Genomic DNA, 72,089 nt, shown 5'->3' on the forward strand with positions numbered 1-72,089 from the left:
ACAGCTTGTAGCGTTGGGCAGTTGGAGGTGAGCCGCCACCAGTGGTGGATGTGGGGAGAGAGATGGCTGGACGTGTGTCCATCAGAAAAAGGAAATTTGTAAGACTGGATATCATCAACTGATATATATATATATATATATATTATGCCTTTTGAACACTATTAAGATAAATACATTGTTTGTATTAGGAGTAGGTATTAAAATTCATGGAGAAGAAATAAAAACTTTGAGGTTCGCCGATGACATTGTAATTCTGTCAGAGACAGCAAAGGACTTGGAAGAGCAGTTGAATGGAATGGACAGTGTCTTGAAAGGAGGATATAAGATGAACATCAACAGAAGCAAAACAAGGATAATGGAATGTCTAATTAAGTCGGGTGATGCTGAAGGAATTAGATTAGGAAATGAGGCACTTAAAGTAGTAAAGGAGTTTTGCTATTTGGGGAGCAAAATAACTGATGATGGTCGAAGTAGAGAGGATATAAAATGTAGGCTGGCAATGGCAAGGAAAGCGTTTCTGAAGAAGAGAAATTTGTTAACATCGAGTATAGATTTAAGTGTCAGGAAGTCATTTCTGAAAGTATTCGTATGGAGTGTAGCCATGTATGGAAGTGAAACATGGACAATAAATAGTTTGGACAAGAAGAGGATAGAAGCTTTCGAAATGTGGTGCTACAGAAGAATGCTGAAGATTAGATGGGTAGATCACATAACTAATGAGGAAGTATTGAATAGGATTGGGGAGAAGAGAAGTTTGTGGCACAACTTGACCAGAAGAAGGGATCGGTTGGTAGGACATGTTCTGAGGCATCAAGGGATCACCAATTTAGTATTGGAGGGCAGCGTGGAGGGTAAAAATCGTAGCGGGAGACCAAGAGATGAATACACTAAGCAGATTCAGAAGGATGTAGGTTGCAGTAGGTACTGGGAGATGAAGAAGCTTGCACAGGATAGAGTAGCATGGAGAGCTGCATCAAACCAGTCTCAGGACTGAAGACCACAACAACAACAACAACAACATTGTTTGTTCTCTATCAAAATCTTTCATTTGCTAACTATATGCCTGTCAGTAGTTAGTGCCTTCAGTAGTTAGAATCTTTTATTTAGCTGGCAGTACTGGCGCTCGCTTTATTGCAGTAGTTCGAGTAATGAAGCTTTTTGTGAGGCAAGTGATTCATGAAAGGTATGGGTTATTGTTAGTCAGGGTCATTCTTTTGTGGGGATTATTGAAGGTCAGATTGCGTTGCGCTAAAAATATTGTGTGTCAGTTTAGAGATGATCAGAATAAGTAAAGAGAGATATGTCTGAGTACGTTCAGTTTTGCTCAGTTGTTTATAAATCAAATTACGTGGAAGATTACCAGCAAAGTCATTTATAATTTTTCAAAGGGGACATTTCAAAGTGTCTAGTAATCATTTATTAATGTCCATGAAAATTTCGTTAGCCAACAATTCTAAGGCTTTTTTGGAGTTACTATTTATTGCTATGTTTGTAACATTTGTTAACAAAACAAACTTTGTATTTGGTTATGTTATTAATGAAAGATCATTAATCTACACAAGAAAAAGTAAGGACCATAAGATGGCACCTTGGGAGACACAACATGTTATTGGTTCCCAGTTGGATGATCCTTTATAGGTTAACACACATCTATTTCCTATTGACATCATTCGTTTTCTGTATGAGATGTAGGATTTGAACCATTCTGCAGAATTTCGTGTTACACCATAATATTCTGATATACTGTAGTCTGAAAATTGTTGTCTAATAAACTGAATACATTTCGACTGCATGTATAGGTAGCCTCCACAATATCAGAACCCTTTAGAAATCCGAATTGTGACTTGGACAATATTTTATTTGTGGTCAGATGGTTAACAATACGACTGTGAATAATCTTTTCTAAATTTTTTGAGAATGTGGGCAAAAGTGAAACTGGACAATAGTTTGATGGTATTTCTTTATTTCCATTCTTATACAAAGGCTTAACATCAGGATATTTCAACTATTCAGCAAATATTCTGCTGATAGAAGACTAGTTACATTTTTATAACTTACAATGTCACTAAACTCAGAGGCACACTGTGTAATCAACTTTGCTGAAATATTACCACAGCCACTATAATTTCTTGATTTTAAGGTTTTTTTGGTGGAAATCACTTCTAGTTGTTCTATGAGGGTCATATTGATTTTATTGTAGTTATTTGTAAAACTTTTCTGAGATATTCCCTTCCAGCATCTACTGAACCTGATGACCATACCTTGAAAATAACAGTTATGGCGTGCTTATTGAAAAGTTCAGCAATACTGCACACATCTGTTACCCATTTACTGTTTACTCTTAATGCTATGCGCTCCTCTCCATCTCTGGTTCTACCAGTCTCTTCCTTCACTGCATCCCATATTGTTTTTATTTTGCTATCTGATGTGACCATCCATTTCTGCTAATGCATTTGCTTTGATATCCGTATTGCTATCTTCAATATTTTGCAGTATGTTTTGTAATGATCTATAGCATTTATATCAGAACAGTTTCTGACTGATAGATGTAGTTTCCTTTTTGTCTTATGAGATACCGTTTTTCCATGAATACTCTACGGCCTTTTTATAGACTTTGGTCTAATCTGGGTTAGTTTTGGGGGAAAATAGTTTTCAAATAAATAAGGACATTATTAATAAAAGTGTTGTATTTCTCATTCATGCTATAACCATTGCACACATCACTCAAATTCATGTCTTTGAGAAGATTCCTAAAGCAGTTAATTTTTTGCTTGCCGACTACAGTCTTTAACTCAGATTTAACTGGTTTTATATCCTGATCGGTATTAACATTTAGCAAAAGGAATTGTGTGTCATGGTCTGAGAGGTTATTTATTACTGGTTTTATGATATAATTTTTTCATTAGACATATCTATAACGATATTATCAATAGCTGCCTTTGAGTCATCAGCTATTCTAGTTGGAAAGTTTACAGTATGAATTAATTAGAATGACAATGATACTGACTGCAATAAGTTCTTACTGGAAGAATTTTCGATAAATTCTATATTAAAATCACCAGCAACCACTAATTATTTCTTTTTTCTTAAATAGGCCAACAGAGCTTCAGAGTGTTTCATGAACAGATTTCAAATTACCTGCTACTTCTTGGCATGCACTTACTATTATGAATGATTTATTGTGAAATTCTACTTCTGTTGCATATGCTTCCATATGTTGCTCCAGGCAATATTTATGAATGTCTGTGTTATTAAACTTATGGCAGTACCTAATGAATATAGCAACTCCTCCATCTTCCATTTCTGCTCTCTAAAAATGAGATTACCCTAAATCCTGCAACATTTAACACATGTAGACCAGTGGTAACATGATGTTCAGAGAGGCAGATTATGTCAGCTGGATTGAATAATTCTGATCCATCGATGTAGCTCAGTAGTTCATTAATTTTACTTCTCAGCCCTCGAATATTTTGATGCACTATAGATAGTTGGAATTTCACATTCAACAAGATAAAACGGGATGGAAAAAAATTTTCCGCTGATTATTGAAAATTTTTAACCAACAGTTGTGTTTGCTGATCCAGTGTGCCAGAACTATGCTGTTTAGTTTCTTTCGCAAACTGAAGGTTCTTGCTACATTTAATTTCTCTTAGAACCTGATTTCATTCTGTCCTTCCGTGTCCTAAAAAAGTGCAACTCCAACAAAGCAGTCGCTGGTATTTTACCATTCATGGCAGTGCCTCCCCCTTAAACTTTCTGCTTTTAGGCCAGCCAGTTTACCTTTACCTTTCCTGATGAAGTGTAGGCTATGGCTACTATAACCCCATCTACCGAGAGAATCAACAGGAGCCACACTAATATGTAACCCCGCACCTAACACAAGTAGCTGTTCCAACTCCAAATTAACTCTCCTGACAGAAGAGTCCAAATTAGGTCACATATGGTGTCTCAGAACAGAAACAATCCCCAACAGCAATCTTTACTCAGTCACTCTATATAGTACCCAGGGTCTATGTCAGTACTGCTTCCCAGCCCACCATCGGTAACCACAATGTCTTCCTTGGTAAAGTGAATATAAATCCTCTTTTACCTGACCCACACCACTACTAGGTTCAAAAAAATTGGTGATCTGGTTTTCTGACCTTCATTCATCCTGCAGTTGTTGGCCTACACCTCTGGCATGAGAACTGCCTAACAACAAAACTTACCTTCTCTTTGCTGAGTTCCCTACATTTGTTCTCAATTTTCTGCTGAAAGTTTTGTTGTGCTCTGTATGCACCTACAACTGCCTGCGGCAACAGGAACAACTTATTTTTTACATTCACCACAAAGATGTCTGAGAAAGTTCTAAGCTTTTCCCTCTGCTTATGGTTGCCACTTCCCACCTCCCTTTACTCTTCTCCCTCCTTAACCTATACAGATCTTTCCTAGCTTGATCTAACTCAGCCAGAAGAGCAGCAATTTTCCCCTGCTGTTCTACTATCTCCTTATCTCTGCTACAGACCCACTGATGAATCTGACTCACTTCTTCAATTCCCACGCCACTACAGTTACCTTAATGGAAAAAAACTACTGTGTCCATCACCCCACCCAGGAACTAGCAACTGTATGGCAAGTCAGGCACTTTTCACTCACGATAAAAATAATATTTTAGGAGAATAAGTCAATTAAATTACTGAAAAACAAGATAACACGTTTACGAAAATTAGGCCTACTCGCAGCGGTATGTAAACAAAGCTGCTGCATGTAAAGTTTCTACATCCAGCAAATTAAATTTACGCTGCATTTCGCAAATAAAAATCAAAACAATGGAGGGATATGCTGTACTTAACTTGCTAGAAACAAAAAAGAACACTTAAATGAGATTCTTGCTCTTCGACTCTCAGTCCGGTAAACGGTTTTAATCTGTCATGATATTTCATTTCATCACACATTCCACTGCATAGTGAAACTTTCATTGTGGTTCCATTAACCTGTTTCTTCTTCTGACAAAAGGTCCATAAATTTCATTCTCACCTATGCTTATTAATGCTTCCTAACTTCCTGATTAATCTGTTTACTTAATTTTTAACATGTGTGCATATGAACTTCTCGTGACAATAACATATACAAGAGCTTAAGGATGACTATTCTATTCTGTAGGACGACACACATTCCCAGGTGACATGCCAAGAGCAAATGTAAGTGCACGTCACCTCTGCTTCATATTTTAATTAAGATTGATAGCATATTGAAAATGAACCAGAAGAAATCTGGTCGTCCCGAGTGGAAATCGCTGGCGCCAAATGCATGTCAGGCGCCGGTTGTTAGTGCCCGATTGCGTACTGCTTCGCAATAGAAATATCGTACAAAGATTGTGACATCTTCAGGCTTATGAACTTTGTTATATGTGCTTCGTGCATGGCAAGTTCATGAGTTGTTTACTTACGAATGTTGGAACGTTGTTTTCATTAAGGCACGTCATTAACTGTTCCTAAGTGTCACCACGCATAATGGGGAGGAAAATTCCAGGGAAGAAACACAGAGGAGTGAAAGATCCATTGCAGCAGTTAGCCAAACGCAATCAAAGGTGAGTTATGGAAATGGATTTAATAGACAATTAAAATTTTACTGCTGTAGGTACACCGGCGCCATACCTAAGAGAATCACTCGAGAATCGCATTGACACTGTAAGATAGTATTTCATTACCACAGAGTTTACCGACACCCTTCGTACAGGTTGGACAAACTGTATGTGTAGAGCTTACGGCATGATTGAGGATAACTAAACAGAATTGTTTACACTTGAGAGTGATATTTCAGAACGTGCAGATTCGTGAATATGCTTTACTCCTTATTCAAGTTATATAAAAATGTAACGACTGCTTCATGTTCTATTAGGGATCCAATATTGCACTAGCTATTATGATAAATTCTCCCAGTTCACGTCCCCTCACCCTCATTGTGCGCTGCTGTCTGCCAACCCTTTACCCCTTCTCTGCTCCTGTCGTTTTCCACCCCCCCCTGCTCCCTCCCTCACAGCCTTCCCTAACATTGTGCCTGGCATCAGGCCACCATCAGTCCCTGCATGGTCTACTGGGCGGTGCTCACTTCTCACCTCCCCCCCCCCCCTCCCCTCTCGCCCCCCCCCCCCCCCCCTGTACCCTGCTAGACCTCCCCCTTCCAATCGCACTACAGATTGCTGCTTCCATTTGACACACTTGCATTCAGGCCGAAGATAGCGGTCATGCGTACGTTAGGTGCGCTTACTTGTGTGAATATGTGTGTGTTTCCTATCTGAAGAAGGCTTTGGCTGAAACCTCAATATGTAACAACCTTGTCATTGTGCCTGCCTGCAAGTCAGCATGTCATCATTATGGTGAGTAGCAGTCTATTCTTTTCATATAATTGAAGTGACACTTTTAGCACAGTATTAGCTACAATGAACTTTAATTGCAGTGTAGATTCTGTGTTTGGATTCCATGTTTGAGCTTCGGTTTGGCAAACAAGTTTAATTTATGACTTATATTCTCTTTGCAGTTGGTGGCTTAATTCCATTTTTTGATACCTTTATTTAAGGTGTGAGGCTTGATTTAATTAACTGGATTGTAAAGTGTTGTTCATGAGGGCAACACGTTCTTAGATCCTTACGAGTTTCTGTTTTCCGCAGCAAGAGAAGGCGTTATTATTTATAAAATAAATATTTCTTAGATCCTAGTTTGACACGATTTTAATATGCCAGGTGGGCTTAGGGAATTTGTAAATGACACTGCTAAAGAGCTGTGGCTAGAATGTGAGAGTGTGCTCCCACCCACCCCCTCCCTTCCACTGCCCTCCCAAAAAAATAAATATATATATATATATATAGACACAAATACTGCTCCTAATATAGCCCGAGGTCTAGTTTATGTTGGATAGTGACAATTTGATTGAGGAGTGGGAAAGCCAACAGATATCAATAAGAAATAAAAATTGTGGTAGCAAATCAATCTATAGCAGAGCTTGAGCTTAGTGTTCATCATTGACAGAATGTGCTGCGAATTTAATACACATGAGATGTGAATCCTGGTTTGTTATTGACTTAGATGTATCCAGTTTTGGTACGAATATATTGGACATTTTGTCTACTTCATAATTAACACTATTTTTTTCCGACAAATAAGTTAAGCAACGAGGTCAGTTCAAAAATGTAGAATTACAAAGTAGCTAAATGTCCAAGTATTTTAGTGCAAATTGTGTACATGTGGTCAACAGTGATAAATGTGAGGCACTTGGGGGTGCAGTGTAGCTTGTACGAGGACCTTTCATTTTAATTTCTGTAGCCTGGAATATCTGCTTTCATTGCTGTGTGTGAATACAAATTAGCATGTTTTCCTGTTGTAAATACTGTGTTTTGCAACTTATAATGTATACTAAATACTAGAACATTCGAAAGTGATGATGGCTTAAATAGCGGTGGTGGCAGCATCCTCTTGACAACAAAAGTAACCGAAGTAAATTATATGTAATGGCGGGTTATATGGTGGTACCCCCATTCCCACTGGTTTATTCTGTATCACAGAAAGTTTCTGTGTCATGACAGTTAAAACCAATTGCACCTGGTCTCCTGTAATCAGTTTCCCGAAAGAGACAGATACAGGAACTCTAAGTGCTTTGATATTTTATGACGGTAGGCCTAATTCAAATTGAAATGGAATTCCAAGCCATGGGTGGTGAAAGATCTTGCAAGATTGATGGATACCAGAAGTGGAAGAACTGAAGTGTCTGATACCGTCTGCCAGCTTAGAACCACGATGTCAAGATTTTTCTTCTTATGGAGTATGACAGTCATGACATCACACTTCCAAGATGTGAACAGACGAAAGCAATATCAGTATACAAAATATAAACAAAATGATTCAAAGAACAACACGAGGCTAATGGGAAAACTGCCAGAATTAGGGATTTGGGGCAGGGACAAACAAAATTAAAGACATTCCTAATATAAAACACATAGAGCTATCCAAACAAAAACTTACTAAAAAATACAGTAAGCCAACGTGACATGAAATCCATAGAATTGGTATCTGAAGTTTCACTTCACCTATATATCTCAAATGAAGACAACAACATCACAGCTCACTCCAAAAGCTCGTATTGAAAACTTTGCTCGACATATGTTGCTAGAGCCAACTCCACAATAGAAAAAAAAAAAACAATATTTGCTGGCCTAACTATTGTTCAAAACCTAACTTGACTGAAATAGCAAGAAACGTAGCTCCACAATGTCAACCAATCTTAATTAGTATTATTATCTGCAACAAGTAGCAAAACACAAATTCATACATCATTTGATTAACACCAGTTTCTGTATACAAACAAAACACAATCATGCAAGCAAATTGAACATGCATAGGCCGACGATACTTCTTACACTAAACAAAATGTATTTACCAACCACAATCAGCTGACACACAAATCTAGGCTGGCTGAAAGAACAAACATCGAAACATGCATGCGTGTGCGCCCACACACACACGCACGCGACTGTAGTCTGACGCCACTGAGGACACACTCATTTAAAATAAGCTGGGAACCGTGATGTCACTTAACACAACAAATTCCATCACAGGTTAAAGCCGATGTCTGGTACAACACATTAGGTTGACTCCAAGAAATGAGTGACTGTCAGTTGACCAGAGAAAGTAGTGAGATGGGAATATATATTAGGCTGAGGACGTGCCACAACGTATGAAGGGCAAAAACAAAGATGTAGAATATAATGCATTTTTCGCACTGTGCAATACTAGTAACCTTTCAATGTTGAAGAGATGTGTGAGTTGTTGTTTCGTAGCTGAGCTTTGTGGATCCTGTAGTTGATAGTTTGTCATTGTGTATTATGTGGAAATGAAAATACAGAACTGAATAAAACTAATACTACTAATATTTACAATGTGGAAAGGATAGATTTCTACTCACTACATGTAGGAAGCTTCAGCTGCAGACAGATACAGTGAAAAAGAGTGCGAAAACACACACACACACACGGCCACTGTCTCTGGGTGCTGGAGCCCAGCTGCAATATGCTGTTATTTCATATATTGTGAGAGTTTAATTTTAATACATTTTTCTTTTAGTCTTTCAGCAAAAGTCAATGCACCACCAACCCAACCAGATGATCAGAGTGTTCCAAAAAGTTTAATACGTCTTATGAAGTTAAAAGATGATGTTAAACAAGGAAAATTCAAGCACAAGAAGAAGAGGAAGAAGCGGAAAGGTGGGGAGTGGCTTATAGACACAGAAGTCCTTGCTGAAAAGGACCACAAAGTACCTGGTATGACGCGGCCTGACAAACCTGTGCCACATCTGATTCAGAGACCTGGTGAATCAGAGTTCCACTTCTTACGTCGAATAGAGCAAGCTTGTCATGTATGTATTCTTTTTAAAAAATATGATATACTGTTTGCAATTTTGCTCGCATGTAGTTGATTTATGACCAGTTCCAGTGAGAGATATACTCATTTCTAACTTGGTACTGAAAATAGTTTGGAAAACTGAATTTGGTTGATTTTTCAAATTAATAGTAGTAGTTGAAGAGAGAACTTAAATCATATGTTAAGACATGTGAATATACGCAGGTGTTTAATGAGGAGGGAGCAGGTGGTCAATAGTGGCTTTATTGAAGGAACTATTCCGGCATTTGCTTGAAGAGATTGTTTAAAAAAAGAAAACAACAACAACAAGGGAAACCTAAAACCTGGCTGGACAGAGCATGAGCCTCCATCCATCCAGGTATGAGGTCAGTGTCTAAACAAATACACTAAATCAATATGCAGTTACTTTAGGACTACAGCCTTGTTGCTATGCCTCTGTTAGATCACCCTGTCTTTTCTTTCTGCCTGTATGAAAATCTATATTAGCATCTCCTCGGGATGAGTGAGATGTTGAATCCAGAAAATTCATGAGATATTGGTACGCATGCAACAGCATGCACTACCAACATGTTCCAAAACGTCACACATATAAATGGGATTTTTCCTGGGCTCACACCTTGGTTTCTATTGGTGATAGAAAGATAGATTTATGTGTTTTGGATGGCCCTTGGACTAGGGACCATTTGTATACCCAACAGAAGGGTCATCTTACTTTAACTACCCTACAGTACAAGGTCAAAGTTTGAATATTTCAAACTTCCTGCTGTATCTGCAGGTAGCATGGTACCAGTGTGCATGTTGGAGCTGTAGGAGAAATGGGGAAATGTAGGAATCCACTGTTGGGAGAGCTGCCTGCTGAAGAGTAACCCAAACTAATGGTAGGCAAACGAAATACGACAAACAGACTGTGGACAAGACAATGGACCAGGGCAAGAACAGACGATCTACACGACAGGGAGGTGCTACGCAAAGTCATTGGCACAGCGATGACAACAAGCCCAAGAGCAGTGGAGAGAGAAATCCGAGGTGTGACGAAGGAGCAAAGAGAGTAACTGGATGACAAGCAGCAGTAGATGCGACAAGGCGTCAGCATTAGAACATTGTTCTCCGGGATGTTGAATTGGAGCCAAAATAATGTATCCAATGGTTTGTGATCAGTAATTGGGGAGAACTTTGCTCCAGAAAGGTAGACCTGAAATTTGTTGACAGCAGACGCTTGCCAGTGTCTCGTTTTCGATCTGTGAGAACTTGCACTGTGCAGGAGTCAACCTCTTGGATATATATGAAATTGGCTGTTTGGAGCCATCCTCATTTGTACTCTGATGTCATAGACAGATGTGTTGGCCGCCACAACTGAGGGACTTTCAGGAGAGAAGTGGTGGATTTCAGCATGGTTTTTAATTGGGTAAGAGTCTGATCATAGGCAAGGGTCCAGTTGTAGGCCACTTTTTTACGCGAGTGTTGAGGGATTGCACAGCATGGGCTGCTTGGGGCAGGAAGTTGTAGTAGTAGTTGACATTGCTCAAAAACACCAGGTGTTGGTGTAAGTTCCTGGGGCAGATGGCAGTGTCATTTCGATCAATAAACCAGACTCTGTCTTGGTGAACTAATGCCCCAGATAGTCCACTCTCATTTCCTCAAATACCATCAACACTTTCTCAAACACCAATGCAGACCTGTGTCCAGCAGGGTTGTAAAGAGAGTGTGGAGGTTTTGCAAATGCTCCTGGCAGGAGGATCCTGTAACAATGGTATCATCCAGATAATTCACACAAGCTGGAATGGGCTCCTGTCAGTTGTTCCAGATACCTTTGGAAAATTTTGGGGTTCAAGGTAATGCCAGAAGGAGGTGCTTGTACTTTTATAATCCAAAAAATGTGTCAATGACAACAGTATTGAGATACCTCATCAAAGAACAATTGAGGGTAAGTATCGACAAGGTCAGTCTTTGAGTAGTATTCCCCACCAGCAAGTGTGGTAAGGTGGTCTTCCATCTGGACGATAGGATAAGTTTCGACCAGTGATTGAGCCTTGAAATCGAAGGGAACCATTTGGCTTCCCGATTGTGAATGAAGTGTCCCATGTGCTAGATTCTGCGGGCTTGATATCTCCAACAGCCTGGAGATGATCAAACTCGTGCTTCACTGCAGTATGTAAGGCCACTGGAATGAGTCCGGTGTGGTAAAAACGAGGCTTGGCGTCTGGCTGAAGGGTGATGTGTGCTTGGAAATCTGAGGTGCAACCCAATTCCAGCTTAGATGGAGATGCAGATGCCGAACAAAGAGTGTCCAGTTCCTGGAAAGGAACTGTGGTGGATACGACCTTGACTTTGTCAGAGATAAAAAAGGTGTTGAGGCGAAAAATGCCAGTAGTTTATGGGGGAGGGGGATAGAGCTATCCCTGCCGGCCACCAAATTCTGGGAGGGTAGAGACAGTTTGGGCAATCACAGTTATACATACATTACCATATCGATCAAAAGAAATGGTGGCCCCTGTGTCCAACTGGAAATTGCAGCCCTCATTATAAATGTGGAACATGAGAAGTAACTTCCACATGAAAGTGAAGTCAAGCGGGACTGCTGACTGCAGCACATTTACGGTGTCCTGCTGACCTCGTGGGGCGGGATGGGAATAGGTCATGTGACTGCAACACACCGATTTAAGATGACCCTCTTTGCCACAAAGCACGCAGGATTCCCTAGCGATCTGGACAGTCTACCTGGGAGTGGGTGGTAAAACATTGTGGGCATGAAGTGGGTGATCCCTGTGATCTGCGACTAGGTACAACCGGAGGCTCAGATACCACAGAAACATCAGACACAGATGATTCATGGTGGTGTTGCATTGGAGCTATTGTATGCCTGCAGCACAAGAGTGGAGTGTGTGGTGCATTGACCTCTGTAAACTTGTGGCCTTGCCATGAGTCGTTCATTAGCTGCCTACACGATTTTGAATGAGTGTGTGATGGGCGAAGTGTCCCCCAACTTGTTTCAGTGCTTCAGTGAGGATCTGGTGTAAGCTTCACCACCACGTCAGCCTTGCCACCTTGATTGGTGCAAGTGAAATCGCATTTGCATGTGAGACCTTGTGAGTCAGTGACCCAAGAGCCGTATGATTGTCCTGGCTGTTTCCGGTATTGATGGAACTTGAGCCTAGAGGCAACTGTGTGGTATATCTTGGAATTTTAATTATCGAACAGAATGCGTATCTCCTGGAAGGAAGCCGTGCGGAGTGACTGCGTGATTTGGGGCACCATGTCACGGATTGTACGGCCCCTCCCGCCGAAGGTTCAAGTCCTCCCTCAGTCGTGGGTGTGTGTGGTGTTCTTAGCGTAAGTTAGTTTAAGCAGTGTGTAAGTCTAGGGACAGATGGCCTCAGCAGTTTGGTTCCTTAAGAATTCACACACACATTTGAACATCCTGGAAGGGGAATGTGACTGTCTGACAGAGGGACCAACTTTTGGAGCAAAAAGAATGTTTCTGGTGAAGTCCAAGACTAAAACGCTGACTGCTGCAATGAATCATCTGTGACTGAAACACTGTAAAATGCTGTTTCAGATTATGCAAGTATGTGTCCCGGTCCTCCTTAGCATCAGTGAAAGACAGAAATCACAGAGGAGATCTGGGGGCGTCAATAGTGGGAGGCCTGGTGTAACTGGGTCTTGTGTGCTCTAAGGCAGGGACGGCCAAGAACGCGGCACGTGTTCATGCACGCGTGCCGAGCTTTCACACGCATGCGGATTGCTCCCTTCTGACGTCACAAGTTCCCCAGCACCACACCAGCTGACTGCGCGCGCATGCGTGGAACTACGAACACGCCGCACGCGACAGTGCATTCGTGTAAGGAACATCGCCCTGCTAGCATGTGGCTTGGTTTCATATTACGACATTTAATAACATTAAGCTCTGTACAACACATCATGTTGAGCAATACTGAATCTTTGTTGGCTGTTCGTATACCTACAGAAAAATAATAACAACGCTGGGTTTGAAACTGCATTACACCAACAATATCATGCTTCTCACATCGTCACTCGTAAAATTCTTACAACATTTAAGCTGAGAGGTAAAAACAGACTTGAAAGTAGTCTACAGCATCCAGTATGATGTGGAATAAGTGATTCCAACTACATGTGAAACAAGCAAATTTTATATTCTGGAACTACTGTACAAAATTTGCAATAACTACAATTCTCAACAAAACATATGACAAATACAACAAAATTATCACCATTAATTTAATTATTTTTGGTTCACTGTAGGCATAATAAAATACATATCCGGCACGAACTGATGGTACACGGACAAACGCAGACAGTTTCTCATATTTTCGTCACTCAGATTGCCACGTAATCCTGACTTATTTAGTTTCATAATCGAAATAAACCTTTCGCACATGTATGTCGATCCAAACACTAATATAACTTTTGCACCCTCATTGTGGAGACGGGGAAACTCTTCCCGAGGAAAACCTTCGTAAAATTCCTGGTCAGTTTTTAAGTAAAAAAAAATTGTCCTTTAAATGGGAATTACACTGCAGATCGATCAATTTCATTTGCAAATGCACTGGAGTACTTTCAACTGAAACGGCAAAGGGTCTAGAAAATAGTTCAAAAACGGATGTCAGACTGGCAGTGTCCTGAAAACGTTTAGAAAATTGTGCTTGTAGTTCCTCCAACACAGAAACGAATTCGTCAGAAGTTGCGTTCTCTCTGACTTTAGAGAGCGTAGGGCAAGGGGCGGTATTCATTTTCGTGAGTTGTTCCTTCCACAATGCGAGTTTGTTATTAAATGTATCCACTTTTTTCATCAGATCAGAAATAAGCTGCTACTCACCTTGCAAAGTCTTATTGAGAGCGTTCAAGTGTGCAGTCAGATCAACTAAAAAGGCGAGGTCTGCAATCCATTTTGTATCTTCTAATTTTGGCTCTGCCTTTCCTTTTTCCTTCAGGAACTCAACAATAGCGCCCTTAAATTGAAAAATCTTTCGAGGCATGATCCTCGACTTAACCAACGTATTTCCCAGTGGTAAATAACATCTCCGTACTCTTCGTTCAGTTCCATGAGAAACTGTTGAAACTGACAGTGTACTAAGCCATGCGACTTCAAAAAATGTACTATGGTGACTACCAAATTCATCACGTGCTCCAAATTTGCATACTTAGCACAAAGAGCTTCTTGGTGTACAAAACAATGAATTCCGTACAAATCTTCTGTCGATCGTCCTAGTTTTTTACGCAACAATGCTACAAGCCCATTTTGAGCACCTCGAATTGCTGGCGCTCCATCGTGGTGACTGAAACTAACATTTTCCAATTCAGGCCAACGGCTTCAACCGCCTCTTCAACTGCTTTTAGCAAGTCGGTGCCCCTAGTTGTGTGTTTCATTGGTACTAAATCTAAAAGTTCTTCCGTCACGTGCATATTTGTGTCAACTCCACCAACACTAAACTTCTTTACTTCCAGTGGCGTCAAGAGTTCCTCTGCCTCAACAATACACTCCTTGATGAAATCACCATCACTGAAAGGCTTATTCGCTCTTGAAATTTTGAATGCTGTTTTGTAGCTTGCTCTTAAAGACAGGTCGCTACGTTCGGTTGCAGGCTAAAAAAGGAAACAAAAATTGAGCGAACTCTAAATTCGAATTCTAATGACAAATATGTACAAATACAAACATCAGAAACACAAAGATTTGTAAGTGGTACTCACGTTCGGTCCATCTCGCTGCATAACACTACGTCTTCCTAATTCTGCCAATTTGTTTGATCTATCAACCCAACTAAATCATTAAGTCCTTTGTGTGTGGTGTTATAATGCCATTCTATTGCAAATTTTCAGTGCCCGGCAAATATGCGACTGCATAATAGACATTGAGAATTTTCATCCTTCTCTTCGAAAAAATATTGCAATTCTCATTCAGCTCTGAAGGCTCGTGACGTTGCGTCACTACCCCGCCTCTTTGTGAGCGTGTGTTCCATTGCAACAACCACTGTACAGTACTTATAAAATCGTATGAATCGCTAACAAATAGCGAGGAATAAACATGGCTGCCACTAGGAATCAACTAATGCACCCTATGCCGGATGAAAAGACGTCGCATCGCACAGCTAGTCTAATGTCGCGCTGTGCCGAGCAGTGCCGCGAAAGACTGAGGAAAGCCGAGTAGTGGCGAGGCAGACCAAGCCTCGGATGGCACGCGTGCAGCACATCTGTACACGCGTGCAGTTTGGCACGCCGTGGCCGTCCCTGCTCTAAGGTGTCTGCCTGAAGCTGAAGTGGTTTTTGTAACTAGTCTAACTGGAGCTGCTGCATTAACTGCTGCTGTTGCTGCAGCAGGCAAGCCAATTTAGCATCTTTGTTACTAAATAACTTCCTTTCCCTCGTCGTCAGTGCTATATCTGCGGGTAGTCGTGAATCGGTGTGCATGTCGGACCTCTGGAAGAATGGAGAAATAGAGGAAGCTGCCAGGCGGGGGGACCATCTAAAGAAAAGTAACCCAAACTAACTAAAGACGAATGAAATGCGACAGACAGACTGTGATCAAGACAACGGACCAGGACAAGGTCAAATAATCTAGACGACAACAAGTTTAGCTTAAACTTCAGCTACCACAGTGATTGTATTTCACAATTCTGCAGTTGTGACAGATTATTGACTACTGTTTTTTGTTTCCCTCATTATATTGCTTGATCTAGAGATTTTTTGGGTATTTATTGTGTTGCAATCAGCAAATGGGAGAGATGTCATAATTCTTAAGACATGGCTTTTTGCGTTCTCTCACTGCTGCTTAAAGCCAGCTGATGACAGAGCCGCTTAAATTCCCATTATATTTGATGTGCGGCACTGGCAAACCTTCTTCAGGTAAATAACGCCATTGCCCGTATTCATAGCTTTTACATTTTAATGCTTAATATTGTGATAATTGGCAAGGAACATACAAAGGGCATGCTGAAAAGTAGTGCCTCCAAATTTTTTATTTGAAAATTCTTAAAGCTTTCAAATAAAATAAACATTATTGACATTTTACATTATTATTCTTCTTCAAGCCTGCATGTTTATTTCTCGCCGTATACACCCTGGCAATGAACACATTTCTCCCAGCGACAGACTGGTCGTTGATACCATCACTGTGGAATGTTTGACTTTGTTTATGGAGCCATGGCCTCACCTCTGCCTGGACTACCTCATCACTAGCAAAGTGAAGTCCTCGAGGGTGTTCTTTAAGTTTAGGATACAATTTTCATCCAGATAGGATCAAGTTGGGACTGTATGGAAGATGATCGATGACAGTAGACCAAGGTGTCTAATTGTTGCAGATCTCACAGCTCTTGTGTGTGGTTTGGAATTGTCATGCTGAAGGAAAGGGTGCTCCATTACAGGACAAACTCTTTGAATCCTCACTCGATTACAGCATGTTGTTTCTCATGCACCGGCATAGTCGTGTTACAAACCACTATGTTGCATGCTACAGTTCAGAGTCCTCTAGCAGTAAAGGACTGCAAATGTTGTAAACTTGGAGAATAAAATATAGAATGTTAATAACTTCCAACTAAACAATCCGGAGGCATCACTTTTCGGCACACCCTTGTAGATTTCAAAATTCGTGTTGGTGGGTAAGTTTGTAACTCAATTTCAGGACCATGTATTTTGTAGACAGTATTATGTTCTTTGTTATAAACATAGTCCATATGAGTTCAGGCAGCTAGGAAAATATCTTACCTTCATACTCTCGGATGTTATTGAATTTAGCACATATTAAAATTAAGGACTAAGTAAGACACACTTTTTTTGACACACTTTTTTTTTTTTTTTTTTTTTTTTTTTTTTTTTTTTTTTTTTTTTTTTTTTTTTCCGAGATACAGCCCTCCAAAGATGACACTGCACATACCATTTTGAAGACGCAAATTTTGGAAAAATATTTAAAATGCTGTATCTCTGGCACAGTTCTAGATATTTTGTTGTTTTTTTTTTATTTGAAACATAATTGCTTTATAATTATACAGAAATCCTCCATTTGGACTTATCTGTCAAAGTCCTTTTACTATAGAGTTCTGAACTTTTTTATAATTTATGGAATTTTTATTTTATTTTTTTTTTTCAAAAATGCCAGTCCATAAAATTTTGATTTTTTTCTGTTTGTTAGTACCATATAGTTGTACATTCCCTGAAAAGGAGAGCTTCCACTTTTAGGTTGAACAACTTTTATAAACAACTGAAATTTTTACCGTACATAAAACCTGTTTTATCATCACATTATCACATAACAGGCTCATAAAAATCAAAAACTAGCCTTATTTAACATAATCTTAGTTTTTAAAGATGAGTAAGCGACTCTTTTTTTCAAGCATTTTAAATGGTTCCAATTCCTCATGAAAACACACAACTCCCTGGATAGTCCCAGATTTCTTAGAAGCCTCTTCCATAAACACATTAGCACTGAACAATTACAATACAGAAGCCAGCAATGAACAACCATGACAAAGAAACTGACAAACTACAACAAAGTGTAAGAAATACCTGCAACAACAAAAGTGAAAAGAAATAATTGTAACAAAGAAAGTTATGAGAAATAACTGCAACAAAGACAATAGAAATAAACATTGTAACAAAGAAATTGGTAAGAAACAACTTCAGTGAAGACATACGTTACCCTAGAAAATTTTAAAAAAATTGTTTTTTCAAATAAACGCTGTCCAACTTAAAAATGGATGCTCTCCTTTACAGAGAATATAGTACTATGTGGTACTAAAAAACAGAAAAAAAATCTAACTTTTTAGGTTTGGTATTTTGAAGGAAAAAAAAACTGTGAATTATAAAAAAATTTTCAGAAGGCGACAGTAAAAGAACTTTGACAGATATGTCCAGACAGAGGATACCATTGTAATCATAAACCAATTATCTTTCAAATAGAAAAAGGTCTAACAAAATATCTAGAAATGTTACAGAGATACAGCATTTAAAAAAAATTTCCCAAATTTGCATCTTCAAAATGGTGTTCGCAGTGTCATAGTTGGAGGCCTGTATCTTCGGACAGGAACTTTTTTTGGAGAAAACAAATAAAATAAAAATGTGTTTCTTACTTACTCCTGAATTTTAACATGTGCTAAATTCAATAACATCAGAGATTTCCAAGGTAATGCTACTTCCTGAAGTGAATCGGATTATGCCTCTAGTGAAAAACTATCCGCTGTCTGGCCGTTCTTATATTTGAATTATTGTCATTTTGAGATATAGAGCTATGTTGTTGTTGTTGTGGTCTTCAGTCCTGAGACTGGTTTGATGCAGCTCTCCATGCTACTCTATCCTGTGCAAGCTTCTTCATCTTCCAGTACTTACTGCAACCTACACCCTACTGACTCTGCTTAGTGTATTCATCTCTTGGTCTCCCTCTACGATTTTTACCATTCACGCTGCCCTCCAATACTAAATTGGTGATCCCTCGATGTCTCAGAACATGTCCTACCAACCGATCCCTTCTTCTAGTCAAGTTGTGCCACAAACTCCTCTTCTCCCAAATTCTATTCAATACTTCCTCATTGGTTATGTCATCTACCCATCTAATCTTCAGCATCCTTCTGTAGCACCACATTTCGAAAGCTTCTATTCTCTTCTTGTCCGAACTATTTATCGTCCATGTTTCACTTCCATACATGGCTACACTCCATACAAATACTTTCAGAAACGACTTCCTGACACTTAAATCAATACTGGATGTTAACAAATTTCTCTTCTTCAGAAACGCTTTCCTTGCCGTTACCAGTCTACATTTTATATCCTCTCTACTTCGACCGTCATCAGTTATTTTGCTCCCCAAATAGCAAAACTCCTTTACTACTTTAAGTGTCTCGTTTCCTAATCTAATTCCCTCAGCATCACCTGACTTAATTCGACTACATTCCGTTATCCTCGTTCTGCTTTTGTTGATGTTCATCTTATATCCTCCTTTAAAGACACTGTCCATTCCGTTCAACAGCTCTTTCAAGTCTTTTGCTGTCTCTGACAGAATTACAATGTCATCGGCGAACCTCAACATTTTTATTTCTTCTCCGTGGACTTTAATACCTACTCCGAATTTTTCTTTTGTTTCCTTTACTGCTTGCTCATTATACAGATCGAATAACATTGGGGACAGGCTACAACCCCCTCTCACTCCGTTCCCAACCGCTGCTTCCCTTTCATGCCCCTCGACTCTTATAACTGCCACCTGGTTTCTGTACAAATTGTAAAAAGCCTTTCGCTCCCTGTATTTTACCCCTGCCACCTTTAGAATTTGATAGAGAGTATTCCATTCAGCATTGTCAAAAGCTTTCTGTAAGTCTACAAATGCTAGAAATGTAGGTTTGCCTTTCCTTAATATATTTTCTAAGATAAGTCGTAGGGTCAGTATTGCCTCATGTGTTCCAACATTTCTGCGGAATCCAAACTGATCTTCGCCGAGGTCGGCTTCTACCAACGTTTCCATTCGTCTGTAAAGAATTCGCGTTAGTATTTTGCAACTGTGACTTATTAAACTGATAGTTCGGTAGTTTTCACATCTGTCAACACCTGCTTTCTTTGGGATTGGAATTATTATATTCTTCTTGAAGTCTGAGGGTATTTTGCCTGTCTCATACATCTTGCTCACCAGATGGTAGAGTTTTGTCAGGACTGGCTCTCCCAAGGCTGTCAGTAGTTCTAATGGAATGTTGTCTACTCCCGGGGCCTTGTTTCGACTCAGGTCTTTCAGTGCTCTGTCAAACTCTTCACAAAGTGTCGTATCTCCCATTTCATCTTCATCTACATCCTCTTCCATTTCCATAATATTGTCCTCAAGTACATCGCCCTTGTATAGACCCTCTATATACTCCTTCCACCTTTCTGCTTTCCCTTTTTTGCTTAGAACTGGGTTTCCATCTGAGCTCTTGATATTCATACAAGTGGCTCTCTTTTCTCCAAAGGTCTCTTTAATTTTCCTGTAGGCAGTATCTATCTTACCCCTAGTGAGATAAGCCTCTACATCCTTACATTTGTCCTCTAGCCATCCCTGCTTAGCCATTTTGCTCTTCCTGTCGATCTCATTTTTGAGACGTTTGCATTCCTTTTTGCGTGCTTCATTTTCTGCGTTTTTATATTTTCTCCTTTCATTAATTAAATTCAATATTTCTTCTGTTACCCAAGGATTTCTAATAGCCCTCGTCTTTTTACCTACTTGATCCGGAGGGCTGAACGGAAAGCCTCTCCAGTTTGTCTGTCGAACCGGTTTCAGGCTCTGTCTCAGGCTGATACTGATCTTTGGCCTGACATGGCTGCTTGTCCTGTTCCAGAGGTTGCCCCTCAGTCTGCAAGATCCGGGCAGTTGCAGAGGGTGGGCTTACTGGTAGTTGGGAGCTCCAACGTCAGGCGCGTAATGGGGCCCCTTAGGGAAATGGCAGCAAGAGAGGGGAAGAAAACCAATGTGCACTCCGTGTGCATACCGGGGGGAGTCATTCCAGATGTGGAAAGGGTCCTTCCGGATGCCATGAAGGGTACAGGGTGCACCCATCTGCAGGTGGTCACTCATGTCGGCACCAATGATGTGTGTCGCTATGGATCGGAGGAAATCCTCTCTGGCTTCCGGCGGCTATCTGATTTGGTGAAGACTGCCAGTCTCGCTAGCGGGATGAAAGCAGAGCTCACCATCTGCAGCATCGCCGAAAGGACTGACTGCGGACCTTTGGTACAGAGCCGAGTGGAGGGTCTGAATCAGAGGCTGAGACGGTTCTGCGACCGTGTGGGCTGCAGATTCCTCGACTTGCGCCATAGGGTGGTGGGGTTTCGGGTTCCGCTGGATAGGTCAGGAGTCCACTACACGCAACATGCGGCTACACGGGTAGCAGGGGTTGTGTGGCGTGGGCTGGGCGGTTTTTTAGGTTAGATGGCCTTGGGCAAGTACAGAGAGGGCAACAGCCTCAACGGGTGCGGGGCAAAGTCAGGACATGCGGGGACCAAGCAGCAATCGGTATTGTAATTGTCAACTGTCGAAACTGCGTTGGTAAAGTACCGGAACTTCAAGCGCTGATAGAAAGCACCGAAGCTGAAATCGTTATAGGTACAGAAAGCTGGCTTAAGCCAGAGATAAATTCTGCCGAAATTTTTACAAAGGTACAGACGGTGTTTAGAAAGGATAGATTGCATGCAACCGGTGGTGGAGTGTTCGTCGCTGTTAGTAGTAGTTTATCCTGTAGTGAAGTAGAAGTGGATAGTTCCTGTGAATTATTATGGGTGGAGGTTACACTAAACAACCGAACTAGGTTAATAATTGGCTCCTTTTACCGACCTCCCGACTCAGCAGCATTAGTGGCAGAACAACTGAGAGAAAATTTGGAATGCATTTCACATAAATTTTCTCAGCATGTTATAGTCTTAGGTGGAGATTTCAATTTACCAGATATAGACTGGGACACTCAGATGTTTAGGATGGGTGGTAGGGACAGAGCATCGAGTGACATTATACTGAGTGCACTATCCGAAAATTACCTCGAGCAATTAAACAGAGAACCGACTCGTGGAGATAACATCTTGGACCTACTGATAACAAACAGACCCGAACTTTTCGACTCTGTATGTACAGAACAGGGAATCAGTGATCATAAGGCCGTTGCAGCATCCCTGAATATGGAAGTTAATAGGAATATAAAAAAAGGGAGGAAGGTTTATCTGTTTAGCAAGAGTAATAGAAGGCAGATTTCAGACTACCTAACAGATCAAAACGAAAATTTCTGTTCCGACACTGACAATGTTGAGTGTTTATGGAAAAAGTTCAAGGCAATCGTAAAATGCGTTTTAGACAGGTACGTGCCGAGTAAAACTGTGAGGGATGGGAAAAACCCACCGTGGTACAACAACAAAGTTAGGAAACTACTGCGAAAGCAAAGAGAGCTCCACTCCAAGTTTAGACGCAGCCAAAACCTCTCAGACAAACAGAAGCTAAACGATGTCAAAGTTAGCGTAAGGAGGGCTATGCGTGAAGCGTTCATTGAATTCGAAAGTGAAATTCTATGTACCGACTTGACAGAAAATCGTAGGAAGTTCCGGTCTTATGTTAAATCAGTAAGTGGCTCGAAACAGCATATCCAGACACTACGGGATGATGGCATTGAAACAGAGGATGACACGTGTAAAGCTGAAATACTAAACACCTTTTTCCAAAGCTGTTTCACAGAGGAAGGCCGCACTGCAGTTCCTTCTCTAAATCCTCGCACAAACGAAAAAAATGGCTGACATCGAAATAAGTGTCCAAGGAATAGAAAAGCAACTGGAATCACTCAATAGAGGAAAGTCCACTGGACCTGACGGGATACCAATTCGATTCTACACAGAGTACGCGAAAGAACTTGCCCCCCTTCTAACAACCGTGTACCGCAAGTCTCTAGAGGAACGGAGGGTTCCTAATGATTGGAAAAGAGCACAGATAGTCCCAGTCTTCAAGAAGGGTCGTCGAGCAGATGCGCAAAACTATAGACCTATATCTCTTACGTCGATCTGTTGTAGAATTTTAGAACATGTTTTTTGCTCACGTATCATGTCATTTCTGGAAACCCAGAATCTACTATGTAGGAATCAACATGGATTCCGGAAACAGCGTTCGTGTGAGACCCAACTCGCCTTATTTGTTCATGAGACCCAGAAAATATTAGATACAGGCTCCCAGGTAGATGCTATTTTTCTTGACTTCCGGAAGGCGTTCGATACAGTTCCGCACTGTCGCCTGATAAACAAAGTAAGAGCCTACAGAATATCAGACCAGCTGTGTGGCTGGATTGAAGAGTCTACAGACGTTAAAGTAACCTCTGGCGTGCCACAGGGGAGTGTGATGGGACCATTGCTTTTCACAATATATATAAATGGCTTAGTAGATAGTGTCGGAAGTTCCATGCGGCTTTTCACGGATGATGCTGTAGTATACAGAGAAGTTGCAGCATTAGAAAATTGTAGCGAAATGCAGGAAGATCTGCAGCGGATAGGCACTTGGTGCAGGGAGTAGCAACTGACCCTTAACATAGACAAATGTAATGTATTGCGAATACATAGAAAGAAGGATCCTTTATTGTATGATTATATGATAGCGGAACAAACACTGGTAGCAGTTACTTCTGTAAAATATCTGGGAGTATGCGTGCGGAACGATTTGAAGTGGAATGATCATATAAAATTAATTGTTGGTAAGGCGGGTACCAGGTTGAGATTCATTGGGAGAGTGCTTAGAAAATGTAGTCCATCAACAAAGGAGGTGGCTTACAAAACACTCGTTCGACCTATACTTGAGTATTGCTCATCAGTGTGGGATCCGTACCAGATCGGTCTGACGGAGGAGATAGAGAAGATCCAAAGAAGAGCGGCGCATTTCGTCACAGGGTTATTTGGTAACCGTGATAGCGTTACGGAGATGTTTAATAAACTCAAGTGGCAGACTCTGCAAGAGAGGCGCTCTGCATCGCGGTGTAGCTTGCTCGCCAGGTTTCGAGAGGGTGCGTTTCTGGATGAGGTATCGAATATATTGCTTCCCCCTACTTATGCCTCCCGAGGAGATCACGAATGTAAAATTAGAGAGATTAGAGCGAGCACGGAGGCTTTCAGACAGTCGTTCTTCCCGCGAACCATACGCGACTGGAACAGGAAAGGGAGGTAATGACAGTGGCATGTAAAGTGCCCTCCGCCACACACCGTTGGGTGGCTTGCGGAGTATCAATGTAGATGTAGATGTAGATCCTCTGTTGCCTTCACTACTTCATCCCTCAGAGCTACCCATTCTTCTTCTAGTGTATTTCTTTCCCCCATTCCTGTCAATTGTTCCCTTATGCTCTCCCTGAAACTCTGTACAACCTCTGTTTCTTTCAGTTTATCCAGGTCCCATCTCCTTAAATTCCCACCATTTTGCAGTTTCTTCAGTTTTAATCTACAGTTCATAACCAATAGGTTGTGATCAGAGTCCACATCTGCCCCTGGAAATGTCTTGCAAGTTAAAACCTGGTTCCTAAATCTCTGTCTTACCATTATATAATCTATCTGATACCTTCTAGTATCTCCAGGATTCTTCCATGTATACAACATCCTTTTATGATTCTTGAACCAAGTGTTAGCTATGATTAAGTTATGCTCTGTGCAAAATTCTACCAGACGGCTTCCTCTTTCATTTCTCTCCCCCAATCCATATTCACCCACTATGTATCCTTCTCTCTCTTTTCCTACTCTCCAATTCCAGTCACCCATGACTATTAAATTTTCGTCTCCCTTCACTACCTGAATAATTTCTTTTATCTCATCATACATTTCATCAATTTCATCATCATGTGCAGAGCTAGTTGGTATATAAACTTGTACTACTGTAGTAGGCATGGGCTTCGTGTCTATCTTGGCCACAGTAATACATTCACTATGGTGTTGGTAGTAGCTTACCCGCACTCCTATTTTTTTATTCATTATTAAACCTACTCCTGCATTACCCCTATTTGACTTTGTTTTTATAATCCTGTATTCACCTGACCAAAAGTCTTGTTCCTCCTGCCACCGAACTTTAATTCCCACTATATCTAACTTCAACCTATCCATTTCCCTTTTTAAATTTTCTAACCTACCTGCCCGATTAAGGGATCTGACATTCCACGCTCCGATCCGTAGAATGCCAGTTTTCTTTCTCCTGATAACGATGTCCTCTTGAGTAGGAGAGCTAATAAATTTATTTTAAGTTGGAAAGCTCTTTGTCACTGCAGCCTCAAATGAACTCACTTCGTATTTGTTTTTGTTTAGAATATTAAAAACTGTTATTGGTATAGTAGGAAAAATTGCAATGTATTGAATGTTTATCTCTGTTTTTGTATATTGTTTCGTAAATGCAAATGTTTTTGCATAGTTGGAACTTTCATTTTGCTTTCCATTCCTGTTTCACATTGTAGGCATTTCAGAAAATTGTAATGCAGTAATTGGATATCTGTGACGTAACTTTATTATTGTAGAGAAAGTGTTTTTTTTTTTTTTTTTTTTTTTTTTTTTTTTTTTTTTTTTTTTTTTTTTTTTTTTTTTTTTTTTTTTTAGGTTACGGCAAAAGACATAGTGATAATTAGCACCCAAGCCAAATTAATACATGGCCTGACAAAAAATAATAAAGATCAATAAAAAACAAACTATCAAAAATACAAAACAGAACAGGTTTCGAAGTTATCATGTAAGAAAATCTGAACTACTTTGAAAATGGGAAAGTTTGGATCATAACCAGCTAGTGGCCAATTAATAATGCTTGTGCAAAAGATGAGTATAGCATGACAAGGAACAAAATTTTGTAGCCATTATACATTTTGTGCATCATCAAATACAACAGAAATAGCTTCATCGTGAAACCACTATAAGATGCTTGATGAATATATAGTCATTATTAGATAACTAGTTACATATGTCACAGTCATTACAAAGCTTATATAAGATTCATTATCTCCAAAATTACAGGGAACAAATGTTGCACAGTGTATCCAAGTACTGATTATCTGTTACATAGAATAGAGGGCAAGACCTGCCAAACTAGAAAGTTAGGTGTTCCTTTACAAAATGTGTCATACCTAATAGTCACATATCAGCAGCAACATCAATAACATCAATAAGAAGCAAGAAGCAACATCAATAAGAATACTTATTCATGCTGAATTAGGTCAACCAGGATCTCTAATTGGAGATGACCAGATTTATAATGTTATCACAGCCCACGCATTTGTAATAATTTTCATCATAGTAATGCCTATTATAATTGGTGGATTTGGTAATTGACTTGTGGGTCCTCTTGCAGGAGAAGAAATCATTGTTGCCCAATCAGGAGTCATGTAAATTGCACTTTCTCATATCAGCAGCTATTTCACAGGCAGACAATATGTTTCAGTAACTGCAGTGTGTTTGTCACTTCTAGCCACTCATCCTCTGACTGAAGAATTACTCTGTGCCTCAGAAGTGATGGCAAAAAATGTGGTGGCAGAACTGCATAAGTCTTTCCATGGGCAAAATAGATGCCAGACTGAGAGTAGTCATAAGAATACTAAGTGCGTGGAATTCACTTTCAAGGTTATCACTAGGAAAATACTTGATGGGCTAAGTCTTGATCATTGTTTGTTAGTCCAGGATCTTTACCAAGTTGTATTAATGGAAGATTCAGATAATAGCTGTGTACCAGAATGAGATTTTCACTCTGCACCGGAGTGTGCACTGATATGAAACTTCCTGGCAGATTAAAACTGTGTACTGGACCGAGACTCGAACTCGGAACCTTTGCCTTTCGTGGGCAAGTGCTCTACCATCTGAGCTACCCAAGCATGACTCACGACCTGTCCTCATAGCTTCAGTTCTGTCAGTACCTCGTCTGCTACCTTTCAAACTTCACAGAAGTTCTTCTGCGAACCTTGCAGAACTAGCACTCCTGGAAAAAGGATATTGCAGAGACATGGCTTAGCCACAGCCTAGGGGATGTTTCCAGAACAAGATTTTCTCTCTGCAGCAGAACAAGATTTTCTCTCTGCAGCGGAGTGTGCACTGGTATGAAACTGCCTGGCAGATTAAAACTGCGTGCTGGACTGAGACTCAAACTCAGTCTGGCACACAGTTTTAATCTGCCAGGAAGTTTAATAGCTGTGTAGTTTGTCATGAATTTGGTTAGTCAGTTTAAGAAACATTGTGGAAATGTTCAACAAATTCCAGTGGGGACATCACAAGAAAGATTTGCATTGTAGGGAGCCTTGCTCTCAGAATTCTGAGAGCTTTTCCAATAAGAGTAAAGAATTACATTATGTCCTCCAACATATGTGTGTGATGACCACAAGGGGGAACAGATTAAGAACAACCCTTTTTCCCACATACTGTTTGTTAATGGAATGGGGAGATGACAAAGTAATGCTGGTACATCAAATACCTCTACATGCTGAACTGGTGTTTCCAGAGTATGGATATACATGTACTGCTTTTCAAAGTGTTTAATAAATGCACTCATCTGACAGATAATTCAAGCATCTACGACTCCAACCCTCATAGGCAGGGAAAGTACCAGAATGATGAAACAATGGAAAGTCTAGAATGGATAACAAAAGGAGAGGGAGAGATGTAGAGAAGAAGAAAATACTAGTACGTATGTTTGTGGAATAGAAAGTGTGTGTAGTGTGGCTCTCCCTTAGCGTATATGTTCTGTCAGTTACAGAAATGGTGGTAGGAGGATGCATTGGGCAAGTGTGGGGCTGGTCACAGGGCTAGTAGGCAAAGAGTAGGAAAATGCCTGTAGAGCAGGGCTTAACAACTCATATTTTGAGCATGAGCACCCACACCAGCTCATGCTTTTACTCGTGAGCATAACATCTACAGCGTGGTGGAGAGTGAAGGAAATGTCTTGCAGTCATGACATCCTGAAAGAAATGGGGGGAGGGGGAGGGTAAGTTTTGACCGCGGTGCCATCTAATAGTAGCATTGGCAAGTTGGTGTTGCATAACACCGCCAGTGTCTTCGCACCTCAATGCCTGTACAAGGAATCTTTCCTTTTTACGCAAAGCGATAGGTGCAAAAATGGCAGCTGGTAAAAGGAAATACCACCCATTTTCATAAATTGTCATTTGTGCAAGATGCTATTGTTGACATGGTGTTCACATATTTTAGTATCCCTGTGGAGAAAGAATTTGAGCAATGTGTTCAAGATCTGATGGCATTAGAAACTGGCTTTGATTTGTTCTCCTCTTCGTATTTAGCAAATACTGAAGTGTCTCGTCCTGAACTAAAACTAGAAATTATTGGCCTGCAGTGTGAAAGAAAATAAAAAGACAAATATCAGTACAAGAAAAACATCTTGGAATTCTATAGACATATCCCTCAGGATAAATTTCCTCATTTCCACAAACAGGTGGCTACAATAATAATAAATGTTTGGTTCTATGTAAGCTTTTGAACAATTGTCCTCTGCAGTGAAAGGTAAGAAGACGCCCCTGGGAAACTCGCCGTCTGATCACAATATAAACTGCATGCGGCAACTACTATGCAAAAATAGAATTATCTGGTTAAGGGAAAAAAATGCAAGAGAACCAAGAATCTTAAACTTTAATTGCGTCATTTTTCTATAACAACTCACAAAGTAAATTAAGAAAAATGTAGAAGTATATGTTAATAAGATACTGTGGCAAGTGTGCATCTTTGTTTCATTAGCAATAATATTTGATACATGCAACTGGTTGCACATTTAAATTGACTTACTAACATGCGACAGCGGCTGTTGTGTTTCTCACAGGACTGTCCATTTGACTCACCATTCTCCGCCGTGTGCCAATAGTTTGGGTATCGTGCTCTACACTCATGCCCTCCTGCTCACAGCTTGCTCTGTAAGTTTCTCGTGATGCACTGGTGACTAGGATATTCCAGAGATTGGGGTTGATAAATAGCTAGTCTAGGTGGGTTGGGAGAAATATCAAACAGTATGCACCTCGTTTCTGGACATGACTTAGGGAAACATAGTGCTGTTGAAATAATTGATTAATATATTGAATAACAGGATAGTACCGAGTAACAAGGAAGGGGTGCACTCCTAACTTTTTTTTTTGAAGGATCATCAGTATCATTATTGGATGTGACAGTCTGGGAAATGTGCTTTTGAACTAGACTGGTGGAATAATTATGTATAGTAGGCTGAGTTGAGAATGGTGGTGTATAATTGTAAAGAGTATGCATCTGAAGAAGTTTACTTGCCTTGAATGCCAAGGCTGTTGGAAGGAATGTTAGACATGGAAAGGATGGCAACTGTGAAAATGCCTGTACTGCTGTTTGCTTGTAGGTTAAATGTTATCAGAAGTGTGTAGCTGACCATTGGTCATCAAGGAAAGTGGCTTGAGATGTGGAATAGGACCATCTGAAATTTATTTGGGAGTATGTATTTAGAGATTCGAAAAATTTCAGTAGGCCAGCCTCACCATGAATCCATATGGCAGTTAATGTCATCAATGCATGTAAACCAAAAAAGGATTGAAGTCTTAAGAATCTGTGGAAAGCCCCTCCAAGCACGCGGGCATAGGAAGAAGCCATCTTGGATCCTATGGTGATATTCCTGTTCTGTATATTGTATGTCTGCCCCTTAAAGGTAAACAGTTATTGGTAAGTACAAAGTTGATTAAGGTGGGCAGGCGTATGTAGGGAATCATCTGGGTGCTGGTTGAGATAATGTTCAGCAGTTGGCAGAGCAGGTACATGGGGGAATTGTTGATGTAGAGGATTTGGCATCAGTGGTGAAAGCAAGGTGTGTTGTGGGAATGGGAATGGGCGGGGGGCGGGGGGTCGTATTTCAGATTATCTAGGAAGTGGTTGTTGTGTTACTTGTGATTGTTCAGATGCAGACTGTTTACACCAAAACAACGCAGTTTCTACGACAGCCTATGTAATTATCCCATGTTCTTAGTTCAAAAGAACATTTTCCGGGCCCTTACATCAAATCCCAGTATTGTTGATTCCTTCACAAAACAACTTCGGAAAGCATCTCTTGTTAGTCATTATTGTCGTCATCCTGAATGCGTTAATCAGCTGTTTCGATAGGGCTATGCCTCCTTAAAATTATACCTGGAAATTAGATCCATTCTGTCTGATATTTTGCCCGGCTCACCTAGATAGCTATTTGTCGTCCCCCAATCTCCGAAATATTCTGGTCAGACCCAGTGTTCCTTCTACACTTCTTCCCTACCCTTGTGACTGTCCATGCTGTGAAATTTGCCTGATAGACCCTTGTACTACCACTTACTCTAGTACTGTAACTGACAGAACATACATTACCAAAGCGAGAGCTAGCTGTGAAACGATACATGTTGTGTACCAGCTGTTCAATCTTCTACATTGGTATGACTACAATCAAGTTATCAGTAAGGATGAATGGGTATAGATAGAGGGTTTATAATGGCAGCACACAATATCATGTTGCAAAGCATTCTCTACAACATGGTTTGTGACCGCAGTGCTTGTTTCATCACAAATGCTGTCTGGACTCTTCCTCCCAACTCCAGTTTTCAGAAATTCACCAGTAGGAACTGGTTTTACAACATGTGATTAGTTCTCACCTCTGATCTGGCTTCAATTTATATTTATTTCTGTGGTCTCGGCATTTCTTTTCAGTACCTTTGTCTTTTCTTCACTTGTTTTTATTTTGTTTTCTTGTCCCCCTTCATCTGTTTACCATGTGTAAGACATTATTTTTACACACACATTGATTCTTTAATGATGCTTTTTTAAGTAATTTGTCTTGCAGATTGCCATACCTTCCACATTTAAGTTCTCATATTTTCAGATATCATCTGATGCAGGTACCAACAATCAGTCTTTCCTCTCATCTTGTTCATTCCATAACTCTTCCCATTTTCTAAATTTCACATTCCTTTTCCTTCATCCTTCTTCCTTTCCCCTCAACCTACCTGCCAGGAAAAAGAGCCACTGCCTCTGTAAGCATGCATGTTTCCACATCTTTTGTGTGTTTTCTTGTGTAATGCTTGTTGAGTAGATTTGTTACACTTTCAATACAATGTCTGAGTAACAGAAATTGCAGGATGTAAACAATAAGCAAAAATGATGTAAGGCAAACCACTTATCTGCTTGTGGTCTTAAGTACATGCAACCCCACAGACACCCAAATGTTGTTGCACTTGTAGCTGCCTTCCATAGTATCACTATGACTGCAGATTGTTGCCTTTGGGTGGCTGTTGGGTTGTATGTATCGCAGTGTGAACTGTAATTGAAAAAGACAAAGTTAGTAACATTTCAGAAACACGTAGCAGAACAAAGTGCAATGCCTTTTCTCATTGTATGTAAGTATGAATGCAAATATGTATATTTACAATAATATGTTTCAGGAAGTAATAAAAGAATCCCAGTTTGAGGATAAATTTGGAGTAAATGTTATAAGAGATACGGATACAGGTGAAGTGGTTAATGTTGTGAAGAAACCAAAGGATCCTATTCTTGAGTTTGATGCAGCAAAGAAAAAGAAGAAAAAGAATGATAGTGCAAATGCCACCGACAGTTTGTCGAAAACAGCTAGGAGACGGCAAAAAAAACTGGAGAGGAAACAATTGAATAACAGTGATATGGAAAGAGATTTTGACATGTTTAAGGACAATGTGAAGTTTGGAGAGGTTGTCAGTGAACCTCCACAGTTGAAAGCACCAAAGGGAATCAAAAGCAATCCACTGGAATCAAAGGTACGTTGTAATGAGTTGCTGCACAGAGACAAAACAGAACGTTCTATTCTGTAGTCTCCTACAGTTCATTCGACTGTTCATGACAGCATTATATTGTATGTGGTGGATATATTGTTTAAGTTCAGATAGTTATCCCTGACTTGAAAGATCCTTATAAAAGATGATGACCTGTACTACCGTTGTCTGTGTCCTCCATTACTAAAAGTCTTGGTATTTGTGAAATGGAGAATTTTAAAGAAGAATATCAATGTTTTCCTCATTTTTTGTGTGAGTTGTATAGTGTTGGATTCTCCTTTGCAATCTGGTCCCACTGCAGGCGAGAGCAGTGGTGTTGGACGCCAACTCGTGTTCTCACTCTTGTTTAGAGTGATTGCTCTTAAGAAGTATTTTTCCGTTGTCTTTCTGCATAGCTATATTTGTGATCTTTTCTCTTCATCAGTTGTCACAAGCACTTGGTAGGCTCCCATGGAATTACGATAATTGGAGAGAAAGTCTTCTTGTCATCAAAAACTTGTCTTTTGGTCATTTTTAATTTTTTTAGTTATGGGAACATACAGCTATTCACATCCTATTTATGCTCCGAAAACATTGCCGAGATCACATTGCATTGCAGCCTGTGTGTTATTACTAATTTTTGATTTATGTAAAGTTTTGTATTGGTTATAAATGTTACCTGAATGTTTGTAAAATAAATAGGTAAAATTGTATGTCAAGGACTATTCACCTTCTATCTGTGGTTAAAATTGCTTAAATTGATGTAAGATTGTGTCACTATTCAGGTACATTTGCAGAAAGTGAGTTAACCAGAGAGTGTCTTCAAACTTTATTCTTGTAGCACTTCTTTCACTCTTAAGTATGAAATGTTTATAATTACATAAATAATTCCTGTTAGGATGTTAGTCATGCTTTATAGCTGGAGGCTCTTCAGTCTCTTTTATGCCTTTAACTATGGAAATACTTGGTATTGTGTAAACTGCCAACTTTATTCTGTAAGTAAAGCAGTCATCAGTTTGAAGATTGTTTTGAACACCAAAGTGCTTTACTAGTCATGGTCCTGTTGGCAGGGCTATGCAATTGCCTTCCACTGACCTTTGAACTGACTTCCTGAGCCAATTTAATGTGCATTCCAAACCACAGTGCAGCTCGGCATTTTTCATATCAACAAACGTTGCCATAGATGAAAGAATGTAACAGTATTAGAGAAGGAAAGTTGCTATCCACCATATAGTGGAGATGCTGAGTCGTGATAGGCACAACAAAAAGATTCACACAATTATACATTTCGGCCATTATGGCCTTTGTCAGCAGTAGACACACATACATTCATGCACACACACACACTCTCATGCAAACGCAACTTGCATACACGTCTGCAGTCTCAGACAGCACCCGTGCATGATTGGAGTGGCAACTGGGTGGGGATAAGGAGGAGGCTGGGCTTGGGAGGGGGAGGGATAGTATGTTGGGGGTGGCAGGCAGTGAAGTGCTGCAGTTCAGATGGGGGGCTGGAGAGGAGGTGGGGAGGGGGGGGGGGGGGGTTAAGTAGCAGAAATGAGGGAAATAAAAAGAAATGAAAAGACTGGGTGTGGCGGTGAAATGACGGCTGTGTAATGCTGGAATGGGAACAGGGAGGAGGCTGGCTGGGTGAGGTCAGTGACTAAAGCCCGTATTACACGATGTGCCTAAACCGTACACCTATGCACCAACACTCCTAATGTGCATACCTGTAACTACAAACTGGTTCACTTCCGACCTATTACACCATCCACGCGGGATATACCTAGCACGCATGCCCAGCAGCAGACTGTACGCGTGAAAATAAAATAGATGTCTTATGTCCTGATGTCTTGTAAAGTCACTCGTTCTACTGCGCGCGCAACTCGAGGGCGATTGTATGATACACTGAAGCGTCATACGTTCAAATTATTTGTGAACTCAAGGTTCCTATTTTCTACAGTTATGTATTAAGTAATAGTTTTTCTCTAATGTAGGTTAGTACTGTTCTGAATTACAGACGCAACAGTTTTATATTATGACACTTCATTACACAGGTATATGTATTTCAAAATTTACATTTGTACAGCATATTGCACATTGAGGATCTACTTGTTTTTGGAGCTATTGCCCTAGCAGTGACAGTAAATCTTTGGATTAGGGCAGAACGGTGACGAAAAAGAAAAGTCAAACGTTGTTGGGTTCGACCCTGGCTGACAAGAAGGGTGGAAGGCAGGGAAATATATTCACTGTTAATGAAAGAACTGAGGCCCGAAGATCTGCAAGAATTTCGGAACTTCGTTAGGATGGACATGGCCTGTTTCGAAAAGCTGCTGTCTATGATAGAAGATGGAAACAGAAAGTGTGACACAGTCATGAGGGAGTCTATCTCACCTTCTAGAGAGTAAGAATTATATGGTTACGTTTTGTGATCATTCCAGCCTAGATCACTAATAAAATACTGGCGAATGCCCTGTTATGTTGCTGGCTGGTTGTAACATTACGTTTCCTGGCGAATGGGGAATCTTTTAAGAGTCTGGCTTTTAGCCACAGAATAGCACAGCCCACCATTTCAAAAGTTGTTGTGGATGTGTGCACTGAAATTTGCAACACATTAAATGACCAATACTTAGGTGTTATTTTTCCAAGTTTGGACTATACTCAGAATTTTGCAGTCCTCGTCTGTCGCACTGAGGCAAACTGCAAGGACTTTCTCCCTTTCACTGCCAGTTTCTCTTTTCTGGCATGTTGTAATCAAGCAAGAGGTGCAATTAAATCAAACCTGAACTTTCGTAAACTGAGGCGTTATGATACAAATCGAAAATCACCTTATAACGTTATATGCATATTCCTCAGAAAGAAACTATTTCTGACTACCTTATTATGATACAGTGGGTCATACATATACCTTTCCTCGCTGTATGCCTGATTTCAGACGCTTAATTCCTCTCTGCACCATTTCATTTCTAGAATACAAAGCTATCAATAGAAAAAATCCTTTCACAAACAGCTAGTATATAAGAGTCTACCTCAAAAAAAAAGTTTCTTGTCTGCATTTGTGAAACCAGTTTACTGCAAAAAATGCAGAAGATTCCCAACGCGAAAAATCCCCAACACGAACGTCTGTAATTAGCCACTAGACACCTAACAATAACCAAACAACAAGCAGAAAGCACCGTGGTACACCCTTCTGCGCATGCGCGAATTATTACTGCCTACTGCGCATGCGCGGATTGACGGCAGTTTAGAACTGCTCTCTATTCCTGCGTGCAGATAATGTGTCTGCTAATTTTCGTAGTTTCACCCGTTCTACCGCTAGATGGCTGTCACGGTAGACCAGTACCATTCGCGGCAGATCGTCGTGCAGAACCGGCTTAACAAAGGTTGAGGCCAGGAGGGTTATGGGAACGTAGGATTTACTGCAGGGAAAGTTTCCACCTGCACAATTCAGAAAAGCTGGTGTTGGCGGGAAGGATCCATATGGCACAGGCTGTGAAGCAGTCATTGAGATACCATGTTTGGCAGTGTGTTCAACAACAGGGTGGTACACTTGTTTTTTGGCCACAGTTTGTCGGTGGCCATTCATGCGGACAGACAGCTTGTTAGTTGTCATGACTACATAGAATGCAGCACAATGGTTGCAGCTTAGCTTGTAGATCACGTGACTGGTTTTACAGGTAGCCCTGCCTTTGATGGGATAGGTGATGTTAGTGACCGGACTGGAGTAGGTGGTGGTAGAAGGATGTATAGGACAGGTCTTGCATCTAGGTCTATTACAGGGGTGTGAGCCATGAGGTAAGGGATTGGGAACAGGGGCTGTGTAAGAATGGACGAGTATATTGTGTAGGTTCGGTGGACGGTGGAATACCACTGTAGGAGGGGTGGGAAGTATAGTGGGCAGGACATTTCTCATTTCAGGGCACGACGAGAGGTAATCAAAACCCTGGCGGAGAATGTAATTCAGTTGCTCCAGTCCCGGATGGTACTGAGTCACAAGGGGTATGCTCCTCTGTGGCTGGAGTGTGGGACTTTGGGAGGTGGTGGGAGACTGGAAAGATAAGGCATGGGAGACTTGTTTTTGTGCAAGGTTGGGAGGATAATTACAGTCAGTGAAGGCTTCAGTGAGACCCCCAGTATATTTTGAGTGGGACTGCTCATCACTGCAGATGCGACGACCATGGGTGGCTAGTCTGTATGGAAGGGTCTTCTTGGTATGGAATGGGTGGCAGCTGTTGAAGTGGAGGTATTGCTGGTGGTTAGTAGATCTGATATGGTTAGAGGTACTGATGTAGCCATCTCTGAGGCTCAACATCTAGGAAGGCAGCTTGTTGAGTTGAGTAGGACCAGGTGAAGCAAATGGGGGGAGACGTTGTTGAGGTTCTGTAGGAATGTGGATAGGGTGTCCTCACCTTCAATTCAGATAGCAAAGATGTCATCAGTGAATCTGAACCAGGTGAGGGGTTTAGGATTATGGGGTTTTAGGAAGGATTCCTCTAGATGGCCCATGAATAGGTTGGCATAGGATGGTGCCATTCGGGTGCCCATAGCTGTACCCCGGATTTGTTTGTAGGTAATGCCTTCAAAGGAGAAGTAATTGTCGGTGAGGATATAGTTGGTTATGGTGACAAGGAAGGAGGTTGTTGGTTTGGAATCCATAGGGCATCTGGAAAGATAGTGTTCAATAGCAGTAAGGCCATGGGCATCAGTAATGTTAGTGTAGCGGAAGGTGGCATCAATAGTGATGACCAGGGCACCGTGTGGTAAAGGGACAGGAAATGTGGAGAGTCGGTGGAGGGAATGGTTAGTATCTTTTACATAGGAGGATATGTTCCTGGTAATAGGTTTAAGGTGTTGGTCTACAGAAGCACAGTTAAACTGGCCACAATGGGTCGTCCTGGGTGGTTGGGTTTATGGACTTAAGGAAGCATGTAGAAGGGGGGAGTGCAGTGAGTGGTAGGGGTAAGTAGAGAGGTGGACTCTGGGGAGAGGTTCTGGGATGGGCCTAAGGATTTGAGTTGTGACTGGAGATCCTGCTGGATTACTTGAATGGGGTCACTGTGGCAAGGTTTGTAGGTGGAAGTATCTGACAGCTGACAGAGTCCTTCTGCCAGGTAATCCTTGCAGTTCAAAACAACTGTGGTGGAGCCTTTATGTAGGCATGACAACCAACAAGCTGTCTGTCCGCATCAATGGCCAAAAAACAAGTGGACCACCGTGTTGCTGAACATGCTGCCAAACATGATATCTCAATGACTGCTTCACAGCCTGTGCCATATAGATCCTTCCTGCCAACACCAGCTTTTCTGAATTGTGCAGGTGGGAACTTTCCCTGCAATAAATCGTATGTTCCCGTAACCCCCCGGGCCTCAACCTTCGTTAGCCACTCACCTCACCCATCCAGCCCCCTCCCTTTTCCCATTCCAGCACTACACAGCTGTCATTTAACCGCCACACCCAGTCTTTTCGCCTTCTCTCCTGCCCTCCGTCGAAACTGCAGCACTTCACTGTCCGCCACCCCCACCATATTATCCCTCCCCCTCCCCTCCCCACCCCACCCCAGCCTCCTCCTTACCCCCACCCAGTCGCCACTCCCATCATGCACTGATGCTGTTGTTCCCAATGTGATTTCAGTTGTCTGAGACTGCAGACATGTGTGCAAGTTCCATTTGTGTGTGTGTGTGTGTGTGTGTGTGTGTGTGTGTGTGTGTGTAATCCTGATAAAGGCATCGCGACTCAGCCTCTCCGCTATGTGGTGAGTAGAAACTTTCCTTCTCTAATATTGTTAAATTCCATCCTGGATTTTCCAGAGAGGAAAGAAGTGAGATGTGGCATAAAAATCCTAGAATTGACTGGGGATTGAACCCAAGACTTTTATATTTGTAGTCTGGCTCCTTACCGCTGGCCATTGAGCCACTTTCTTCATTCCATAACAGTATTTAATTTCACCAACAAAACTCTTCTCACACTTGTCATATATGGTAATAAACTTGTGAATCAAATTTTATAATATTTTTCATAAGTAACCACACACAAGATACATTTTATTACCACAGAAAGTTCTTGTATGACTTTCAATACATTTAATAGTTGCGCAGGCAAAGACAGACTTTACACTTCACTTAGAATTGTGAACATGTTCTATGAAGCTAGGGGATGGAGCAGTGAAATTTCAAAATGAAATAATGAACATAGCTTTAAATGCGAACATTTTTAGGTTAGGCTTTACCGTGACTGTTACTGACATTAAATGAAACAAAAAGTTCACTGTTACCAGTCACTGTTTTATTTATTTCCACGACGCGTTTCGAAGGTTTAAACCTCCATCATCGGGTGGATTTACATTAGTAAGTATTACATTTGTGTGTGTGTTGTGTTACGACTTTTGGAGGAACTTGTGGCACTGCCTAGTGGAGAAACGAAACGCTATTTCAGAATATGGTTTAGGATTACTTTGGACGAAAAATTAAACTGATATCTAATGGTAAACTTTAAATAAGTAAACTACAGTACCTTCAGTGATCACAGGTTCCTTTTGCTGTCGTAACACATCACATGTATACTGCCACATTTGTAAACAAATATGGTGTCTGGAATCAGCTGGGTGCAAGGTTCGTATAGCAGAAGTGAAGACATAATCGCAAAGTGCAAAGAATATACATCATAACAATATTATTACAGAATAATTGCTTTAAGCATTTAGCGGTGTTTGTTTTGAGGTGTCAAATATATGTGTGTGTACTTCAGGTGGTATATAAATCCAATTCTGACAAGTTAAAACAGCAAACATTCGTACTCGTTTATACAATCAGGTGAAATGTTAAAATGGCTTAAACTTCATACTTATTGATAACAATTAGGTGAAATGTTACAGACTATAATTACAATGATCATATTGGCTACAACAGTAAAACCATACTTACATTACACGCTTTGATTGGGTTAATAAACAGATGTGAAGTGAGGGGCTGGAGGCAGAAGGAGAGGTAGAGAGAGAGAGAAAAAGTGTGTGTGTGTGTGTGTGTGTGTGTGTGTGTGTGTGTGTGTGTGTGTGAGAGTAAGTGAGTGAGTGAAAGGGGGAGAGAGAGAGAGAGAGAGAGAGAGAGAGAGAGAGAGAGAGAGAGAGAGAGATGAGAGTGATTGTATGAGAGAAAACATTTACATGGCAATGAGTCTTAAGATGGCATGTTGCATATATTAGCTGCCTAAAGGTTGGGGTAATACGTTGGTTAATGCTATTAACATATGCAGATAGATATACATTTGTGCCAGTAGTTGATGTACATACAGTTTTAAGCTGACAAGGGGTACAAGCTGTTGGTGTGATGAATTATCTGTGAATGAGGTCAATCTCTTGTAGTCTTGGCAGCTGCAAATATTTATGGTAAATATTAGGTGTGTGTGTGTGTGTGTGTGTGTGTGTGTGTGTGTGTGTGTGTGTGTGTATTTTTATGAGTGTAGGCAGTTGCTGAAAATGGAGATGATACTATTGTAAATATTGTCATTTTTGTCATTTAAGATAGATTCTGGTTGTTTCATTTGATGTTTGTATATTTGGAGTGTTTCAAGGATGTCTAGTTTTCTGCCTTTTGGTTGGATGTGTAAGATGCTGATACTTGTGTTGTTAACATGGTGTTTTGTTTCATGCAGGTGGGTAGCTATTGCTGATGTGTGATATTTTTTGTTTTTTAGTGCTGCCATGTGTTCCTTGAACCTAATCTCAAATGATCTGCCTGTCTGGCCTATGTAGAAACAGTCACAGTCCAAACATTCAATTTTGTACACACCTGTGATGAAGTGGGTGTCGTGTGCCGATGTTATGGGGTAACTTCTGTTCAATCTTGTTGTCTGTTTTAAAGGATATGCTTATGCCTTTCTGTTTGAGGACATTGGCAATCTGGTATGAAATGTTACCCAGAAAGGGGATTGTATGGAAGATGTTATTTTCTTTTTGTTTTTTGTGTTGTGATTCCTTTGCCATTATTGAGTGTTTTAGGGTGTCTACTATGGAGCTGTTATAACCATTTGCAATAGCTGTTTGTTTTATTATTTCAATTTCTTGATCACATTTATCTTCTGAGAGTGGTAGTTGGATAGCTCTATGAATCATGTACCGGAATGCTGCCATTTTGTGTGCTGCGGGGTGGCAAGAGGAGTTGTGGATTGTGGTATGTGTTGTGGTAGGCTTCCGATAAATTTCAAACTGATGTCTGTTGTTCTTTATTCTAATGGTAAGGTCTAGGAAATTTATACTGTCTTTTCGTCTGCAGAAGAAGAGGCACTACTCTGCAAAGGCTTAAAACACAATGTTCAAGCTCTACTGGATCAAAAGAACCAAGAAAAGCTCATCACTTGTGCAACACAGATCTCGACCATCGCCTTTAACTCTTTGATGCACAGATTTTATGTTTAATTAATTTTTTAATAAAACATGCATTTTCTATGTCTGGTGGGGTTGCTAATAAAGGAAAACATGAATTAAAATTTTTTATTGTATTGATTTTGGTTTTAGATGGTGGTATATATAATATACCACCATGCCACTTAGGGCCGTACCTAAAGTTTTTGAGATATCTTGGTTTGTGCTTGTAACTCACCTTTAAATTCTACTCTAAGCAGTAATAATTAGTATAATTAATGTAAAATAATTTTATTTCTGGCAATTGGTCATTTACAATACAAAATCAAATTACAAACCTTACAAATAAAATATGTTTCTTATTCCTTTTTGTGAAAATCTTGAAAGCACCTTTTTGTTTTGCTAAGGCACAAAGGCACTTTGCATTCAGCGCACATCCAGAAAGTGCGCACTTGCTTCTTTTTTGTACTGCATTTCGCACAACGTCTGGCGGTAGTACGCTCTGGCTGGTGGGATGAATTGTCGAGACGCTGGCGTGAGGAAACATATGGCTTGTTTTTCTTTACGTGGACTTGACTCTCATGAAGTCTAGATGGCCTCAATGGTGTTTTCTGGGTTACTAAGCTTTGCAGGATACTCATCCTGAAGACTTTGGCAGTCATTTTTTCTCTATCGCCTAGTTCCTTCCAAATTATATAGCTGTTGACGATACTGACATCAAGCAGGTGAAAGAATATTCGGTGCCACCACTTTTTACTTCTCCGGCTTATTTCATATGATTTTTTCAGTTGGTCGAACTTGTCGACATTGTTCATGTGTGCATTGTAATCCATCACTGCTTGAGGACAAGGTAGCTCTATGCGTGAACCATCTCTTTCACGGCGAGTCACTGTAGTAACTTCAGGACTGTGAAAATTTGAAAGGAGATGAACAGCTCTCTTATCTTTCCACTTCAAGTAGAGGATGCCACAGTTGCTGACCCTCCAGTCAAATTCACCTCTGCTTAATTCTTTGTCTGTTTTTAATTTGGGTAAATGTTTCCTTGTTGGTTGAACTGTCCCACAGGCATATATGTTTCTCTGCTGTAAACCAGCCAACAAGTTATAGCTATTGAAATAGTTGTCGAAATAAAGATAATGGCCTTTATTTACGAGTTCAGAGGACAAACTCAGCACTACATGCTCCCCAAGGCCTGTTTGCACTGTGTCACCTACTTTTCCGGTGTAAATATCAAATTTCAAGTTGTAAGAGGTCTTGTCACACAGCATCCACACTTTGTAACCACGCTTTATGGGTTTATCTCTCATGTATTGTTTCATACTGTTGCGGCCTTTGAATTTGATCATTGACTCATCAATTGCTAGGTGTTTGCTGGGTTGGTAACACTTGGAAAAAGATTCAGATAGTATCTTGATCACTGGTCGCAGCTTGTACAGTTTGTCATAACCTGGGTGTCCTTTTTCTGGATGCAATGTGTTATCATTCAGATGAATGTTCCTCAGTAACCATCCAAACCGATTTACTGCCATCAGAGATGCAATATAACGATCATGAAGTTCTGGGGCACTAGACCAGTAGTCTCTGTATGCTGGCATACGCTTTATACCCATCAAAATGTTGATTCCCAGGAAAGTTCGTATTTCATTGTCAGTTGTTGGAGTGAAAGACTTGCCAGATTGCGTCGCATATAAATTTGTTTGGAAAACGATTAGCTCAACTAGCTCTTTTGGAAATATTTTTTCGAATATATCGATAGGTTCTGGATCATCAATGTCCCTAATAAAAGCACTTGGTCCTGATTCACTGTCGAACTGCATTCCTGAGGTAGCATTGAATTGTTGTCCCCAAGTTGGCGCTGTGTCAGCAGCGCGTTTTGGCGGAGTGGACTCACTTTCTTCCTCGCTCTCTGAAACTTCGCCTTCAGACGACACAATAGCCTCCGCAACAATGCTTGCTTCATAATCAGATTCGTCATCTGTGGTGTCAACAGTGGAATCCTCGTCTGATGGAATTTCACACAATAATCGTTCGATTTCTTCATCTCGTAAGCCTCTTCTTGACATTTTCATTTTCAAACAACAGCCTGAATCCAAGTAAAGAATACGTAAGCAAAACAAAATGGAGAAAGAGCTAAAATAAGTCACAACACAATTAAAAACTAAACTTTGTAGCGGAGGATTTCGAATTTTATACTAGGAAACGAAATGCAATAGAATACTGCTACATGCACGGTGGTACAAATAATATACCACCAAAATAAATTGTATATAAATAACGGAAGATTGTGCATATGAATGTATACATGGGTTCATACCGTAGCTGTGACGTCCAAGATATGGAAAAAACACAGGCGCAACAAGAAATTCGTTATAAACCACTATTCACACGCAAAAACCATGCACAACTCAGCACGCAGCTTTCACAGTTGTAATCTATGCAATTCTTGGCGGGAACTGATTCCTTATAGGCAGTGAGTGCCATCTGTCTGATAAGTAGAGAACTAGGTGAGCATATTAGAGTGGTGGTCGTGCAGTTAAACCACTGTGCAAAGAGCCAAGAAAATTTTCAAAAGGTGGTATACTATGTATACCACCGTGCTCCAAAGAGTTAAGAAGCAAACTGACAGAATATCAGCCTGCCACAAAATCAACGAAATCATTGAAAAGGAAATTGCAAAACCTTTCCCAGCATACAAGAAAAGAGAAGAAGCCCTTACACGTACCATTAAGACTAAATTACATGTGAATAATGCAATAATTGTAAAAGCTGACAAGGGCAACACAACTGTTGTAATGGACAGAACAACATACATAGAAAAAACTTTAGAATACTTCCAAACCAGCAACATAACTGAAATACATAAAGATCCAACAGCCAGAATACAAAAGGAGATTAAACACATTTCAAACAACATTAACTTCCTACTCACCATCCAGGAAGCAAGAAACATTGTAACAATGAGCCCACAAGCACCTTGCCTCAGATCACAACCAAAGATCCACAAAAACGGGACCCCCATCAGGCCCATAGTGAACTGTAGGAACAGCCCAACATTCAAGCTCAATAAAATACTCTTCAGAATTCTCAAACAAGCATACACATTCAATAATGAGAGAAAACTTAAAAACACAACAGAATTTACACAATATGTCAAAAACATACAAGTACCTGATGGAGCCACACTTGCCTCATTTGACATACAAAACCTATATTCCTCTGTGCCAATAGATCCCACACTACAGATAATTAATGCCAACCTACATAAACACAAAAATATCCCTTCAACTCACATTAATGAACTAATGGACCTGCTTGAATTCACACTTTCACACAACTATTTTAAATTTAACAATAAAATCTATCAACAAACAGATGGTCTGGCAATGGGCTCAAATCTTTCCGGATTGCTAGCAGAAATATTTATAAGCAACCTAGAAGACAAAATCCTGAATTCCAATCACCACCTCCTCAAAAATATCATTTACTACTACAGATATGTAGATGATACCATCATATTAATCAAAGACACTAAAGATGACATCAGTGAGTTGAATCAGTTATTCAACAACTCCCATGAAAACATAAAATTCACAGCTGAACACCAAAAAGACGACAGTATAAATTTCCTAGACCTTACCATTAGAATAAAGAACAACAGACATCAGTTTGAAATTTATCGGAAGCCTACCACAACACATACCACAATCCACAACTCCTCTTGCCACCCCGCAGCACACAAAATGGCAGCATTCCGGTATATGATTCATAGAGCTATCCAACTACCACTCTCAGAAGATAAATGTGATCAAGAAATTGAAATAATAAAACAAACAGCTATTGAAAATGGTTATAACAGCTCCATAGTAGACACCCTAAAACACTCAATAATGGCAAAGGAATCACAACACAAAAAACAAAAAGAAAATAACATCTTCCATACAATCCCCTTTCTGGGTAACATTTCATACCAGATTGCCAATGTCTTCAAACAGAAAGGCATAAGCATATCCTTTACAACAGACAACAAGATTGGACAGAAGTTACCCCATAACATCGGCACACGACACCCACTTCATCACACAGGTGTGTACAAAATTGAATGTTTGGACTGTGACTGCTTCTACATAGGCCAGACAGGCAGATCATTTGATATTAGGTTCAAGGAACACATGGCAGCACTAAAAAACAAAAAATATCACACATCAGCAATAGCTACCCACCTGCATGAAACAAAACACCATGTTAACAACACAAGTATCAGCATCTTACACATCCAACCAAAAGGCAGAAAACTAGACATCCTTGAAACACTCCAAATATACAAACATCAAATGAAACAACCAGAATCTATCTTAAATGACAAAAATGACAATATTTACAATAGTATCATCTCCATTTTCAGCAACTGCCTACACTCATAAAAATACACACACACACACACACACACACACACACACACACACACCTAATATTTACCATAAATATTTTCCGGGCACAAAAACGTGCAGTAAGAATTATATGTGGTGTGAACTCAAGAACATCCTGCAGAAGCCTGTTTAGGGAACTAGGGATACTAACTACAGCTTCCCAATATATTTATTCCTTAATGAAATTTGTCATTAAAAATATATCACTTTTTCAAACCAACAGCTCAATTCATGGAATCAATACTAGAAATAAGAATAATCTTCACAAGGATTTAAAGTCACTTAGTCTTGTACAAAAAGGTGTGCATTATTCAGGAACACACATTTTCAATAACTTGCCAGCAGCCATAAAAAGCTTAACAACCAATGAAATTCAGTTTAAGAGAAGCCTAAAGGATTTATTGGTGGCCAACTCCTTCTACTCCATTGATGAATTTCTGAGGAAAATCAACTGATTTGTATATAAGTACAACATAACTTCTGCACAATTTCAGTGCAGTAATGTGTTCACTGAAAATTTGTGTGTGTGTGTGTGTGTGTGTGTGTGTGTGTGTGTAAGTATAATCTAACTTCTGCACCATTTCAGTGCAGTAATGTGTTCATTGTAAATAAGTATTACAGTAGTTGTATTACATGTTTCTTACCTTATAAATAAATATAAAACTTTTTTATTTTAAATTCAGTGCAATAGTATTTGTAAAATGACTCTTAGTGTTCATTAAAAAATGACGATCATTCCACTTGGGACCTGTGGAATGGTACATTAGCTTATTTGTTTTAGTTTAAATATTTGTCATGTATTGTTGTTTTTCTGACATGTTCCACATCCTGGAGGACCTCCTCACTACGGATCAATTGGAATGAAAGTAAATCTAATCTAATCTAAAAGCTGCCAAGACTACAAGAGATTGACCTCATTCACAGATAATTCATCACACCAACAGCTTGTACCCCTTGTCAGCTTAAAACTGTATGTACATCAACTACTGGCACAAATGTATATCTATCTGCATATGTTAATAGCATTAACCAACGTATTACCCCAACCTTTAGGCAGCTAATATATGCAACGTGCAATCTTAAGACTCATTGCCATGTAAATGTTTTCTCTCATACAATCACTCTCATCTCTCTCTCTCTCTCTCTCTCTCTCTCTCTCTCTCCCTCTCCCTTTCACTCACTCACTTACTCACACACACACACACACACACACACACACACACACACACACACACTTTTTCTCTCTCTCTCTACCTCTCCTTCTGCCTCCAGCCCCTCACTTCACATCTGTTTATTAACCCAATCAAAGAGTGTAATGTAAGTATGGTTTTACTGTTGTAGCCAATATGATCATTGTAATTATAGTCTGTAACATTTCACCTAATTGTTATCAATAAGTATGAAGTTTAAGCCATTTTAACATTTCACCTGATTGTATAAACGAGTACGAATGTTTGCTGTTTTAACTTGTCAGAATTGGATTTATATACCACCTGAAGTACACACACATATATTTGACACCTCAAAACAAACACCGCTAAATGCTTAAAGCAATTATTCTGTAATAATATTGTTATGATGTATATTCTTTGCACTTTGCGATTATGTCTTCACTTCTGCTATACGAACCTTGCACCCAGCTGATTCCAGACACCATATTTGTTTACAAATGTGGCAGTATACATGTGATGTGTTACGACAGCAAAAGGAACCTGTGATCACTGAAGGTACTGTAGTTTACTTATTTAAAGTTTACCATTAGATATCAGTTTAATTTTTCGTCCAAAGTAATCCTAAACCATATTCTGAAATAGCGTTTCGTTTCTCCACTAGGCAGTGCCGCAAGTTCCTCCAAAAGTCGTAACACAACACACACAGAAATGTAATACTTACTAATGTAAATCCACCCGATGATGGAGGTTTAAACCTTCGAAACGCGTCGTGGAAATAAATAAAACAGTGACTGGTAACAGTGAACTTTTTGTTTCATTTAATGAACATAGAACATAATTTAAAAAGTATAGGGCACATAGACAGCAGAGTAAATGACTGACTACTTCACTCTTAAGTAAAGAAGTTTGGTGGTGTACTCGACATAAAAAAGCTAAATAAATTTGTTCTTTTCCATTTGTTATCTCAACAGCAGTTGCATGTAACAACATAATTTTCAAGGTCCTGTTATAGCTGGCTTCCACTGTACATGTAATGCATTACAAAAATCATCATCATCAGTTATCTGCTATATTAGCAGGTCCTTTGCCTCTCCATTTTCTGCGATCCATTGCTTCCTTCTTAAGGCTGCTGTATGCTGTACCGTCCATCATGTCATCCAGTATGTGGAATCTCTTCCTTCCTCGCTTCCTTTTCCCTTCTACATAACCTTCTAAAACTGTTTTTATCAGTCCGTCATTCTTTCTTAATATATGCCCAATCCAGTTTCTTTTTCTTCTCTTTATTACATCTAGTAACTGTCTTTCCTCTCCCACTCTTCTCAGTGCCTCTTCCTTTTTTTACTCTGTCCATTCAACTTATTCTTTCCATCTTCCGCCATGTCCAGATCTCAAAAGCCTCCAGCCTTTCTCTGTCTTTTTTCCTCATAGTCCACGTTTCAGCACCTTATAGAAGAACACTCCATACAAGACATTTTATGAGTCTCTTTCTGAGTTCTCTGTCCAGACCGCTGCAGAAGATTCTCCTTTTCTTATAAAACGCCTCTTTTGGCATTGCTATCCTTGTTTTAATTTCTGTGGTGCGCCTCCAGTCGGTGTCTATCCTGCTTCCAAGATACTTAAAATTTTGCACCTGTTCTAGTACTTCTCCATTCAGCATAATTTTTATTTTCTTATTTCCTCCTAGTGCCAATACTTTTGTTTTATTTGTGTTAATTTTCATTCCACATTTTTTTCCCGTTAGTTGCAATGGTGTCCACCAAATCCTGTAATTCTTTTTCCCCTGTAGCTAGAAGGACCATGTCATCAGCAAATCTCAAACACCCTACTCTTCTTCCTCCAATTTCTACTCCTTTTTCATCTACTGAGCATTGGTCAATCATATTTTCCAAGTAGATGTTGAAAAGAGTAGGTGACAAACAGCATCCTCGTCTTACTCCTTTTCCTAGTCTGATCCAGTCTGTACTTTCTCCTCTCACTTTAACTGAAACTTTTTGATTAAGATATAATGAGTTTTATAAGTCTTTTGGTTTTCCAGTCCACTCTAGTTTCCCTCATTATAGTCACCAGCTTGTCCCAAACCACACTGTCAAATGCCTTTTCTAGATCGATGAAGCACATATATAGGTCTCTTCCTTTTTCAATAAACCTTTCTCCCAAGATTCGTAGAAGCGCTATTGCATCTCTGGTGCCTGTATTCCATCTAAAGCAAAACTGCTCCTCGCCAAGATTCTCCCCCATTACTTTTTCAAGTCTTTTATTAATTATTCTTAACATCACTTTGGCTGCATGTGAAATGAGGCTAATTGTCCTGTGCTCGCTGCATTTCTTGGTTCCTTGTTTTTTTCGGTAATGGAATCATTACTGTTGTCAGAAAGTCCTCAGTCCATTCACCACTGTCATATATTTTATTACATAACCTCAATATTTCTCTTATTCCATTGTGGTTCAAGCATTTTAGTATTTCTTCCAGTATTGTATCTGTACCTACCGCTTTGCCATTTTTCATTGCAGCTATGGCAGACTTTACTTCTTCCATTACGATGGTCGGTCCTTTCTCGTCATCACTTACACTGTTGTGTGATTCAAGTTCCAGAGTTTCTGGTTTGCTATTTGCGTCATATAGCTCTTTTATATATTCTTTCCATCTCTGGAGGACATCGTCACGATCTTTGTACACTAGCTCTTCATCTTTACTCAAAATTTCCATAGTAGCACTTCCTGCTCTGTTTTGTTCCAATGTCATAGTCTTTACTCTGTTGCATAGTAAGTCATATCTTCCCTTCCTGTTCAGTTCTTCAATTTCATCACATTCCTCTTTTAGCCATTTTTTCCTAGCCTGCTCTGTTTCTCTTCGCAGTTCATTATTTAACCTTCGGTATATCTTTCTTGCATCTTCAGTGTTCTTGTTTTTCAATTTTCTTCTCTCCTCCATCTTGGAAATCATTTCTTGTGCGACCCATGGTTTTTTTGACCTTTTCCCTTTTACATATCCTATATTTTGCTGTCCTGCTTTAATGATTCCTTCTTTCAGCATATTCCAGTACTCGTTGGCATTATCGGGTGCTTCTTTGTCTCGTAATGTGTTTAGAAACTCCCGAGACAGCATTTCTGTAATTTGTTCTTTGTTGGATCTTATCTTCTCTAAATCCCCCTTCTTCACCATGGTCGCCTTCTTCAGTTTTTTCATTCTTATTTCTATTTCTGCCATAAGTAAGTTGTGGTCACTATTAATATCTGCACCTGGTAATCTGTGCACCTTCTTGATTCCATTCCTGTATCTTTCTTCTACCAGTATAAAATCGATTTGGTTTCTGTATTTATCCCCTGGTGATTTCCAAGTGTAGAGCCTCCTCTTGTGGTTCTTGAACCATGTGTTTGCCACTATCAGCTGCCTTTCCCTGCAGAAGTCAATTAACCATTCACCTCTGTCATTTCTCTTTCCAAGACCATGACTGCCTACTATGTTTCCCTCTTTCCCTTCTCCCACAATGGCGTTCCAGTCTCCCATTACTATTTTGCAGCATTTTTTATTTTCGTCCATTATTCTCTCTATTACATTGTACGTTTCCTCTACAATTTGGTCATCATGTTCTGAAGTTGGCATATACACCTGGACTATCAGTAAATCTTTTTGTGCTCCTTTCAGCCTTACACCAATAACCCAGTCATTTGCATAGTCTACATATTCCACACATTAAGCCAATTCCTTTGTCATAATCATTCCTACTCCATGAATTCCTTTTACTTCTCCTCGTGAGTAGTAGAATACATATTCATCTGACTGCAACTCTCCATGTCCATTCCATCTTACCTCAGCAACTCCTACGAGGTCCATATGATTCTTTTCCATCTCTCTTTTAAGGTTTTCTAGTTTTCCTGCTTGTAGCAGAGTTCTGACATTCCAGGTACCAATTCTCGTTTTGATTTTTTGCCTCCTTTCAAGTTGTGCCCCCCCCCCCCCCTCCCCCCCCCCCCTCCCCCCTCGGAGATCCGAGTGTGGGGGACTATTTTACCTCCGGACACTGATTTAACATGAGAGGAAGCCATTTTTTGTGCATAAAATGGAGACTGCATTATGCAGGGAAGATAATCTGCGGTGGTATTCCGTTGCCTTCCGCAGTTCTGGAGGCTGCCCCTAGCATGGGATACAGGAGCTTTTTGCAGCCGCCCGCTCTGGGTCAGACGCTGCATGAGAAGTACAGGTTGGAAAATGAAAGACCCCTAGCCCTCGAAACCTAATAGCGTCAGGCTCGGAAAAGAACAAGAGCTGGCCGAGGGTAGCCAGATAGGAAAGATAAACGTGAGGAGCGTGGCATAAGTAAGTGGAAGCAATGCCAGGACTCAGCTCGGGGCCCCATGTTCGCCAGTCATGTATCAGTAGGTGTGACTCCCTGAGGGAATTACAAAAATACGTAGCCTATATTCATTAAAGTATTATGTAAGAATTGGAAGTAAATCGGTCAAGAAATTTTTGAGATTTGTGTAAAATACGCTTTCTCTTTATGTATTACATATCTATTTATATATTACATGTTTTACCAAAATATATAAGCTGTTTCTGTCTGTATGTTCATTGGTGTGTCGTGCAAAAATTTGTGGTAAATCAGTCAAGTGCTTTTTGATATTATTGGATATGTTTCTCCTTTATGTATTACATATGTATTTATATAAAACTTGCAACAGCAGAACTGTCAAGTCAAATGTTTCCTTTTTCATAGCAACAATATCAATACCATCTACAGTTACGGACAAAATGTCAAGCCTTTCTTATGTGATGACCTTTTATACGTGTGGCATTTGTTTTTTATTAATTTTGAGATTGGAAAATGTGATTAGTAAAATCAAAAGGTTGCATTGTCTCTTCCTGCATTATTTCATTACAGGTTAATGATTTTTGGTTTATATTAACCCAATTGCTAATCAATTTAAGTTAGCCACTTCTCTCTGTACAGCATTACTTCATCAGTAGATTATCAATTACATCCCTTGAACCAATAAACTCACATAAAAATTATGTGCCTACAGCCTGGAAGAAAGGATCTATTATTGAAGACTTTTCTGGAGAACAAGTATGGTACAACAACAACAACAACATCATCATTGTCGTCAGCTAAGCTGGATTTGACTGTGAAAAGGAAAAAACTTCCTGCTGCAGAACTTCGCCAACTTGAGCTTCAAAGGCAGGCAGCTGTTAATGCCTACAGGTTTGTCAAATCAAAGAATCTGGATAGACGGCCTCTGGCACTGTTAGAAAAATGAAATATACCAAAATATTTTCATATTGACAATAAATTATACTTTTTTACTTAAAACATTTGCATTTTTCTTGTTTGTGTGCGTGCTGTAATGGCGATCTAGCTCTGTGCTGGACTATGCAGAAGAAAAAGCAGAATATACACCTACACAATAAAGTAAGACTCAACTGTCAACAGTGACATGTGTGAAATTCACTTTTCAGAAAGTAGATGTTGCCAAAATGACAACACATTTGAATCTTTGGCCACTCAATTCAATTATTGCAATCTAGAGTGAGGTACCTATTGTACTATGCTGAAAGGTAGAATACTTTGCGCATTGTCAATTCAGCAGTAGGTGGACAGCTGACCCTAGTGCACATGTATGCGTAACAATATTGTTACTGGTCAGAGTTTCACAATTCCAATGGGAATGCAGTGCCACCATGACAGAACCATCACAGACAGCAGCAAAAAGAACACAACCAAATACATTGAGACTAAATTTTAGAAGCAGATGACAAATTCAAACACAGATCTAGCTGCAACATCAGGACAGTGTAGTTGGTTTTATGAATGTGTGTTATGTATTAGCCTAGCTCTGGAGAGGACATTGTCTGAAAGCTCAGTAATGCTTTCAGTGTCATTTATGTACACATAGCAGTGAGTGTTACCTTTACCATGTGGAGTTAGGTGTCACTGGGACTAAAAGGAGAAATTCTGTGTAACAAATAAGATATACACTAAACACACAGCTTTTTATTCTTGGTATTTAGATTTTTGTGTTAACATCACCATACAGCACGTGAATGCCAATTGCGAATACATATGAATCAGTACTTCACATCCAGTGCACTTGCCCTTTTTTTGATGTAGTGTTATGCTATGAGATTGCTGACTGAAATTGGCATTAATTACAAACTTAAATCACTGTATTTTAGCACAAAGGATATTACTTGATCTAGTTACAAAAAGGTAAGTAGTGTGATTTTGTGTGAAAGACAGTATTACTTAAATGGGATGTTGAAGAACTACTTTCATACCACTGTAGTGAAAGTATATTGTGGGTGGGCTAACGCCACCATTGTAAATAACCTATCATGAAACTGCATAGTACTATGTACCATTGTTACCAGTAAATCAAATCCAGTCAATATGCTATACTACAGGGTGTGGCACTCAAATAAGATGATTTGTGCAGATGAGATGGGAGAGCTGTTAGTGAGGCAAGGAATTTACCATGCTCGTCTGCACACCTGCACCTATAGCTACATCCATACTCTGCAAGCCACTGTATGATGCTTGGTGGAGGGTACTCTATCCCACTAATCATATCCTTTTCTGTACTTTAAACATAGCTGCGCTACAGCAACGGTTCCACGTAAATCAGACTAAGAGCAGCCGACCAGTTGCAAAGGATAAAGTAATCTTTACCTAGGTTTCAATAGATATAAATCTATCTTCTTCAGAAGACGGCAGTATTATAACAACATGAAGTGATATGTCCTTATCGTTTAGGCAAACATCTGCATAGTTACATTAATTATATAAAATATAGCCCTGAAAACAGGGTTTGTCAGACAAATAAAATAGGTACATAGAAGTTGCAAAGCGCCTAAGCGATGTTTGCCTAAACGATAAGGACATATCACTTCATGTTGTTATAATACTGCCGTCTTCTGAAGAAGATAAGATTTATATCTATTGAAACCTAGGTAAAGATTACTTTATCCTTTGCACCTGGTCGGCTGCTCTTAGTCTGATATCCTTTTCTTTTCCACTCACAAATAGAAGGAAGGAAAAATAGTTGTCTGTATGCCCCTATACAAGCCCTAATATCATCTCCATGGGCCTTTCATGAAATTTATCTTGGCAGCAGTAGAATCGCTCTGCATCAGCATCAAATGTCAGTTCTCTAAATTTTCTCAGTAGAGCTCTTCGAAAAGAACGACGCATCCCTCCAGTAATTCCCATCTGAGTTTCTGAAACATTTCCCTAATCCTTATGTCTTGTTCAAACCTACAGGTAACAAATGTACCAGCCCGCTTCTGAATTTCTTCGATGTCTTCCTTTAATCCGGCCTGGTGTGGATCCCAAACACTCAAACAGTACTCAACAGTGGGTTGCAGTAGTGTCCTATGTGCAGTCTCCTTTAAGGATGCAGTCTCCTTTATGGATGAAGCGCACTTCCAAAAAATTCTCGCAATAAACCAAAGTCTACCATTTGCCTTCCCTACCACACCCTTCACATGAGGATTCCATCTCGTATTGCTTTGCAACTTTACACTGGGATATTTAATTGACACGACTGTATCAGACAACACACTACTAATACTGTTTTTAAACATTATGGGTTTGTTTTTCCTGCTCATCTGCACTAACTTACACTTTTCTACATTTAGAGTTAGCTGCCATTCATCACACCAACCAGAAATTTTGTCTAAGTCATCTTGTATCCTCCTACAATTACGCAATGAGACCACCTTCCCACAGATCACAGTATCATCAGCAAACAGCTGCAGACTGCTGGTTACCTATCCGCCAGATCATTTATGTATTTATAAAATAACAGCGGTCCTACCACACTTCTTGGGGGCACTCCTGATGATATTCTTATCTATGGTGAACACTGGCCATTGAGGACAACATACTAGGTTCTGTGACTTAAGAAGTCTTCAAGCCACTCACATACGTGGGAACCTATTCCGTACACTTGTACCTTCGTTAACAGTCAGCAGTGTGGCACCATGTCAGATGCTTTACAGAAATCTATTAGTAATCACTCTGTTATGTGATAGGAACAATTCTTTTTCAGATGTGAATAATTTAATTGGAACATGCAGTGTGCCCCCTCCCTTTTGATCCCTCTTCTCACGTGTTCTACCTCTCTAGTTAAACTTTAATTTTAAATATTATCTGAAATGTGAACAATACTTTAATACATGCAACTGTATCTGTTTATAGATAAACATGCATGACCTAAGAATATTGGACAATTTCGTGGGAGAGGTGGTCACTGCAATTCCAACACACTGCAATTGAAGTATATGTGATGAGTAAAGTTACCAACAGTGAAATAAAAGCTTGCCAGCAGTGTGTAGTGGTAATTGATCTTTAATGGCACTTGGGGAACTCATGGATTTTAATAGTACCTTTAACTATGAAACTCCTGTTAATTTTCTCACCACAAAAGCACATTTACCTCACATAATGGCAGCAGGTCTACTGGGAAAGCAGAAGTACTTAATTTACACTTTAAATAGTCGGTACACAATAGCCATGAATTATTAATCATTTATAGACATATCACCACCTTTATGAAAATCAACAAGTGTTACATTTGGGAAAGAAAGTGTCAACTGAGTCATTTGTAGAAACAGTCCATAAATCTTTCCTGCATCTTGAACTAAGCATGTCAGAAACATAACTTGTGTAACACTTTGGAAAGAGAGTATTATTTGTGTCTGTTTAAGGCCACTAACAGTTTCATCTGAATTCAAATCATTAACCAATTTGTTGCAACCAAAATACTGTGCACTTTTTGTCTTCTTGTGTCTGTTGTCCTGGCTGTTACTGTTCATGTTGTTTAAATATGCTGCTTGGAGCTTTCATTACCAGAACTTGCATGACATAGAATAATGTTGGCTCCATTAACCACTCACAATAAGCTATGAGAATTCTGTACTAGTGAGAGATTATCACTGTCAATAGCATTTATTTTTCATAACACATATTTATTCAGAGAGTATACGCACTGGGACAATCAGGAAATCCAGAAGAATTTTTTCAGACAGGAAAAACTTGGGAATTTTTTTAAATTCCAGGAATTTTTCATTGTTTTAGTTTGCAGTTAAATTTTTGTGATTTTGACTGGTGAGAACTGATACTCTAACAAAGAATTTCACTTTAGCCTGCTTCTGCAGAATAATACTGTAGCAATAAAACATGAACAAGAATATAATGCCAAAATAAAACTTATAGTTGCAAAGAAAATGTGCCATTTACAACAACAAAACACAGTGCACTCAAAAGTGTCTGCTGACAGCAAAATTTGTCAAAGGCTTTAGGACAAAGACTATGCAATATTTCTTGACAACAAACTGCCTTCCATGAGATTACATTTCTAACAGGTTACACAAAAATATTGTGAATAATGGTTTGAGATGTTACTCTCAAAGTAAATTTCCTTTTACGCAGGATGGATTACGTTACCTGTGAGAATGTGAGATGATTTTTGCAAATCTCGGAGCATTTGAGTCTCATTCAAAACTTAACACTTTGGGTACCAACAACATAGAAAATTTCAGGCCTAGAAGACCAGCCACTTACGCCATTATTTAAAATTTTGCTGGGACATTTGTGTTTGATATATCTTAAAAGGTAACACATGTTAAAAAAGACAAATATTTTATGAAATCTGTTTAAAAAATTCCAGGACTTGGTCCACAAATTTTTTCTACACTTACCTTTTAGTTATTGTACATGGTCTCCTTCAAAATGCTGTCCTCCACAACTGATACACCACTCACAACACTGTTTCCACTTCTGGAAGTAATCTTGGTGTGCCTCCTGCTGGATCACATGAAGTGCTGTCTGCAAATTTCCTTTTATCTTGTCTATCTTTGCAAATCATTGTCCTTTCAACAGAGTTTTCCGCAGGGGCCAGGCCTGGAGAGTACAGAGGATGAGGCAGCACAGAGATTTCACTTTTGTGCAATAGTCACGCACCAACGGGGATGAATGTGCGGGTATGTTATAGTGATGCTAGAGCCATGAACTTTCAGGCCGTTTCCTTCCCACATTTTCTTGCAGGTGTTGCAACATGTCCCAATAGTACCATTCATTAACAGTTTGTTCCTATGGCACGAATTCATGATGAATTCATCCTTCAAAGTCAAACAAAATTAGCAGCATGGCTTTGACATTTGACCTGACTTGACAAGCTTTTTTTGGTCTTTAGAACCTTTTCTGATGCATTGTGAAGATTGAACCTCGGTCTCAACAACATAACTGTAGACCCATGTCTCATCTTGGACAGTCAGTCTTTGATTGGCATACACAATTTCACTGATGTTCCTAACATGAGCATCATTGGTAGATGTCGAAGGGCGTTCTAGATGAGGGTCATCTTTAATTTCTGCCTGCATCGTTTGGCATGTCTCTGTAAAGGTTTCCCTGAATTTCATGCAAAATTTAATGCAGACGTGTTTCTCCTTTAACTCTGCCAACTTGAAATTCGCAAACTGGTGACAACGTTCTACTCAATACAACACTGAACAATAACTAACAGACATATAACAATGAAACTTCTGGCAGCTGCACGTTAAAAACGGGCTCAAGGAGGGATGTCAACTGCATGTCGCTCCAACACACCACTGGCGCGAAATGTTCCAGAATTTTTTGAACAGATCTTATATGTGAACACTAAGCTTTTCTTTTAGCTATATGATATGTATATTAATTTAAACAATTTACTTTTTCTATATGTGTGTTTGTCCTACTTAATAGTGATGTTGCTATTGGCTCACTACATCACATTTCATATGCTCTATTTGCTATTATTGGCTGGTGAGATCACATGATGTGAGCTATGGTCGGCTGGCAAAAGTGCATCGCAAGTTGATATCAGAACTTCAGATGCTACCATGCTGTATTTGGTGGAATTTATACCTATTCTTTCATAATATGAAAATATGCTGTGTACATGTTACCACGCATCAAAGATCTTTCCAAAAAGCATTGTTTTTTTACTGGATTTTGTTTCCTGAAGCACCTAAAAGTCCTATGGTGGGGTGTAAAACCTTTACCATTAAAAGGATTTTACTGCTCCGTTGGGTAGTATATTGTCACTTAACATGGGAAACACATAGTTTCACCCAGTGTATAGTGTATTTTAACCAGGGAAAAAGTGTATTTTTAATGGGAATATCCGGAAATTTTTCCCCCCTTGTTGGCATAGACACTCTGTTATTACAGCTATTGTGAGCGAAAGGTCAATTACAATAAATGTTTAAAGCAGTTTATGAACCTTTGATGCAATCTATATGGTATAAAAGAGAACAGGACATCTTGCCAGCTGTGTGATATAGTTGCATTTCTAAATATGTGTGGCTATAATTTTGGAGAATTATATCTCCAGTTCTTCATGACCATATATCGTTTTGGTAACAACCACAATCAATACTCACCTTGCTACACAAAGAAGTAACATGCATTTTTTATTTTATTTTATTTATTTAATATGATCTGATTTGGCCATCAGGCCTCTTTTACATTCGGCCAGGGTTTCACATATACAATACCTGCTTTCTTTGATAATGATCAACAAGAACCAAATAATAGACTGTGTATGATAGAAGATGTTCTGAACGAGAGTTTAGCGAAAATTTTTCTCCGTTTGAAAATCTTTGCAGACGCCTCTTTAGTACATTACATTCTGCACAGAAATTAGTCATCTTAGATTTAAAAATCTAATCAATTGCCGTGCTTCATTTCTGACTGTATCACTATTCGGCATAAGAATAATACGAATATAAACATGACATGATATGTATATTCTTCCGCGTTTGCTGTTGTCTCACTCTAGTTTCGTAGTTTATTAGGCAGACAGGATTTAAATGAGATAGCAGCAAACACGAAAGAATACATGGCAAAATGTTTATAATCGTATTATTATTATGGTGAAGAGAATACTGCATGTGATTCACAATTCATAAAAGTCCCTATTAGCAACCATCTCTTCTCACAGGTAGGAAAAAATTCAGAATGCAGAGTTGGCCATACTGACAAACATCCCAAACAGTCTTGCCAGTAGGATTTTTGTAGTACATTGAAATGCTGCAAAGGTGAACAATACGGAATTTGTATTTACTTCGTTGGATGATGTATGAAAAGGCAGTGGTCGAAACTCAGGGTGGAGAAAGAAAGCTCTTCTTCCACCTTTTTTTTAATTTATTTACTGACGCAGAGGTTTTGGTGCCAGTATTTATCTTTGTGCCTGCGAAGCGCTACATATATTCGACGACAGAAATTAGTTGTGGCGGCACCTACCAACATTTTTCAAAACTTCCGCTTTACACTCGATTCTAAGCTGCAGGCGGTTTTTTGGATTACAAAAACTGGAAAAAAAGTGTGGCTTAGATTCGAGTAAATACAGTAATTAAGTTAATACGGACAGTATTTTTACTACTGCAGCTGCTGCCACTAGTAGTGTTATTATTATTATTATTATTATTATTATTATTAGTAGTAGTAGTAGTAACTATCTTCTGAAGCTGGAGCTCTCTAATATAATGCGGGAGTTTATTCCAGAGTTGGGTTCCTGCCATTGAGAAGGGCCTCAAGGAAGTGGCTAAGTGATGGAGGGACAGAAACGATTTTGCTGTGATGGGAACAGGTGTTTCTGCCATGTTGTTCGCATAAGAGCACTAAGGTCGAAGAGAGAGAGAGACAGAGAGAGAGAGAGAGAGAGAGAGAGAGAGAGAGAGAGAGAGAGAGAGAGATGAGGAACAGTGTTCGCTGTGCTTGTCCACATTCAGCCAGGATAGCTTCGCATGCGATTGTGAAATGTGATCAAAGAGTTGAACATAGCAGATATAATGAACACGAGCATTCGTAACCAGTTCCAGGCACCATGATTTTTCCTGAGAAACCCGTAGCAGGATAACATTGCTGTGTCAGTAATTGGAAGTGTAAGAGTTTGTACAAGCTTGTTTTACAGGTCAAGAGGGAACAGCTTTTTATATTTTTGTTGGTCATGAAGAGATGCTAATGCCTTCTTGCACATTGCAACTGTGTGCTCAGTCCAATTTAGATTTTTATCCATTATTACTCATAGCATAAGAAGCTACTTGGTAGAATATTTGCACAAAGCATTATTTAATCATAGCTAACACTTGGTTTAAGAATCATCAAAGAAGGTTGTTTATCTGTAAGAAACCTGGAGACTGCAGAAGGTTTCAGACTGATTATGTAGTGATAAGACAGAGATTACAGAACCAGATTTTAAATTGTACAACATTTCCAGGGGCAGATGTGGACTCTGATCACAATTTGTTGGTTATGAAATGTAGATTAAAACTGAAGAAACTGCAAAAAAGGTGGGAACTTAAGATGGGACCTAGATAGACTGAAAAAACCTGAGGTTTTAGAGAGTTTCAGAGGGAGCATTGGGGAACAATTGACATGAACAGAGAAAGGAATACAGTAGAATGGGAATGGTTAGCTTTGAGAGATGAAATAGTGAAGGCAGCACCTGATCAAGTAGGCAAAAAGATGAGGGCTAGTAGAAATCCTTGGGTAAGTCAAGAAATACTAAATTTAATTGATGAAAGGAGAAAATATAAAAATGCAGTAAGTGAAGCAGGTGAAAGGGAATACAAATGTCTAAAAAATGAGATTGTCAGAAAGTGTGAAATGGTTAAGCAGGAATGGCTAGAGGACAAATGTAAGGATATTGAAGCATATATTACTAGGGGAAAGATAGATACCACCTACAGAAAAATTAGAGACACCTTGGAAGAAAGAGAACCAGCTGTGGGAATATCAAGAGCTCAGATGGAAAACCAGCCCTAAGCAGAGAAGGGGAATCAGAAAGGTGGAAGGAGTATATAGAGGGTCTATACAAGGGGAATGTACTTGAGGGCAATGATGCTGTGTGAAGAATTTGGCAGAGCACTGAAAGACCTAATTCGAAACCAGGCCCTGGGAATGGAAAACATTCCATTAGACCTTATGACAGCCTTGGGAGAGCCAACCATGACAAAACTCTTCCATCTGGTGAGAAAGATGTACGAGACAGGCAAAACATCATCAGACTTCAAGAAGAATATAATAATTCCAGTTCCAAAGAAAGCATGTGCTGACAGGTGTGAAAACTACGTCTATCAGTTTAATAAGTCATGGTTGCAAAATACTAATACAAATATTTTAAAGAAGAATGGAAAAACTGGTAGAAGACGACGTCGGGGAAGACCAGTTTGAATCCAGGAGAAATGTAGGAACATGTGAGGCAACACTGACCTTATGACTTCTGGTAGAAGATAGGTTAAGGAAAGGCAAACCAACATCTATAGCATTTGTAGAAAGCTTTTGACAATGTTGCATGGAATACTCACACCACCATATTCTAAAGGTAGCTGGGGTAAAATACAGGGAGCAAAAGGCTATTTATAATTTTTACAGAAACCAGATAGCAGTTGAGGGTAATGAAAGGGAAGCAGCAGTTGAAACTGGAGTGAGATAAGGTTGTAGCCTGTTCCTGATATTCAGTCTATATATGGAGCAAGCAGTAAAGGAAATAAAAGAAAAACTTGGAGATGGAATTAAAATCCAAGGAGAAGAAATAGAAATTTTGAGGTGTGCCAATGACATTGTAATTCTGTCAGACACAGCAGATGACTTAGAAAAGCATTTGAACAGAATGGACAGTGTCTTGAAAGGATGGTATAAGATGGAAATCTACAAAATCAGGATAACGGAATGTAATCAAATTAAATCAGGTGATGCCCAGGGAATTAGTTTTGGAAATGAGACACTTAAAAGCAGTAGATAAGTTTCGCTTTGTGGGCAGCAAAACAATTGATGATGGTCAACGTAGCAAGGATATAAAATATATACCGGCAATCACAAGAAAGGCAATTTCTGAAGAAGAGAAATTTGTTAACTTTTAATTTTAATAATCCTCCTCTAATACTGCCATCATGAACTTGACAAACTGTGCAACACACCATTCTACTCACTGAGTAATAACTAACACACATACAGCAATGAAACTGCTGGCAGTTATACATATACAGGTATGTGCAGCGATGACAACCGCATTTCGCTGCAACATACCATTGGAGCGAAATAATAAATGTTCTGGAATTTTCTGAACAGACCTCATGTATGAATGTTACACCCAGTACATTTTAAAGGCTGATAATAGGCTAAGGGAGATTTGTAAAAGTTATGTAACTGGTTTCAAAAAATTAGAAAATAAGATAACCTGGACAGAGTATCTGTAAATGTAAAAGCCCATAGTAAATAAGAAACCTTGTGTGAAGGTCATAAACTTCTACCTGCAGTGATGCCCAAATTAGAGGTGTACAAGCGATAAAACGGTGGCCGATCATTTGTTGGGGTAAAGAATTATTGCACTGTGCATAATCCCGATCGCTGGCAGGGTGCTAAAGGAACATTAGGACACTTGAAAGTCTCCCAGACATGTAGTTAGATTGATTGATTGTTGTAGAACAAATTGATCTCAGACTAAGAAAGACTTAAACCTGCACCGGACCACCTCAGGGACATGTTCCAGAAAACAGCTTTGGTGACTGCCAAATTTGACATTCCTTCAGGTGAAAGACTATGTCACCCAATGAAGACCAACTGGAAAAGATAACCTGCATTCCACAAGCAGGCAATGTATTTGGAAAAGGCAATAGAATATTACAACATGTGTACATTTTACAAATGTGTGTACCAGAATGAGATTTCCACTATGCAGTGGACTGGTGCTGATATAAAACTTCCTGTCAGATTAAAACTGTTTGCCGAACCGAGACTCGAACACGGGACCTTTGCCTTTCACGGGCAAGTGCTGTACCATCTGAGCTACCCAAGCACAACTCATGCCCCATCCTCACAGCTTTACTTCTGCCAGTACCTCGTCTCCTACCTTCCAAACTTTTCAGCAGCTCTCCTTCGAACCTTTGCAGAACTAGCACTCCTGAAAGAAAGGATATTGCGGAGACAGGGCTTAGCCACAGCCTGGGAGCCTGTGCTACATCTCTAATGACTCAGTGTAACAGGACATTAAACCCTGATGTTCTTTCCTTTTTCTTAAATTCCAGGAGGAATAACAATAATGTGGAAAGGATATATTGCTACTTTGCAAAAACAGATATAATGTCTTATGGGATAACAGCAATCAGTGATATTATAATGTTACTTAAAATCCATGTTGATTGCAAATTTTTTGTTCATATGACCAGCTTTGGTTCATTCAGAACCATCTTCAGATCTGATATTTCAGTTACAGGAGTAACCCGTCCAAATCCAGCAAGTTTCACATGCTGCTGAATGAAACGAAACCGATCATATGAATAAAAAATTTGCAATCAAGATGGATTTTAAGTAACAGAGGATGAATTGTGTTGCAGGCACACACAATGAAAAAGATTGCTGAAAATGTAGTTTTCAGACTAAGACCTTCATCAGACTCAGAATACACACACACATTCACACAAACACATGGCCATTGCCATCTCTGGCTACTGGCCTTAGTGCCCGTCAAAGCGGTGTTCTGCCATCAGCACCATCTACAAAATATGCTGGTCCATTCTTATGCAACACCGATGCCAAGAAACATGTGGATCAGACACCTGTTGAAGACTCAGGCGCAAGGCCTGTCCTGTGCACCTATCTGACACTTTCTATCCAAGTCTCGTCACCTGTGAAAACAGCCATATCAGATATCATCTCTGCTGTGACCTGTGTAGAGTGGTTTATGTGGACATGACCCTTTCTAAGCTGTGGCCATGAGCAGTGTTTACTCTTGCAACAGCAGAACATATTGAGGAGTACATGGTTGGCTTCAGAGAATGCTGAGCCTGTGCCATATGGATCTCCTCCCCCCCCCCCCCCCCCCATACCCTCTCCTCACTGCAATCATTATACCCACCCAACCCCATCTACCCCTCCTCTACATCACGGTGCATCACATGCAACTTGCTTTGACTGCACCAGGAAAGCCCTATTGCCATATTACTACTGATTCTTCCAGATGTCAGTATGCACCCTTCCAATCATCCCTCACAAATACAATTCATCCAGTAAAAACCTGTGAGTTCCTCTTCACCACGATCAATATTTACTTAAGTACTGTGTCCAGAACAGCTGTTTCCCACTTACACTTAATAAATGTACTACTCTGATGAAATGACTAAATTTTGCCTGAGTGATGTTTGTCATTGCAGATCATCAGAATACAAGCATACTGTTCACTGTGAAAAGAACAAAACTCCAGTTGTTTTATCTGCAAGCCTACTGACCAATTCTGGAAGAAATCTGAGCCTGTAGTTGTCCTCTGTCTCTTGAGTGTCGCAGAATTGTGCTTCATTCTCAAGTCTCACAAGTAGGGGCTTTAAAACGTAGCATCTATTTTTCGCATAATTTACATCTAATTTTTTGTTTGTAAATGACTACATGTATAAATTTAAAAGGCTGTCATGCCACATGCCTGAAGAAAAGTCTTAGTGCTATGAAACTGTCAAAAAGTCATGATTGAGAAGCATTTAGACAGGAATGTTGGAATGTTGGCTGTCACAAAAACTTCAGCAGCTTTTTTTTTAATGGTCTTTGCTTGTTTTCTTCTGTTGGCTCTAGTTAAGCTCACAACAAATAATTGTTTCTGTTGAGAAGCAACATGATTTCCCCACTGGTAAACTGTGTGTGTGTGTGTGTGTGTGTGTGTGTGTGTGTGTGTGTGTGTGTGTGTGTTTAAGGTGTTTCTCAACATTATTATTATTTTTCAACCCAATTCAATAATTACAAAACTGGCTGATATTCATTTCAACCTTTTGTGGGCTTTCATAGCCATCTTGCCCATACTTGATAATGCTACAGATAGAACTGACAGGGCAGTTAGTCTAAAAGAAGAACCAAAAATGTTTTTATTCATAGGTTAGGGAAGACTTTCAGCATAGTTAAAATACATTGACAGATTTTGTTTTACAGTCGCTATTGTCCAGAGTGCGGACACTGTAAACTGGCAGCTGAGCTGGCTGTGAGGGGGGGAAAAAAAATAGAATTAACAGAGGAGAGAAGTGGTGCAGTGAAACAATCTTTGGCTCCCAATTGCAAAGCAACCAGCCTACAGTAGGGTGTTCCTTATTTTCCTACTTCAATATTGTTGAGCGCTCACCCTCCAGTATCATTTGAATGACTTTAAAACAGGTATAAATTCTGTTGTGTTAGAAGCACTGTAACTCATGCTGACTGGAGTGTGAACTCGCTTGAGGAACATAATCTTTCACATTGTTCGTATATATCGTGCTGACGTCATCATAGTACATGCATGTGCAGTGCATTTAGTTGTTTATTTGCTAGGGATTGTATCACATTAATATAAAACACCAAATAACTGTATACAATTTACTGTCAGATAGACAAGTGCTGCAAGTTTTATAACATATGGGAAGTAAAATTAACCATTAGCTGAAGTGCTAATCTTGTTGTTTCTGAGTGCATATTTTGCAAGAAAGCAAAAATTCGGACAAGAGCTATTCAGCATTATTCACATAACTTTTTAACTTATATTCAGGTGCAGAAAACTGAAAGATAATGCAAGGAAGTGTCAAGATGCGTTTAGGCACCATGAAGACAAATGTATACATAATTTGGACAATGTATTTGATATCATAAATGCCAAAAAAGCAATCAAAACTGGAAAAATATAGGACATTTTTACTTTAACAGAGAGAGCCAGGGCGTAAAGGCTACCTGCCATGAGTAGACCAAACACTTGTGGATAAAGAAGAAAAGGCGAGGCATAGAGAATCTGGAAGACAAGAAAAAGAAAAATGCACAGCATCTATTTCTACATCTTCAGCTACATTTCCATCTTCATCATCTCAAGAATCAGATAGGGCATTTTCTAATTCAGTTGAAATTGACGTTGGTGATGGTGTCCTGGTGTAACCACAAGTGCCGGAATGAAGATGAAGAATGCAAGACCAGAGAAGGTGGTGAAACGCTATTGGCCAATGGTGCACGGAATAGGACCACACCACGACAGTAGCATCCTCAAGCCGAAGTGAATATAAGCGCTGCTCCTGCCGGCCTTGGCCGCTCAGATCGGCTCAGTATACGGACTTTAGTGGAACGAATTCACGGAGCATAGCATGGCCTAGCAGAGTGTGCTACGAGAAAAGTTAGTTGTGATTCACAAATATGTGACAGACTTGCCGGAACATTGAATATATCACAGGACTCTGATTTATGTCGTATGTCGCCCATCGCTTGTGACACCTATGTACATTAAAGTTACCCTCCTGGAGCAACACATCAAGCAAAATGGATAGCAAAAGCTATTGACTGCTTAAAAATGTTTCTTCTAAAATCACAGCTTCAATCATTTATTGAAAATAAAAATACATTTAGAGATGTATCTCCTTCCATTGTAAGTGTTTGTGAAAAACTGTGGCTTCAGTGCAGTGGAGTTGTAGAAGTTCCTCATCTGGATCTGTGCTTCCTAACATATCTGAAATCAAATGAAAAGATAGATTCCCTGACTTCAAAAGCAGCAGTAAGTGTATTTAGTCATCATTTTTTGTGTTTAACAGAACAGTTCTCTCTCTCACCGCTCTGTGATGAAGAAGTAGACACGCAATCCAAAACTGGAATGGTAGCAAATCTGGACAGATAGAATTTACTGATGGAAAAGAGATATTGGCAAATTGGATGAACTTATATACGGCAAGATTAATTGTCCTAGACAAGGTACTGGTGGAAGTAAGGCTGTGAGGATAGGTCATGAGTCATGCTTTGATAGCTCAGATGATAGAGCACTTGCCCACAAAAGACAAAGATCCCGAGTTTGAGATTCGGTCTGGCACACAGTTTTAATCTGCCAGGAATTTTCAAGATTAATATTATTGAGATAACCATATATTATTAGTTTTAACTTGTTAATTTATTTCAGAGAAAACATAAACCAATTTCATGTCAATAAAGAGCAGAGATTATTTTTCTTGCCTGAATAAGAATGAGCAGCCCTTCATATTTAGACACCAAAAGAGTAGTCAAAGAGTTAAAAGTTGTTAATGATTATACTGAAAGGTGTGTTAAACTGATGCAAGATTTTCATGTATTACTGACTGTAATTGAGGAGCAAAAGGAATTTATTGTATTGTTTTCAAGAATGTTGTAGACTGTACCAGGATTGCAAGAAAGAAACACTGAAAAAAGTGTTCTCATGAATACTAAACACACCCTAAAAACCAAATAGGTACTTAGTTTGATTTTATGCAGTCTCAATAGCTTTTACATTGACTAAAAACTACCAAACTCAATATTTCTAATACAGGGAGTATACGGGACAAGGAAAAAAAATCCCCGGATTTCTCCCGGATATCCCGTTTAAAAATATGTTTTTTCCCGGACGAAAATACACTTTTTCTGTGCCAAGTGACAGTAGGTTTTCCGTAGATTTTCCCTCGGAACTGTAAAACTTATCAATCCTTTGAATGGTTAACGTTTTATACAATCGCATGGAACTTCCCGGAAAAAAAAGAAAAGACGGGGCAAAGAAGTTTTGGAGAGACTTTAAGAAAAAAAAGAGAAGTTTTGGAAAGACCTTTGATTTGCAGCAACATATACGCTGCATATTTTCGTATTACGAAAGTATAAATTGGAATTGCACCAAACACAGCGCTTAGTTTCCGGAGCATTGAAACCGAGGTTGTGATGTCCTTTTGTAAGCGAGTCATATCTCAAGCCACTAGATCTCGTCAGCCGATGACAGCAGCTGTTTAGAGCATAGGACACGTGTTATAGTCAGCCAGTAGCAAGAACACTGGATACATAGGGCGAACACGCAAGAGGAAAAGTTAACGGTTTACATTAATGCAAACAGTACCGTATATCTACAAGAAAAGCTAAGCTTTCACATATAATTAAGTCCGCAGCTCGTGGTCGTGCGGTAGCGAAGACACATCATACAAATGTGCCAGTAAATTTAAAATTATGACATAAATGTCTCGGCTCGAAATTCTTGTAAGTGGCTGGTCCTCAAACTGTTCAGTTTTGAACGCTCTGTGATTTAGATATCCTCCCACTTTCTCACACGTAACATAATTCATATTGCGTAAAAAGAAATTTACTTTGAAAGTAACGCTTTTCTGACCACCGTTTGCAATACTATCCGGAGACTGTTAGAAATGGGTTCGATTTACCAGTTGCCAGAGAGCGCCAGAAAACAGGCATTACACTGGACTCGCATTCGGGAGGACGACGGTTCAATCCCGCGTCCGGCCATCCTGATTTAGGTTTTCCGTGATTTCCCAAAATCGCTCCAGGCAAATGCCGGGATGGTTCCTTTCAAAGGGCACGGCCGACTTCCTTCCCTGCCCTTCCCTAATCCGATGAGACCGATGACCTCGCTGTCTGGTCTCCTTCCCCCCCCCCCCCCCCCCCCCCCCCAAAAAAAGGCATTATTGTGCGTGTGCAACTGCAGTGGTGTAGGAAGCACGTATTTTCGTGTGTATAAAGCACTAAGAGAGCTTACATTACACCATATATGAAACAGTGCATCAGAGGATACTCCAAAGAGCATCGGAATTTCGTAAACCATACTAAAATGCATAATTCGGCTTGAAGTGCAAATTGGCTTTTTCCAGATTCACAATGAAGTAGGTCCCATCTGATATTAAGCTTTTCAGTGTGGTTTTTGGGATGTAAATTTTCTTGGAGTACCAGTACTCTACGATCTCATTTTTGGTTCTTTATTATGGCATAATGCCATATATGGCAGAAGATGATAACGTGCACTTGAAATTTAGTGAACAGCTGGAACTAGCCAATACTGTAGAATGAAAAACTTCGTTTCAAATTAAATGATTGCCTCGGCGGAAAGATTAATAAAGCCAAATTTCTTTAGCAAACTTGCAAAAATAACTTCACTGTTCTGCAAGGCGAATAATGCTTGACTGCTACTAACTTGGAAACAAAATAAAATCAGAAAACTGAAATTAATAATATATTTTTGCCCTCCGTAATTATGTGAATGTATTTTAATTCGCTTGATAGCTCCCGGCCACAGAAATTCGTTTTGTTTTCATTTGACGTAGGAGCTGTACACGTAGAGAAGCAGCGAAATCACTTAACGTAAACACAGGTCACGTGGAAGTTAACCCCCTCCCCACTACAACTCAGACAACTCTGTGCAAGCGTAAATCTGACAGCTAGGGCGAGCGAGAAAATTTTTTCTCGTTTGCATCTGGCTGCTTGGTGCTACTACCGGTACAGCTAACAGCCAAACTTCAAGTAGCGGGAGAAGGTACTGCTTATACGCGAGTCAAATGCGCATGCGCAACAGACCGCTGGCAATTGGTCAAACGAACCTAATGCGAACAGTTGTGACGTCATGCTCATAGCAAGCAGTTTATTGTTACGAAGAATTACAGTCTGCGCTCTAGGGCATTTGACGTATTTTTGGTATTTGCACGGTTTTTTGTTGTTGTAAATTGCACATTTCCTTTGCCACTAAAGTTTTATATTTTTCCCTCTCGTTTATATTTTACTGCTGCAGTATCATTCTCCAGTAGCAGGATACAATAACATTCTTTGCTAGAGAATCAATTCTGCAGTCAAAATTACAAAAATTTAACTGAAAGCTAAAACTGAAAAATTCCCGGTTTTCTCCCGGATGAAAAAATTCCCGGGTTTTTCCCGGATCGTATACACCCTGTAATATTAAAATTTGATAGGTAAAATATCTACTTGCCAATCAGCGGCAGGAGAACACACATATAAAAGGTATTGCATATGTGTGCTAGTGGTGTCACTGCTTCCGTGGAAAAGTAAACACTGCAAGGAATGTCTCTGCTGCTTCTCTGCATCGAGCACTCGTTTCCATGCACCGCTCAGATAATATTCGCTATCATGGTTAAAGTTCTTCTCACTCTTTCTTATTTCAACAGCCTCTTACTACCAGAATCCCAGTATGTGGAGGCATGGGACGAAATTTTTGTTTCATCAAACGGTATTTTATGTTTGCTAGTGAGGCTGTGCTCCACAATTCCCAATTTCTCTTGTTCTCTATTTTTAATATGGAGCTGGTGTTCTGCACAGCAGTCAGAAACGGTACGAATGGTCTGACGTATGTAATTACCTTCCTTCCTCCACCATCTCGACAGTGAACCAGATGTTCGGATATGTGCTGTTTGTGTGTTCTATGAATTGTTAGGGAGCTTCTGTGCCATGTGACTGTGGACCATAAATGTATCATCAACCTAACAATAAAATAAGGGTGGCTGGAGGAGAGCCAAATTTAATGCACGTTCCTCAAAATTCTCCATAAAGAATTTAGCCAATGATGGACACAATAGAGCGCATCACCATACCGTCCGTGATTTCATAAAATTTATTACCATACAAAAAGTAGGTGGTCATCATCACACGCCAGAACAACTTTATAGTTTCAGGAGGAAAAAGATCCGCCAGGATTTTCAAAATGTCTTCTACAGCAATTTTTGTGAACAGCGATAGCACATCCACGCTGACTAAAATGTAATTTGGATCAACTCTAATCTGTTTGATTTTCTCAATGAACATCTGGAAGTTTTTGATGTGATGTTCACAATGGCCAACTATAGGAGACATCAATTTTTTGGGTATCTGGCCAGGTTGTAGGTAGGAGAATCAATTGCAATGATAATAGGTCTCATGGGAACATTATCCTTGTGGATCTTCGGTAGTGTGTACAACCTGGGAGTTCTAGGAGCGTGGACTCTGAGATTTTTTGTATCATCATCTGGCAGCTCGGAATTCTTCAGTAGGGTAGTTTTTCTTCTGTACATCAAAGTTGTGTCCCATTTAAGACATTTGTACATACTGTCCTCCAATAGTGATGTCAGTTTGCTACAATAATCACTAGTATCAAGAATGACGGTGGCATTTCCTCTGTCAGCTGGTAGAATGACAAGATCTTCGTATCTCTGAAGTAAACGGAGCCCCTCTCTCTCCTCTCTACTGTTATTAGATTTGGGAGGCTTAGCTGATGCCATAAAAGGTACTGCAGTTTGCAAGCTTTTGGAGCCAGCAGCTCCTCCTCCTGGCACAAGGGTCGAAGGGGAAGGAAAAGGGATGAAGGAAACAGACTGGTGAAGTTTAGGAAAGAGGTAGAGTTCAGAAAAGTTGTCAAGAACCCTGTGTTAGAGAAGACTTACCAGGTTGGACAAGAAGGAAAGACTGATTGTTGGGGATTCCACCGCATGAGATTTTAAAACCTGAGGGCTTAAAGGTGGAAAATAGGGTAATATGCAAGACAGAGATTACTGCTATACATTGTGCATGAGTTAATAAGAGCAAAAAGACACCAATCATTTCCTAGACCATCTGAAATTTGTGCTCGACCCACTCCTTGCTTGTCACCATTGATGCCACCTCCGTCTATGCCAACAACCCCCATGTACATGGACTGTATGCTGTTGAACATTTCTCTAGTCAGCACCCACTTGATTCCAAACCTATGACATCTTCCCTGCTCATTTTAATCAACTTTATACTTACCAACAACTATTTCACCTTTGAGGAGCAGACATACCAACAGATCTGGGGTATAACCATGGGAACCAGGATGTCTCCTTCCTATGCCAATCTTTACATGCGTTGCTTGGAGGGGGACTTTCCTGGGATCCATAAGCCTTCAGCCCATGGTTTGGTTTAGATACACTGATGGCATCTTTGCCATATGTACTCATGGTGAGGCTGACCTGTTAAAATTCCTGGAATCTCTAAATACATTCACCCAATTAAATTGCACATGATCCTATTCCGAATCCCATGCTTCTTTCCTTCACGTGCATCTCATCCTCAGTGAAGGTTGTGGTGTCCCATAACATTTCCATGGGAAAGGCCATGGCATACTGTTACGCTCTTCAAAGTATGGAGGTTAGCCTGATAAACGCAATAAAAGAATTATATACAGTTTTGATGGACTTTGTAAAAATAGTATACTGATAAGCCGTGTCTCCTTGAACAGAATCAAGTGAAATAAGACGCTACCCGTGCATGTGTGACCTAAGTGGTGAGCAGGCATCTCCACTTGCTGACGGAGCACACTGTTCCATGCTGCCACCAGATGGTGTTTTGGAGGAGCGACCATAGAAAACACAGCAGACCACTCCAAGAATATCAATGATAATAAACGACTCGAAAGAGAATGGTTGACTTTGGGTGAAGACCCAGGTTAAAAATTATTTGCAAATTGTAATTATGTAAGTTTATGCAAGAAAATACAGTGTTTAAAGCATAATTGCTGACAAAAATAATTTGTGTAGCTAAAGAAAGCAGAAACTCTGTTCTCTTTCAGTGAAGCACTCACAATTCGGTTAAGTTTACTGGGCATGGCAGGAACTGAAGTTGGTACTGACAGGGGAGTTAAGGAGACATTGAGAACCAAAAGGAAGACAAGAACAAGGTATCCAGTGAAACAAGCAGGATGTCAAGAAAGGTCTGGTAGGGAGGTACCAGGAGGTGCAGCAAGAAGGTTGAAGGGCAATAAAAGGGTTAGGATACTTCAGTACTTGTGATGATAGTTGTGTGATGTGATGCATCTCATGGGGAGAGAGAGAGAGAGAGAGAGAGGAGGGGGGGGGTTAGGTTTGTAGGGTAGGTTACCCCACAGATAGGAAATGGGAACCTATGTCAGGCTATGGTGGACCTAAAGGAGGGATGGCCTAACCACATTTTTTAGGATGGTGGGAGGAGGAGGAGGAGGAGGTGAAGAGTGTTCATCACATTGAATTTGTGTATGGGGGGGGGGGGGATAATTATCCCTGGAAATACTGTAGAGTGAAGAAAACTTAATAAAGGGCAAATGTTTTATCTGAAATGAGTTTTCTCCCAGACTGAAGGAAGTACAATGTAACAGTAACAAGAGAATTACAAAACTTGCCTGTTTTTGGACTTCATGTGTTCCCTTTTTCCAACAGATTTTAATGAATAACTGTAATTAAAAAAGAAAGGAAGTAGATATGATGAACTTCCATCTTAAATAAATATGAAAATGTTAAGGAGATACTTAAACAAAACAAATGCAGAGTATTATTAATGATTAGAGAAAATGTTCAATGAGAATTTGTAATACACTGACCGGCACGAAAATGCAACACTCAATAAATGATGTGCAATCATTGTATAATTATTATCTAATTACTCAAAATGAAGTACTTCAACCAGTTTCTCGAGACGGGATATGTTATTGGCTTTGCGAGCAAACAATGAAGTGTTGATTGTTTATTGCACTAGCCTCAATTGTTGTTTCCCACGCAAACTGGAAAACACATCACTGCATGTAAGTGAATAATGTGTTTCCATTCATGTAGTGTTTATTGTTGTACCCTGAATTATTCCCCTTTTCATCACACGTGTCTGTTGGACCTTTCTGCCATTGTCGTAACAAGCTTTCTGGAGTAAACATACTTTTAAGTCCCGAACAAGCTGCGAAAGCTGTTGCTTTGGTGGAAGATGGCTGCAGCTTGTATTACATTGTGAAAGTGTTGAGGACTACACTTTCTGTGATTCCCAGAACCATACAAAGGTACAGGGAAACTG

General features: G+C 39.7%; 1 protein-coding gene across 1 annotated transcript; it reads left to right on the plus strand.

The window, feature by feature from the left end:
• Nucleotides 1–5,375: 5,375 nt before the first annotated feature.
• Nucleotides 5,376–50,846, plus strand: LOC126458613 (coiled-coil domain-containing protein 137). The gene is made up of 4 exons (XM_050095779.1): nt 5,376–5,569; nt 9,096–9,387; nt 31,238–31,585; nt 50,560–50,846. The coding sequence occupies exons 1-4, from the start codon at nt 5,493–5,495 to the stop codon at nt 50,791–50,793; spliced, it is 951 nt and encodes a 316-aa protein (XP_049951736.1). The 5' UTR covers nt 5,376–5,492; the 3' UTR covers nt 50,794–50,846.
• The last annotated feature ends 21,243 nt before the right edge of the window (nt 50,847–72,089 follow it).

The sequence above is a fragment of the Schistocerca serialis genome, chromosome 2 (genome assembly GCF_023864345.2).
Source record: "Schistocerca serialis cubense isolate TAMUIC-IGC-003099 chromosome 2, iqSchSeri2.2, whole genome shotgun sequence".
Classification (NCBI taxonomy): domain Eukaryota; kingdom Metazoa; phylum Arthropoda; class Insecta; order Orthoptera; family Acrididae; genus Schistocerca; species Schistocerca serialis.

Coding starts and splice junctions, on each gene's coding strand:
- LOC126458613 (XM_050095779.1), top strand. CDS start 5,493: ATGGGGAGGAAAATTCCAGGGAAGAAACACAGAGGAGTGAAAGATCCA. Junction 5,570..9,095: donor TTAGCCAAACGCAATCAAAG/GTGAGTTATGGA, acceptor TTTTTCTTTTAG/TCTTTCAGCAAAAGTCAATG. Junction 9,388..31,237: donor GAATAGAGCAAGCTTGTCAT/GTATGTATTCTT, acceptor AATATGTTTCAG/GAAGTAATAAAAGAATCCCA.